Below are 55,021 nucleotides of genomic sequence, written 5' to 3' on the forward strand. Positions count from 1 at the left end.
AAGCTTTTGGCCATGGCTGATAGCATCTACTATCATGTAGAGCATATGCTCCCCAAGCTTGATGACTTACAACAATGTCCACCCAAGATGGAAGAAATCGCCAAAAGACAACGAGAATTTGATTTTATTGACGTTCGACTACGGTTACGGCCTCTATATCTATATATTTTGCAAACTTCAACTCTTTGGATCGTCTAGTTGATGTTGGCTCTGCCGCCCTCTCTCTCCAACATCGCTTACATCGAGAAACCACTTGGGAGGTAGAGATAAGATTTCCACGGCAAATGATGGAAGAATTCATGACAAGAATTTGGTTGATGGAATACACTCATTGAGACTTAGGTAATATATCATTCTCTTACATTTTTGCGATACTCAATCTCGGCGCTAATATTCTCAATGATTAGAACCTCAGCGCATGGGGAAGGGCCCGTTCACTTGGATTATAACTATATGGGAAAGGAAGCACTTCGCCTCCCCGCCCGCACTATGTGTGGTTATATAAATATATATATATCTATCTCTCTCTCTCTCTCTCTCTCTCTCTCTCTCTTATATATATATGTTTTCCATTTCAAGTTTTGTGTTTTCTTTTGCTTTTGCATATTCTAAATTCTTCTTTTTCTATTTGTGTGCCGAGGTGTTCTCGCAAGAAGGAAACGCTTAAACACATACGCCATTTGGTTGGGCCTGCTATTGTCAGCTTAGTTGTATTTTTCAAACACTGGCCTGTCAAGCTTTCTTCATTGTTAATTTATAATCAATGTATTATAGATCACCCTAGTTGTTTCCAAGTAAAAAAAAAAAAGAAGTAAAACTTTACATTGAATATAGAAGGAAGTGCTCTGAATACTTGTACTCTCTTGTTTTATGACCGAGAGAAGTGTAGTAGGTCATATTGGGATGGCGTCCAAAGTAGCTCCCCTCAAGCCCCGTGCTTCTTCGAGTTGTGGGAAGCATAAACGAAGGAAAGATGATGCTGCAGCTTCACAGCACCACGTCTCTCTTTCTGAATTGATGGATTCGAATCGCGAGCTCCCGGGCAAACAACGCCAATCGAAGCTCCGGAAGCTTCAGGAGCCCGATGAAGTTCGTGGATTCATAATCTTTGTTTCTCGCCTTTGCTCTCAAATGAAATTTTGTTCATCAACGAGTCCTCGTTGACGTAGCTAGAGAGCAAAGCTAGCGTTTTCTTCCGACGACAATGCAATGGACGACTTTCGAACTTAGTATGCATTTTCTCGACTTGTGCAGTATGTTAACCGTGTCCTAAGTAACAAGATCCTGCTAGAGGCCCGGAAGCAACAAATTGAAATTCAGAAAGAACGGTACTGTACATAATCTGTCTGCTGTCAGCATATCTTTCACGTCCTTCCATAGAAGGACACCGTCATGAATGAATCATATTTGCGGGATTATAGGGATGTCGAAACAGGGGTTGCAGCGGTACGGGAGGCTTTTTCTTCAATTCACAATGCCATCAGTAGCGACGAGGAGGACGGGGAGGATGATCTTTCTGATTCTTATAGCCATTACGATGAGTATGAAGTGAGCCCTTTTTTCTTTGACCGAGAAAGCTTAAAGTACCGTCCATTCATATTTAATTGCAGATGAGGTGGGTCATGTATTTAGGAAGTCCCGGAGGAGGAGGAGAAAATACTCGCAATGTTCATGGCAGAAAAGACGGTGCCTCAGCGAACCTTGGCAGATCTAATCCTTGAAAAAATTCGTGAAAACGATTCAGTCCTCCGAGATACAGGTCCTTCTTGCTCCATCAGGAGTATCATTTTCGTTAGTTACACATTTGAGATGCATGTAGATAACATTCAAAACTTTTAAGCACAGCCTTATGGGATTATTTTCCTTCACATTTTGATCAGCTGACAAACAAACCACTGTCTAATGCTCTACTCGTTTCGCTGGTTGCAGCCATGGATACAAATTGCGAGCATCAGTTGATGTGGTTTGCTGTTGCAAGCAAATTCGTTCTGACTTCGTCTTATCTTTCATGTCCAGGAGAAAGACCGATGCCTGCCGTGGATGACAAAATCATTGAAGTTTACAGAGGGTAAGTGGGGTATGTAAACTTATTTATTAGTCCATTTTATTGTAATACCGCTGATAACACAGGCAAAAAGGCTGCTTTTTGATGAGGAGTGAAGGTATTGTTTGTGTAGCAGAGTGGGAAAGCTTCTGAGTAGATACACGTCTGGGAAGGTACCAAAAGCTTTTAAAATATTGCCATCTCTCTCCAATTGGGAAGAAGTTTTATACCTTACAGAACCAGAGAAGTGGACAGCCAATGCGATGTATCAGGCCACTCGCATTTTTGCTTCGAACTTGAATGCAAAAATGGCACAGAGGTTTTATAACTTGGTTTTGCTGCCACGTGTTCGGGATGACATCGGTGCTCATAAAAGATTACACTTTGCACTGTATCAAGCTTTAAAGAAGGCCGTCTACAAGCCATCTGCCTTCTATAAAGGAATTCTTCTCCCTCTTTGTCAGGTATAAGTGCACGTCAAGACTACTTGTCAATGTTGCAGCTGGGATGTGATGACAGAATATACTTTCAAACTTGTATTAGATTAAGGTAAACTTATGCTTTTTTTGCAGTGCATTTTAAAAGCTCCCTTGATTGGCTTCGTAGCTTGATGTTACTTGCACCCGGTTGTCCTGATTTACTCAGGCACACTGAACATCAAGTGTTAACATTCTTGAAAATTTAAAGCATACTAGAATTTGCATCAGGTTAGAAGCTTGTCTAAACTATTTTCAACTGAATCTGCCAGCACATGTTATACATGCTAATCTCCTTCTTACTTGCACCCGGTTACCGTTATTTACTCAGGCACACAGAACATCAAGTGTTAACATTCTTGAAAATTTAAAGCATACTAGAATTTGCATCAGGTTTAAAGCTTGTCTAAACAATTTTTAACTGAATGCCCTTACAAATAGTGGTTTATGAAAACCATCAATATGAGTATTTTGTCAAAGGAGGGGTCTTTGTGATGTATAACTCTGTGCTCTATGCCTTTGTGTCTGGCATCAATTATTTCTACCCAACTATTTTTATGGAAAGGAGGAAAATTGAATCTCATGGATTCTTTTTAATCAATTATCGAATCTTGTTCAAGTGGAACATTTATGACAACATTACATAGTGCATTAAACGAGGCCGTTATAATGATAAATCCCTACCCATTGGAAAATTGTCTTATTGAAAATGGTGATGTAAATGGAGTTTTATAATTGTGAATTCTTACTATTGGTGGGCGTAGCCTCTGTAACAAAACCTGCTGCATTACTGGCTCATTTCCATGGAATACTTATACTTCTCCTTAGTATAATGTGAACATACTACTGGCTTCTGTGTGATCTCTTTCTTGACAGAAGTTGTCCATGTGGCTGGCCACATGCATATTATATCTGATGTATGGATGACATATATCAGGGAGCTTTGCATGCATGGTTACAGCTTTCTCCCTTTGTGCCACAGGAAGCACCTATCTTATATTTAGATGGCACCCTTTGTGCTGTGGTTACCATGAATGCATATTTATGACAAGCTACATTGGGGGGTTCAGAGACCGGTGATCCTCTGTCGTAATTTATAAAGTCCCCTTCAGTGGTGGCAGGATGAGATTGAGCCAGTGCATGTGGTGGCTCTTGTTTGCTAGGATCATGAGCTCCCAAGTTTAGTATTTTGGATCAGCCTCCACATAGATAGTTGTACAAGATTTAGACGGCACTCATCCACAGAACTTGTTAAGCTCCAATATCTTCATTGGATTTGGTGGGAAGCCTTTGTGTTTTGGAAAGAGAAACAAGTCTAATGGATGTGACTAGAGGTCATACGCTAACTTTGCTTTTGAGTGTCTCATAGCTGCTTCGAATGACCCTGTTACTCTCTCTGCCATAGCTACTAGCTTGTAGCAATAGACATTTATACAAAATTCGGGAAGAATTCGTTATCATACTTATGAGCCAGGGAGCTGTGTGAAGAGTGTGCTTTAGGTTATTACGTAGGATGCTGAAGACACAAATTGGTTGCAATCAAAGTGGAACTTATTAAACTTGTGACCATTATAAGTTGTTTGAACCAGCTTTTGAAGCAGTTATAGCTGTCCTTTAGTGCTAGCCTTCGTCATGGGTGAGTCTGCCCTTCACGTCTAGAGTGCCTACAGAAACTCAGTACAAAGACTTTGTATAAATGGATGCTCAAGTTTGTGTGGGTGTGTGGATTTGTATGTGTGAGAGCATATGTTTATACTATGGTCTACACCCACAATTGGGCTCTGATGACGTCAATGGGAATGTCATAGTAGCTAGTCTGGAATTTGTGGTTTTCAACCTTATGGGTGACTATCATGAGATTGAAACTGCACTATGTTGTGTTTGAGTTTAGAAATGTTCCTAGACTTATCTAGGTATATATTTATAGTTGTCCTTAATTGTGATTTGTTTTTTTTAAATGTCTGAAATATATGTCTATTTTGTTTTTGGTTTGGCTCACTTTTTAGCTCGATTCTTATGCAAATGCTCACAAATGTTTCAAAATAACAAACCCATGCCCCTCGCAAATAGTTGCATGCAATCAGCCAATATTTTGAAGGGGATCCTTTTGAGCTTGGAACTAGGCCAATTCTTGTCTAGAAGGTTGAGTGTAGCTTCTGTCATACTTTTTATAGACCTCTACTACGATCTAATATGTGTATAGATGTTGATGCTCCTTGCTATGAAGTTTCAAGCTATACTTGTCGCCTGGCGGTTGTTGCAAATCGTTCTTTTTTGTGGTATTGTGTATTCCTATATATCTTGAATTAGACTTGGAGTTGTTTATTGTTTTGTTTTCATCAGCAAGACACTTAGTAATTTCTAGTGCCGTTATTGCAGTCGCGAACTTGTAATTTGCGTGAAGCTGTGATCATTGGGAGTGTTATTCAAAAAGTATCGATCCCATCGCTTCATTCTAGGTATGTTTTGAGTTAGATCTTCCATTTTGTGGTCTTTTGCCTTTTAATTCAGTCTTGGATCTTGCATACCTTTCTTAACGCTTCAGATTTAAAGACTTGCGTGTTGGGACGAACTTTAATTTGGCATATTCATCTTGAAATAAATAAATAATGGATTGTTACCTTTGGATAGGGTGTTCTAAGTAGCAGGAAGGTAGCTAATGAAATGACTATTTGATAGTGCTCATCTTTGGCACAATGTTTGATATATAAAAATCTCACTTACAAGGCCTTAATACCAAGGATGTGTATATTGTAGCGTGATTTTTCTTCCCCGAGGCATGCTAGTATGCCACAGTTTCTAGAGGTGGAGCTTAGATTTCACCCTTTTTGGATTTGTATGAGGACATTCAAGAATATGTGCATTAAGTAGAGATTCTGATGCTCGGATTCTCTGATGCCAAGACACTTTCTATGAAGATGTCATTCGAATGCCACAGGCAGATATCATTCTGCACATATCATAAGCATGCCCGAGTGACATAGTAAGGCTACTTCTTGTTGGATAGTAGCATGACTCACGAGTTGGTCGTATACAATGGTTTGTAGAGATGGCCAAGAGCAGAGCGATACACATACACCCCTCATGGGGTGCTCATATTGTCTTGGAGACAAGGTACGACTAGATAGATAAAGTGCTTAGGCAACCCTGGTACTCTAAGACCAAACAAGGACACCTAGACAAGGAACAGCCAAATAGAGAGTATTGATGCTCTCTCTCTCTCTCTCTCTCTCTCTCTCTGTGGCGATTCTATGGGCTATCCATAGGTGACACTCATTCCTTGGTATGTGCCTTTACAGTCAGTTAGGTCAGTTGGTAGAGAGTACATGTACCACTTAGGACACTTAGTCCAATTAGGGCACTTTGCCCTAGGGTTTTGCTATATTGGCTCTCTTGTACTTTCAATTAGTTTTTGCAGCAATTCATTACAGCAGCTCGTTTTTGTCTTCTGTCCATCATTTCTTGAGCTTCCATTGCCTACAGTTGGTATCAGAGCAGTTCGGGGATCCCCTCAGCCATTGACAGTTTTCCCAAGCTGTTTGGCAGCCTTTTGAGCCCTCGTTCTTGCTGGTCTGCTTATTTTCTACACACCCGTGAGCATCTATGGCCTCTCCAAGCTCTTCCATCGCGATAACTTCACATTTGGCGCGTGAAGATAGCATTTTGGAGCATTTGCTCCTGCGAAGAAATACCCGTTTCAAAGCATTTTCTGTTGCAGCCGCCTCATACGCGTGGTTCTGTACGAACTATACGGACCATGAAACCGGCCTCTAATCACTCAGAGTGCAGTGGAACTAAACCTTTAATCACTTCAGCACTTATTTACAGCTCACAAAGCATATAACACAACCATTAACCATTGCATGATCACCATTTGGCATTTACCCATTTGTTCACAAAGAAAACCACTGAAAAAGGGATGGAGGCTAGAATGCCCCTGCTCAACAAACATAGACAAGTGCACCCGATTGGCCCCAAACACCGTGGCGCCCCTTTCGGTATTTCTTTATATTTCACAGTGAAATGATTACAAGTTGCATTTGGGAGACCTTCCCTGCAACTGAGCACGCAGCCCCAATTTACTAAGCCTTCGCAAGGCCTTCAAGCATAGAACACCATCACATAAGTGCACTTAACCCATAGGCTCAATCCAAAGGCATTCTCTTTCCGAGTGCAATTCCATCGGCTGTCCAGATGCAATCACACTGCACCCCAGCTACACTCTCTTTGAGTGGTTTCCAGATGGCATTCACCAAGCTTTTCAAAGCTTCAAAATAAAATCAGCAAAGTACCCAACCAAAGAATGACTCATGTAGCACTGCTTGGGCACCTGTGAGCCAAGAAAGAGGTGGCACACGAGGCCAACCAATAGCTTATGGCGAAAAGAAATTGCAGCAGCAAAATCACAACTCACCAAGCCCTGAAAACTCGAACCAAGTCCTCAATTGCCAAGAGGACATAGTAGCCAATGCCGAACTGCATTCTCAGCCAAAGAGGAGTGCAAAGGCATGAAGTAAGAGCATTTACAAGAGCCGACCAGCAAGAATTCCACTGAAAAATGCGAAAAGAAGCACTTCTGTCGCGAAGAAATGGGAGTTCTTGGGCTCAAAAGAAGCGTGCTTTAGAGAGGAATGCATTGAGAAGGTTTTGGAGAAGTTTCATTGCCAGAAAGTCCTCCAAAACTGAGAAAAACCAGTCAACCAGCGCATGGGACCACTCGAAATTCAACAGAAAGCTGTAGCTTTGCAAGAGGAGAGGCCCAGGAGGCGGTAGAAGCAAAAAGGTCCAGAAAAAACCACTTTTGCAAATTCGACCAGCAAAAGAAGTGCTCAGCTCTGCCCGTTCTACCAAACGCACGGAGGGAAAAGCATATCACTACGAAGGGGAGGCAGAGGGGAAGCCATCGGGCCAAATGGAAGTTGAGGAATCCAAACGGGTGAGGAGTTCTGAAGAAAAACGGAATTCAGCTGAAGGAGGCTGAAAAACCAGTCCAAAATCTCAACAAAGGGAGAAGATGAGAGAGAAAACCACACATGTGAAGTTTAGAAGGCCCAAGAAGGTCCAGGAATGGCAAAGGAGCATGTAGAAGGCACTAGAGCCACGTGGAACTCTAGGGGGGCCATTGAAGGTACATGGCCCTCTAGGGGGCCGATTAAAAATGCCATATCATCATTTCCCAACAACCACTCTTTTTATTCCTTGGAATGCCTTTGGGCCTAGGGATTAATTATGCTTATGTGCTAGGCACCATGCCGCGTTTAATTACACCGTTTAATTACACATTATTAAGCCCATGCTTGGACTTTTAAAACCAAAGTTGTCACGGTCTTATAGTACATTAAAGTACTTAGAATTTCACGCCCCCGTGACATACCCCTCTCTTGAAACAACAAACCACAGTTTGCTGTCCCAAAACACAGGAGTGAGCATGAAATATAGCATGAAAGAGTATACAAGAAAGCCGTAGCTATAGTATAGAGAGACAGTGAAAATATGGCTAGGAGAGGCATGCATCCATCCATATACATCGCTCAAAATCTATGTGATCCTCGGCGATCAATAGTCAAGATGCCTCAATATGATTAAGTCTCACATTAGAAATACTGTCAGCTCAGTATCTCGGATGAAACATACAGTATCATCAAGCGACCTCATGAAATCACGGTGAGCCCGTTTGTATTGAGGGAGTGGAGGTGCCACCCTCCTCTCGAACATCTAGTTATTCTCCAGATGCTCGCTCTGCTGAACTACCTGTAGGAGCCTGAACCGCAGTCGGCTCTAATTGGAAAGTATCAAGGTAAAGCTGCAATATCCTAGGTGAATTTGCCAGTTCACCTTCCTCCATCCATTTCGCATCAAGTGATGGGTAATTTTGAAATTTTACGAAGTAGCGACGGATAACCTTACCCTTGAGCTTTCTATCTCTGTGTGCCAGAATCTGCTCTTGGACCAGAAGTTCATCCTGTTCTTCCACTTCAGGCTGCACCTCATCAGGTAAATCCTCGGGAATATCTTCATGATATTGCTTTAATAAGCTCACATGAAAGGCATTATGTATCTTCCAATGCGGAGGCAACTTCAGCTTGTAAGCTACCTCGTTTATCTTTTCAAAAACCTGGAAAGGACCATAGTAATGCATGTTCAGCGTTGTGTACAACCTTTCCTTGCCTTTCTTATTTTTCAGCCTTGCCTTCTGAAAACGCAGCAAAACCCAATCACCTTTTGTGAATACCAATTCCCTGTGGTGCTTATCTGCTGCTCTTTTCTGCTTGTCCTGACTTCTTTGCAAGGCATATTTGATCTTCTTGTAAGCCTCTTCAAGGCTTTCCACAAAACAATCAGCTTCGAAGATTTTCTCTTTTGTATGCAAAATGGGAGGTATCTTGCTGGCACCTTCCACTATTTCAAAAGGTGCTTTACCTGTGGATGTGTGCACCGTATTATTGTAAGCATATTCCAGCAAAGGCAAATAATGCTCCCATTTGCTTTTGTGGTCTGAGACATAGCATTTTAACATATCCAAGATGGTAGAGTTTTCCTGCTCTGATTGTCCATCAGATTGAGGGTGAAAAGATGACGAAAAATTCAGCGTAGTGCCCATATTTTCAAACAGCCCTCTTCAAAAGAGGCTGGTCATTCTCAGATCTCTATCACTGATTATGGATTCAGGCATCCCATGATACTTGAAGACATGCTGCAGAAACAATTTGGCCATTTGATCTGCAGTAATTTTCTTTCTTACTGGCACAAAGTGGGCTTGTTTTCTAAACTTACAAATTATTGTCCACAATCCATCATGTCCAGTAGGAGTACGTGGAAGATCAAACACAAAATCCATAGCTATGCTTTGCCATGGTCTATCCGGAATTGGCAAAGGGTGTAACAACCCAGGTGCCTTCTGCTTGTCAAACTTTACTTTCTGACAAACCATGCATGTTCTCACATATTCTTCCACATCTTTCCTCAAAGATGGCCAATAAAAGTATTGCTCCACTGCTGTAATTGTTGCTGTAATTCCCCTATGTCCTGCATATGGATGAGCATGACTTTCCATCATGACTTTCTGTCGCATCTGATCAGTGACACAGAGTCGTCCATGCATCAAAATGAAACCCTCTTTCAACATATAGCGATCATGCCTTTGACCATCATAAAGCTGATCATAAATAGTTGAAAAATCAGCATCATTAACATATTGATCTTTCATCACATCTAACACATTGTTGTAAGCAATGCTCACTGCTGAAACACTGGGTTTCTTGGAGACTGCTTCAGGCTGTGGTTTCCTGGAAAGTGCATTTGCCACGACATTTTTGTTACCCGGCACATGTACAATTTGAAAATGAAACATTGAGAGGAAGTTAGCCCATCTCATGTGCTTTTCAGATAATTTTCTCCGCGTGAGAAAATATCTAAGTGGCTGATGATCTGTATGAACATAAAAATAAGCTCCAAGAAGGTAATGTTTCCATGTGGTCAAAGCATGTATCACTGCTAACATTTCCTTCTCGTATGTCTGCAAGTACAATTCAGCATCTTTGAGAACTCTACTCTCATATGCAACCACTCTGCCATCCTGCATCAAAGTGCCTCCTATGCTGTTCCCACATGCATCACAAGTTACAGCAAAGGTTTTTGCAAGATCTGGCAAGATAATAACAGGTTCAAAACACAACTTTTGCTTCAGCTCTTCAAAAGCTGCATTTTCCTTTGGTCCCCACCGAAACGGTACAGCTTTCTTTTGTAAAGCATGCAAGGGAGAAGCAATTTCTGCAAAGTACTTTATAAACCTCCGATAGTATGAACACAACCCAAGAAAGCTTCTGACTTCATGCAGATTTTTCAAAATTGGCTAACTCCTTATGGCCTCAACTTTTGCAGGATCCATCTTGACTCCATCCTTTGACACTATATGATCGAGAAAATGAATCTCATGCATAAAGAACTCACTTTTCTTGGTGTTTATTAATAGCTTGTGTCTTTTCAACTCTTGAAACACAATAGTGCTCATTTTTAGAGAACACAATGATGTCATCGAAGAAAGTGCCCACAAACTTTCTGTGTGCTCTAAAAATTCTGTCCATCATTCTATTGAAAGTGGCAGGTGCAATAGTCAAACCAAAAGGCATCACAAGGAACTCATATAAGCCAAATGAAGTGCGGAAGGCAGTCTTGTAGACATCTTCAGGCCGTATCCTTATCTGATGGTATCCACTTTTAAGGTCAATACGACTGAACATTGAGGAACCTTCCAACCGATCCAATATATCATCAATGCGTGGAATTGGAAAACGGTTCTTAATTGTGACTTTATTCAAAGCCCTATAATCAATACACATTCTCCAACTACCATCCTTCTTTTGCGCAAGCAACACAGGGGAACAGTAAGGAGAATTACTTGGCTGTATTAATTCCTTTTCCAAGAGTTCCTTCACTTGTGACATTATCTCTTCCTGTTGTGCCTTACTGACACGATAGGGAGGTATATTAGGCGGTGAGCTTCTTGGAATTATATCAATTTGATGATCCTCGGGCCTCTTGGGAGGTAATTTTTGAGCAAGTGCATCTGAGAAACAATCCTGAAAATCTGAAATAAAAGCAGCCCTTTCTCTATCTAAAGCAGAAAGAGTAGAGCCTTCCTGAACTGGTTGGCTGTCCTCTTTGACAAAAATCAAGTTCGCTGAAATATGATGCTTTATTACATTGGAAATACAAGAAGCTGAAACTACAGGGATGGACTCCCCTTTCAACTTTACATCAAGTACATGATTTTTGCCTCTATGAGTTAAAGAAATCTTCTTGTTTCTCATCTGCACATCAGCCCCCACCCTGTACATCCAAGGCATCCCAAGCAAAGCATCACACTCTGGCAAAGGCATAACGTAGAAGTCCTCTGCATCCTGATATCCCTGAGTTCAGGGTTGGCCATATTATTTTCAGATTTGATGTCCTTATCTTGGTGTTTGGCAGCCCGTTTGTTGTCTTCTTTCTTGCTGTCCATAAAGCCCAAATTCTTCTCTTGCATCCATGCATATGCTGTCCTTGCATTCTCAATTAATTGAGTCATAGAACCCACCTTGGTTTTGATGCGATAATCACGTAGCTCACTAGGCAATCCACAACAGTACTTCTCTATTTGCTTTTTCAAAGAAACATGCTTGTAAGAGCTCAATGGCAGCAAAACATCCCAAAACCTCTTGGTGTAATCATCAAGATTCTTGCAAAGTTTGTATGACAAGTCATGCCAGTGTGAAAGTACTTCAACTTCAAAAGTTGGAGTAAGCCAAGTAGAAGAGAACACTTGCTTAAATTCCAGCCAAGTAGCAGGTGCATCTCCACTTAAGTGCATTGCCTTTCAAAAATGTGGCAACCTTCCTCATCTTGGATGCTTCTGTAAACAAACCCCCAAGAAATGCAGCATCAAACTGTTGAAGGAATGCGAGGGCTTTGTACCTGTCCTGTACTCCATTATATGTCTCAAACTTGACATGAGAATCACCATCCTTAAATTCTTTATATACATTTGATATTGGCTGTCCCAAAGATGGCTGTATATTTGCAGCATTCCCTTCACTAGGGAGAGCCATGCTTGGCTGAACATTAGGCACGGGAGCATATGCTGTGGCTTGCATGCCTGGCTGCATTCCCACATTGTCATACATGGCTTGCTTTCTATGTCCAATTGGCGGTGAAATCAACATAGCATCAAATATAGAATCTGTACCAAAATATTCAGGTTGCTGCCTCAAATATGGCTGAGGTGGTTGAGCCACATTTATGGACTGCACATTATTATTTTGAGGAGTAGAAGTACCCAAACCAAGGCCTTGTGCTGGCTGCACTGTTGCATTGGCTGTACTTTTTGTACCTCTTTCTCAAGTGCTCTTTTGGGTGATTCCTCTCTCTTGGAAGTCACTTTTTGAGTCATTTTTGATGGCTGTCCCTCATGGGAAACTGATGCATGAGTGTGCGGTCCGCCATGAGAAGCTGATGCATGTGTGTACTCACTCTTTCCGTGCTTGTGCTTTCTTGATTTCTTCTTCTTCTTGGCATTTGTTTGCACAATCTGAGCCAAATTTTGAGCCAGGTGAGTCAAAGCAGTCATTGCACTTGCAAGCTGTGCATTCAACATAGTAGCATCATCTGACTCACTGCCAGAACTAGTATCACCGTTGAGCTCAGTTGTAGCTTCATGTGTGGCCTGCTCAAAAGGCATTTGTTGTGCTCCCTTCAGCTGTACACTAGCTAGATCATTAAGGCTTTCCTGCCTTCTTCTTTGAGGAGTTGTGGAGCTCTCTTGCTCATGGGTACTAATATTCAGTTGTCAAAAAGTGCAGCAAAGATATCCTTCCACCAAACTACCGAGGCCCACCTCTTGAGAGAGAGTGTGTGGTATCCCGGCAATGGAACCAATGAAACCGGCCTCTAATCACTCAGAGAGTAGTGGAACCAAACCTTTAATCACTTCAGCACTTATTTACAGCTCACAAAGCATATATCACAACCATTAACCATTGCATGATCACCATTTGGCATTTACCCATTTGTTCACAAACAAAACCACTGAAAAAGGGATGGAGGCTAGAATGCCCCTGCTCAACAAACATAGACGAGTGCACCCGATTGGCCCCAAACACCGTGGCGCCCCTTTCGGTATTTCTTTATATTTCACAGTGAAATGATTACAAGTTGCATCTGGGAGACCTTCCCTGCAACTGAGCACGCAGCCCCAATTCACTAAGCCTTCGCAAGGCTTTCAAGCATAGAACACCATCACATAAGTGCACTTAACCCATAGGCTCAATCCAAAGGCATTCTCTTTTCCGAGTGCAATTCCATCGGCTGTCCAGATGCAATCACACTGCACCCCAGCTGCACTCTCTTTGAGTGGTTTCTAGATGGCATTCACCAAGCTTTTCAAAGCTCCAAAACAAAGTACCCAACCAAAGAATGACTCATGTAGCACTGCCTGGGCACCTGTGAGCCAAGAAAGAGGTGGCACACGAGGCCAACCAATAGCTTATGGCGAAAAGAAATTGCAGCAGCAAAATCACAACTCACCAAGCCCTGAAAACTCGAACCAAGTTCTCAATTGCCAAGAGGACATAGTAGCCAATGCCCAATTGCATTCTCAGCCAAAGAGGAGTGCAAAGGCATGAAGAAAGAGCATTTACAAGAGCTGACCAGCAAGAATTCCATTGAAAAATGCGAAAAGAAGCACTTCTGTCGCGAAGAAATGGGAGTTCTTGGGCTCAAAAGAAGCGTGCTTTAGAGAGGAATGCATTGAGAAGGTTTTGGAGAAGTTTCATCGCCGGAAAGTCCTCCAAAACTGAGAAAAACCAGTCAACCAGCGCGTGGGACACTCGAAATTCAACAGAAAGCTGTAGCTTTGCAAGAGGAGAGGCCCAGGAGTCGGTAGAAGCAAAAAGGTCCAGAAAAAGCCACTTTTGCAAATTTGACCAGCAAAAGAAGTGCTCAGCTCTGCCCGTTCTACCAAACGCACGGAGGGAAAAGCATATCACTACGAAGGGGAGGTAGAGGGGAAGCCATCGGGCCAAACGGAAGTCGAGGGATCCAAACGGGTGTCGAGGAATCCAAACGGGTGAGGAGTTATGAAGAAAAACGGAATTCAGCTGAAGGAGGCTGAAAAACCAGTCCAAAATCTCAACAAAGGGAGAAGATGAGAGAGAAAACCACACATGTGAAGTTTAGAAGGCCCAGGAAGGTCTAGGAATGGCAAAGGAGCATGTAGAAGGCACTAGAGCCACCTGGAACTCTAGGGGGGCCACTTAAGGATAGAGGAGCAGAAGAGAGAGAGAGAAAGGGGAAGAAGGAGAGGAAAGGGTAGGAGAGAGAGAATGAGGTAGGAAAGAGAGGGATAGATGGAGAGGGAGTAGGGAAGAGAGAGAGAGAGAGTGAGTGAGCGTAGGTAGGAAGGAGGAAGGGAGAGTAGATAGGATTGGATGTCACATCAAAAAGTACCTAGTAGGGGGTGGATGGAGACTTATATAGTCCCTCCACATATTCCACCAAAAGGGTCTCTAACTTGGTCTTTTTTTCCCCTTCATTACACAAAGACTCCAAGAACAAAAACAAGACCGAGGATGCAGAGAAAAAGAGGTAGGTGAAGTGCTTCTAATGTGAGAAGCTTGGTCATTCTGCTAAAGAGTGCCGCAAGAAGAAGGCGGACCTCAAGAAGGAGTCCAAGTCCAAGGAGGAGCTAAAGACCAAATCGGCAAACGTCATGACTGGCGCTCTCGTCATCATCACTGAGTACTGCTCCGCTTATGTAGTCAGTGAAGGCGAGGAAGGTTGGTATGTGGACAATGGAGCTTCAAAGCACATGTCCAATAAGGAGTGGTTCAAAATTGTGGAAGGTACGGTCATGCCGTGTGAATGGTGTCGGTAGTATTCCGTTCATTACGATCGCAAGAAACGAGGAGTTGATTTTCGGTGTACTATATGTACTGAATTTATGCAAGAACCTATTGTCTGTCAATCAGATGGACAAGCATAATATGTCGGTATTATTCAATGGCAAGGTCACTGTCACATCCAAGGCAAACGGAGAGGTTGTGGCTCAAGGTGTCGAGGAGCATGGGCTATATTGGCTCAACGCTCTGTTGGTGCACGTGGACCATGGAAGATCCAGATTATGGCATGAGCGGTTCGGTCACGTCAACTATGGCACTTTCTCTGAGATGTTGAAGACAAAGATGGTGGATGGACTTCTTCCGATTGCACGCAATGATCATGTCTGCAGGTGGGGCTTGCGTGGAAGGCAAGCAACACATGGACAAGTTCCCATAGGAGGCCTCATCACAGGCCAAGAAGCCACTCGGGTTGGTTCATGCCGGCATCTGCGGCCCAATGTTGACAAATTCATTTGCAGGCTCACGGTATTCTCTCTTACTTGTTGATGATTTCAGTTGCATGACATGGGTATTCTGCCTAGCCAAGAAATCTCAAGCTTTCGAGAAATTCAAAAACTGGAAGGCCTAGGTAGAGAAGGAGAGCGGGGAGGTAATCAAAGCCTTCCGCACCGATAGAGGGGGAGAGTTCACTTCTACCAAGTTCAATGGATTATGCAAGAAGCAAGGGATTAAGAGACAGCTTAGTACAGCTCGCACATCTCAACAGAATGGAGTTGTTGAGAGGAAGCATAGGACCGTCACAGAGACAGGGTTGACCATGTTGTGAGGGAGGAATCTCTCGAAACCCTACTGGGGTGAAGCCGTGAACACTGCCGTTCACATCCTCAACAGAATCAAGACCAAGGTTGTTGATGACAAGACTCCATACGAAGCTTGTTATGGTAAGAAGCCCATCATATCTCATTTGAGGGTTTTCGGTTCTAAAGCATTTGTGCATGTACACAAAGATGAGCGAACAAAGCTAGATCCTCATAGCCGGAGCTGTATCTTTGTGGGATACCGCAAAGACTCTAAGGCCTACCGCCCATGTGAAAACTCCCCACAGTTAGAGTTACAGATTCCGAGATTTTAATATATAAGCACAAGCCTCTCTACCACTATGAACATGTAAGCAAATCTCGTGGTTGAAGGTTTCAATGGCTCAAGGTCACTGTAGGCCCGATAGATGCTGAGAATTTTGAGTCTCTTCGTGACAAACTTCACGATACTACGGGCAGTGGAGAAAATAGTACCAATCCAAGCTTTCTTTCCTAGGTCCTCAATCAAAAGATCAAGGCAATGTGAGGCACATGGTGGCCACACAATCTTTGGGAACTCATCTTGCAACATCTCACCCATAGACACACAATTACTGCCATTATCTGTCTACTTGCACCACGTTGTTCGCACCTATCTCCAAGATAGCTGCACGCATGTGGTTCCAAATTCGACCCGGACACGAAGAAGATCCTTATCAGTAGGAATGTGATCTTTGAAGAGACCGAGCCACACCCTGCCGAAGAGGTTCAAGAACTTCCATCGTTACCCACCACCCAAAGTCACCATCCGCAAGGTGGAGCCGATTGAAGACCTTGAGGAGGAGGAGGAGGAGGAGGAGGAGGAGGAGCATGCCATTCCAGAGCCAGCTCCCAGTCAACTCCATCCAAAGTATCTCCATTTGAGAAGAAGCTACCTCAATGGTATTTGAAGACGTTAGCTAACTCACGGGTCATGGACATTCCCGAGAGCAGTTTCGGAGCGCGGCGGTCTCAAAAAAAACATGAAGACTCCCTCCGTAAACTTCGCTTTGGTAGCTCAACTTGCAGAGCCCCATTCCTTCCAGGAAGCGAAGGATATACGAGAATGGCAGATGGATGCCATTTTGAAAAATGACACCGGTGATTTAGTGCCCAAACCAACCAGGCGGAAGGTTATCGAGACTAAATGGGTGTACAAGCTTAAGTTCAAGTCAGATGGGAGCTTGGACAAGTACAAAGCAAGATTGGTGGTGAAAGGCTAAAAACAGACAGAAGGACTTGACTTCGTTGAGACCTTTGTCCTCATGGCTAGGATGGTGACTATTCGTTTTTGTGTCCTTTTTCCATTCAAGTACTTTAATGAACACATTGGTAGTGTTTAGCTTAGAACTCGTGGGATATAATCTGTCCTGCTTGCACAGATTCAAAAGTACTTAAAAGAGATGGAGAAAAGAAAGTCACTTTTTTGTCATACGTTTATAGTCTATGAACTTTACATTACTTAATGTGATATATCCTATTTCAATTTATGGATTCCGTCTTGATGTTTGTCGTTTTTCCATTCAAATGTGTGTTTGGGATATAATTTGTGTTTATTTTTCGACTTGCACATATTTAGACGTGGTTCTAAATTTAACTTAAAAGAGATGGTGCTTAAGAAAAGGCCTCTTAAAGTGCCCTAAAATCCACTAATTTAAGGAATGTCGAGCATATCCATGTTGGTAGTTTAATAATCTCATTGTTTTGTAGCTATGAAATGGGAGACGATTGCCGCTCTATTGACTTTAATCTTACTAGTGGTGTCTTATTACAAGCAGTTATAAGATGTATTAATACTTCCCTCGAGCAAGAAATGCATGTAGCGTATGCCTTTAAAAAAAACTGAACCTAAAGTTTGGGGAAGCATGAGTTTGTAAGGTGTGCTCTCTTGTAACAGTGTTGCGCTTCTCAAAATAGCAGAGATGGAGTACTGTGGTACAAACAGGTATCTCAACATAAATAGAAAACTTTTGGTTTCACTTTGTTGCACTAAAGCATGTTTAAAACCATATTAAGTATTTGTGATTGCTATGTGAATACTTGCAGCTATTTTATGAAACTTCTTTTGGACAAGAAATATGCTTTACCATATCGAGTTCTAGATGGCCTAATCGCTCATTTTGTAAGATTTTTGGAGGACGAAAGAACAATGCCTGTGATTTGGCACCAATGTCTATTAGCTTTTGTTCAAAGGTTCGATGGTTTTTCCCTTTTTCATTTGTCTTTGTTTGATTTTTTGCCTTGCTTACTTTTGTTTTGTTATAATTGTTTTCAAGTGTTTCTATAGATGTAATCTACTAAGTTGAAAAGTACATGGAAGAGATAAGGAAAACTACATGAGTACTCTTTCTCTGAGCTCTCCTACAGAACACACTTACCTTACACACTACTACTCTCTCTCTCTCTCTCTCTCTCTCTCTCTCTCTCTCACATGCACACGCACACACACACGCATACGCACATTGTGGAGGACTACATACTAAACCGATCAACAATGGTTAGGCATTGAGTGTTTCGCATACTTGCAGATGCAGAAGGGGTCCCACAAAATCCAAAGTGATGTCCTAAAAAGGACCGTCGGGTATCGATTAGGACTGAAGCAATCTTGCCATCCCTTCTGATGGGACACTTTATCTTTTGGCAGATTTGGCATCTCTGCACATAGCTATAAATATCCTTCCACATTTTGAGCCAGTAAAATATTACTCTAGTTTCTCCAATATACTATTTATGCCTTGAAGGCCACCTGTGTGGTTCTTTAAGCACACAAAGTCTTTGCTTATAGAATAACCATCCATCTTTAATTGAATAATGGCCGGGTGCAAGAGTCAAGGCAAGCTGATATTGAGTGCCAAACTTTGCGGAGTCCGCATACTATGTTTTCATAGTCCTTCCCTTCAATCTCTAGTACAATGGCATGTTCTATTGTGTGAATAGAGGCTTTCCTGTTGAGAGCATCGGCAACGGGGTTATTCTTGTCAGGGACTATTCAATCATGCCCTAGCAAAGCTATGAGAGCGAGAGCTCAATGCTTATTCCGTGCAAGTAGATAGCCAGTGCAGAGGACATAGCCCGCTTACTTATCAGGTATTGGTACCTCATTGGAGGATTGCCATGGAGGGTTATCATGGACAAAGATTCCAAAATCAAGCAATCAGAGGTATACAATCGATTGGATGATGTACTAAGATCGTATTGTCATGATGCGCAGTCCAAGTGGGAGCATTACCTATGTGAGCATTGAGTTATAGTAGGGCCTAGGCCCATCGTTGGGCATTGATGATGTCGATGGGGATGTCATAGATGATGTTGGTGGAGATGCCATAGTAGCTAGCCCTTACTACTCATTTTGCATGATTGTTATAACATAAGGATAAAACAACTGCACAGATTGTTTTGTATTTAGAGTATGATTCCTGCATATTCATGGATATATCTTAAATTCCGTTGATACCTCAATTTTGCTTCCTAGTAACCTAAGAGACCTTTTCATGAAAGGCACGAAATTTCGATTGTACTCTTTTAAAGAGTCTTGCCTTTTAAAAGCTATCGATAAGGGAATCTCAAAGTTTGTTTTGCAATTAGAAGAATGTTTAGGAGTTAAAAATATCTTATCAGAATGGAAAGGGAAGATTTTGAAGAAAGTTGCTTTGAAACTAGAAGAAGTCCCTTCGGTTAATTGCTCAAAGAAAAGTAACCATCTTTCTGAAGAAGATGAAACTCTTCTTTGAAAATTCCATAGGAATTTTGTCATTTCTTATGTGGACAAATGTTCCAATAACTTTGTTTTTATTTGCAAAAAGTTTTACTTAGAATGTCTTTTGAGAGAAGTGAACTCGTTTGCCAAAACTTACGCCCCTACCTTAGTTTCTCAAAAGGATTTGATCTCAAAACATTAGAGTTTCTGCAAGTCTTCTTGGTTTGTTTGCAATCCAAGCATACCTTCTCTTTGTGCTGCTTGGAAGTTTCACAAAACTTCAAACAAGCCAAGATTTATTGCAGCTGCTTGTGAGACTAGTTTGACGGATGTCTCTAAATGGCTAAGCTACTGCTTCAAAGCCATGTTGCCTAGTGTCCATGAACTTTGGAGGGACTTATTAAAAGAGGCAGATGTCCCCTCGCACTTAAGCTGGGTTTTAAATGACTCTGTAGGAGTGATTCTTGTTGTAAAATTTTTTAATTCCTCTCGAAGCATTCAGGAAAAAGAGTTTCCTATTCTCCTTCAAACCTATGATTTTACCACACTTTACACAAAGATCGAGCTGGAAGACCTAAAGTTTAGAATTAAAAAGGTAGTGGCTGAAGTTTTCAAGCTGAGATTTGACAAAGATAGATGCAAAGTGCTAAAAGTTGAGAAAACAGCCTTATGCTTTGACTTTTTGTGGCTAAAAAATAAAGATCATGACATAGGTTCTAAAAAGAAAGGATACACAAAAGAAAAGATACACAAAGGTAGTAAGTATGGAAGACGTTTGCTCTTGGATAGATTTTCTTTTAGATAATCTTTACATCACAATAGGTGATTCTTTGTTTCAACAAGTTATAGGAATCCCCATGGGTACTAATTGTGCCGTCTTTTTAGCAAACTTTTATCTTTTCATTTATGAATTTGAGTTTATGCAACGTCTTATTTCTATCAATACCTGTCCTATCATTTTACATAAGCTTAGTCAAGTTAGGCGTCTTATAGATGATTTATTTGTACCAGATGTTCCTAACTTTCAAGACTTTTATGTACAAAGACGCTAGAGCTTTTGGAAAAGGAATCTATCCTCGTGACTCTTGTGAACTGAACTGCACTTCAAGAGGGGATTCTTGTGTTTTCTTAGATCTTAGACTTTCTCAATCTAGCATAGGATTAGAGGTTGATATATACGATAAACGTGAACAACCTGAATATAGTGGTTTACACATTATAAAAATGCCTCACATTGACTCAAACATTTCTAATTGGGTAAAATATGGAGTCATTTCTTCCTGATTCCATAGATTTTCTCACCTTTGTACAACTAAGGAGTCTTTTATCACTCAATGTAGTAATTTGATCACTGTACTATCACACAAGAGGTATAATCCAAGGAAAATAATGAAAAAAGTTCGCACATTCTTAGATATGACGTCTTTTATCTATGGTGTATCGGCCTTAGGTATGTTTAGAATGATTGAACATAAGTTGAAAACAAAAAGCGGGGAGCTGAATAGCCCGTTTTTCTTTTAGTTTCAAAAGAGAGTTTGTTTAAGTATGCTTGTGCTTTCTAAGTTAGAAATGTATTTTTGCCTCTTTGTAGAAACGATACATAAGTGTAAAGGGCCATTTAGCTTTTTATGTTTTAAATGAGAGAGAGAGAGAGAGAGAGAGAGAGAGAGAGAGAGAGAGAGTTTTGGAAGATTTTGTTTCTTGACTTGCTTGTTTATTTTTGCTTAGTCACCTGCTTCGTTTCTTCTTTATTTCTTGTTTTCATTCTCTTTTGTTTATTTGACGTATTTTAGTAAGCTCTGGGTTTACCCAAGAGACTCCGCGGGTCTTTAGAAACCCAGTATAGCTGCTTATGCTTGGGCACTGATGACGACATAAGTGTTGCTTTGCTCGCTAAGTGTGTCTTCCTTTTGTTTTTCATAAAAGTTTTTGTTTACCTCTTTTTTCTTCTCTTTCATTTTCTCTTTTATATTCTTTGTAGATTTTTGATCTTTAGAACAACAAAAAATCTAAATTTGTATGATTGGACTTATTCTAGTCTTACAAAGGTATATTAAATTCCGCATATGTATACACATCTTGTGGTAGTCACTCTTCAGAGAATGCTTCTATACATATTTGAGATACTTAAGAAACACTCATGCAATATAAAGAACAAGTCATCAAAACACCTTGAATATCAAATGTGAGAATGGGAGGAGCAAAGGGTACAAGTTTGCTTTCCTAAAAAACATTAGGTCAATTTCAATTGCCTCGCCAACTCTCTTTCCACTTGTGCTCGGTAGTGTGGTCATATCCGCCTCTCCCAAACAGCAAATTACATCAATGTGATCTCCTTCTCTTGAGACTAGCACTCTCCTTAAGTTAAACTTTGTTTTCTAAATTTCAACTTATGAAGCAAGCTTGTGATGAATCCATAAAATATTAAGGAGGAACAAGAAACAAGGTTTCGTTAAATTGTGAAACAGACCGGTTTAAATATAATTTGCATGCATGTGCAACGAGAAAAGTTTGTTCATATGAGTGAGGTGTCAAGTTTCCATATCTCCCACAAAACACCGAAGTGCATACATGCACACTATCATAGTGTTTTGCAGGACATATTGAACAATACCTATTCTTCAAGTATAGGACGTTCCCTGTATGAAGCCGCTTTCGGCAGGAAATTCTCTTGACTCCTCACTAGGATGATATCCCCGTCTCTCAAAGCTAACAAAACTACAGAATCCATGGCCGAGATCACAGAGTCGGTTAAAGATTGCCTCGCCAAAGCACAAGCAACGTATACGCACGAAGCCAATAAGTCCCGACGAGATGTCAGTTATAAAGTGGGTGATTGGGTGTATCTGAGGATTATCAAACAAAGACTAAAACAGGTGCGGCAAGCGATGCCCTAAGTTATCCTTCATAAGTTTCGGACCATTCCCCATCATTAAGAAGATCAATGACGTCTCTATGAAGGTGCGGTTCCTAGAGAGTTGGACAATGCATAATGTCTTTCTTGTGGTGTGGTTGAAGCCATATATTGGCCCAGCACTCATCGATATTTCCGATAGCAGCAGCCCAAGGTCATCGACGAGGCAAGAAGTCATTGAGCCAGAGCGGATTCTCCTTCACAAATGGAAGCATGGGTCAGGACGCCGGATCGGCGAATTCTACTCGAAGGTTCAAGATCGAGGAACCCTGTCATCGAATGCTTCAATTATGGACTAGACGAAATTTTCTTCTAGGAGTTCCCACAGATATTGGTGGACTACTTGGAGGCCATGCAATTAAGGAGTAGGAAATGCCACATGCACCCCCGCACTTGGGTGCAAGGTGACAATTGGCTTCATCGACAAAGTGCAGATGATTCTTGTGATAGGATATTTTGTCGTATGCTGTGACCCCATTGTGAGCCCTTGTCTAGGGACAGGCAAGCACAAGCTACGTAGGTCAGTCTCTCAGCCTTAGGTCAAGTCAGAAATCAAGTCCTTGTTCACGAGTACCCTCTAGAGAACAGTAGATTAGTGTTTCTGTCTTAGGGTTTTAGCTAGTTCTAGCCTAGGCTAGGAGGTCAGAAGGGCCCCCAAAGGGCTGGATCAAGTGAGCTCCGGGCAGGGGAAGGGCTGCCTTTATAGGCTGCCCCGTGCCCCTCCCTAGGCAGCAAAAGATGGGGAGCCAACCAGCCGATTGACTGGTCGGCCCATTTGGGGCTGTTTGGCTTACCCTAGAACCTCCTATGTAAAGGGGGGGGGGGGGGTGCTGCCCTCATTCCTCATGCAGCTCCCCTCCAGTCCAGCCTCTCGCCTCAGCCCATTGCAGCCTCAGCCCTTCCAGAAGTCCCCTGCAAGACAGCAGCAGTTCCTAAGGGTGATCTAGGAAGGTGTCCACGCAGCACCATAGCCCGGCTTGGAGTTCAGGTTTGGGGTTCCTGTTTCAGCAGCTTTCTTTTACAGTTTTCAGCTCTTTTCACAGTTCTTTCACAGCTCTTTAGCTCCATCTCTTTCAGCTTTCATATAGATCTTTCAAGCTCCATATCTCAGATTTCCGTCTTCCCTTCATCTCTCTTAATCATGCAGTTTCCATAGCCTTGCACAATGGTCCACATCTTTCGTGTCGGTAGCGTTGGTCTTGGTCGAGATTGGGTTGCTTCTCAGACATTTGTGGATTAGCTCTCCGTATCGAAGAGTCATCGTCAGAGTTGCATCCTGAGCTCTATGAAGGAGTGTCATTTGTATCTTTTGCGTTTCTCCAAGTATAAAGCAAAATCTTCCCTATTTGGGTCCAATCTGGTGTCGTCTACATTCTCTCTCTAGTCCTAATCTCTCTCTCTCTCTCTCTCTCTCTCTCTCTCTCTCCCCCGCCTAGCCTCTCCCCTGCCTAGCCTCTCCTCCGCCTAGCCTAGCTCCCTCGCCCATGCCTAGCCTCTCCCCCACCTAGCCTCTCCGCCCACGTTGCTGCTGTCGGTGGCGCCTCTGCTGCAGCTGTTGCTGTCAACGCTGCTGCTGCCCCGTCACCAACGCTATTGCTCTGTTGCTGCTGCTACCCTGGGCGACGTTGGTGCTCTGCTCCTCTTCCCTGCTCTGCTATGCCATTGCCCCACTCCATTGCCCGGCTCTGTTGCTCCATTGCCTCGCTTTTCTGCGCCATTGCCCCGTCCCTTGCTGCTCCCCCCTTTGCCTTGCCTCCACGCCTTGCTCTAATTCACCGTCTCAACTTGCCTCTCTAGACCTCAGTTCTCAACCCGCTTCACCAGCCCTTGGACAGCTCCCTAGGCCCTCAGCTCCATTCGCTGCGCCTCCACACCTCGACCTCAAGCCAAAAAAAAAAAAAAAAGAACAAGTGGAAGATGGCCTCAGCCACACTACAATGAAAGTGGGGACAGGGATGGGGACGTGAAGGAAGTGCAGAAAAGCACTATTTGGTTGAAGCACCATGCCTACAACAGCGGGAGTAGAAGACACATGGGGCAAACTAGCTTTGGAGACAGCCATGGCAGCCCTCTCTACAGGGACAGCTCACAAAGGCACTACTGAAGTACTCACAGCCTCAATAACATCTGCCTCGTGTTGATAGAAAAAATAGACGGCTTGGAGGCCACCAATGTGGCCCTATTGGCTGAGAAAACACTTGTGGACAAAACACTGGCTGAAATTCGGAAACAAGGTGGGAAGGTACAAGAGAAATGGAGAAAGGAGAAAGCCAAGAAAGAAGAATGGGAGAAGAAGAGAGCAGAATGGGAAAATGAGAAGACCAAGCTACAAGACCAATCATACACATTGGGGACTGAGTTACAACAAATGAAGGGCAAACAAGCAATATCAGATGGTGGCTGCAAAATTATAGATGAGCTCAAAGCAGAAAATGCAGCTCTTAAGAAAGAGATGGAGGCCATGCAGACTACCATGAATGGTAAGCATGCTGAATTTGCACAACAGCTGAACAAGGGGAAATAAATGATGCTTGAATGGACAGAAGTTGTTAAAAAGGGATCAGCAGCTAGAGGAAGAGAAGAGACGGGCCAGTAAGGCAATGAATGTTCTAGTTAGAGGTCTCGTAGTGGGAGACACCCCAATGGCAGATGCTCAAGCCCTATTTGCAAAGATGGGAGTCAACCTCACATGTGAAGCAGCTTGGAGGGTTGGGAAGACGAAGATACAAACAAGACTGTTAGTGCTGAAACCTCAGACTGCAATTGATAGGTCCAACCTTATGAGCATGCGAGCATCCTTGAAGGGGACCAAGATCTACTTGGATGATGACCTCAACCTTCTACTGCAGGAACATAGAAGAGAAGGCATGACACGGGTCATGGCAGCAAGGGAAGCAGGGAAATGGGCTGCCTACAGGGATGGCAAAGTGATTATTCAAGAAAGGGGACAAGGGAGAAGGGGAGAAGGAAGAGGGTGAACTATGACGGTGTTGGAGCCGGGAGAAGAGTGCACAAAACAAGCTGAGTATGGCTGTATGGAGCTGTGATGGTACACTTTGGTCCGACCCAGGTGGCTTCTCGGAGACGTACACAGTCAGAGACATCATCTTCTACACTGAGACACATGAGAGCCCAGAGAGAGGGCTGCCCACAGTGATAGGGTACATCTGGGAGTCTCCTCATAGGAGAGAGATGAGGAGAGAGAGTGGAGTACGAGGTTCTGGAGGTGTAGTTGTCCTTTTCAACACACACTGGAGACCACTCATATCTGTGGTACGGAGAGAGGAACATGCACGTCACATGTGGATACGAGTGCAACTACTAGATGCTCGACCGGTCCTCATTGCAGTATGCTATTTCCCTCCACACACGTCATCATATGCCCATGATGTCACTACAGAGGGGCACAGTCCTTATGAGACGATAGATGATGATATCATAGAGTTCTCTAGACAGGGAGACACCCTCTTTCTGGGGGATTTCAATGCAAGGACGAGGGATAGGCAAGTGGGCTTACTTGACTTCACATGTGAGAGAGACCCCTACATGATGCCAGAGTTAGATGCAGTAGAACTTGGGATTCGGAGACTTTCCGCAGATACTTCACATGTGACAGCATACGAACGACACCTGCTTGAGTTGGGAGCTGCCCATGACCTCATCATCTACAATGGCCTTCAGAGATGGCCATCATTTGAGGGATTCACATGCTTCCCACATGGAGGCGGGACTAGCACAGTGGACTACCTACTGGGCCCTTGGCTTTTGTCTCACGGATACATGACCTCACCATATACCACCCCCCCCCCCCCCCCACTTGGAGCCAAGCACTCGTATCTGGCCTTCAATGTTCTTGCTACTGCACCAGGCACAGGGAGAGTTCCTACTGCTACCTGTATCCAGATCCACTTTGACCGTGCCCTTGATCGAGTGTATATATGTCACTTAGGAGAGAGCTTCCTGCCTTATTGGAGGCTGATTTAGACCTCTTCCATGCCTTAGCCACCCATGTCACAGTGATACAGGATGAAGCCACCAGATCCTTTCCTACGACCCGATCTTCAAGGTACGAGATGGGAAGATGCCTCAAAATCCCTAGTTTGATGATGAGTGCAGAGAGATGCGAGCCCATCTCACATGGGAGCGAGCCTTAGGCACACAGGATCTTTCAGCAGTTGACACGCCGCAAGCGATGAGCCTTCCTCACACATAGGATGGATGAGATCATCAGATCATTTCGCGGGGGAGACCCAACCATTGGATGGGGATTCCTCTCGAAGGGGAAGCCACCCATCCCCATCACTGATCCGGGTGTGTGGCACACTTATGCATGCTCCTTATATGATGTCTCGAGGTAGACACCGCCATACATGTCCTCTATGCCTAGGCCCACCACCTATCATCTATTCACTACGTAGAATGTGCGGGCTGCACTTTGCCTGCTCCACAACCGGAAAGCACAGGATCATGAGGGCCTTCGGATAGAGCACTTTGCACATAGGCAGGAGGTCCTAGCACCAATCCTTGCACATATGTTTAACCTTGCAATTTGTCACGATTTCCCACCGACATGGAGCACCACTACTATCGTACTGATACACAAAGCAGGAGACCTCATGGACACCGGGAACTATCGCACCCTCATGATTGGCCACACACTGTCCAAGATCTATGGATCGGTACTAGAGAGAGAGATCAGCAGTCATACAGAGGCACGAGGACAGCAAGCACTAGGACAGGCAGGATTCAAGAGGCAACACTCTACTCTAGACCACATTTTCACTATGAGGGCCATCATTGAGGAGGCGAGGTCCAGACATCACAGAGTCTACACATGCTTCGTACATTTTTGAAAGGCCTTCGACGCTGTTCCACGATCCCGCATGATTAGGAGACTACAGGAGATTCAGATCCCAGAGATGGTGATTTGGGGTGTGATGAGCTTATATGAGTTAGTCAGAGGCAAGGTCCGTGTCCCAGGTGGTCTGTCGGATTGGGTCGAGAGCATTATTGGGGTGAAGCAGGGCCGCCCTCTCTCACCGACTCTCTTTGGACTCTACATTGATGAGATCACATCTTTCATAGATCGCCTAGGTGGCGAGGGTTCATTACTAGGGGATCTCCTCATACAGATATTGTTATATGCTGATGATATAGTCCTTATATCCTCTTCAGCGGAGGGGCTGCAGAAAGATTTGGAGGCATTAGAGGTGTTTTGCAGAGAGAGAGATCTGACGGTCAACCTTGGGAAAACTAAGGTTATGATCTTCAACACCTCACGAGTAGTGACTAGTCGACTTAGTTTCACCTATCGTGGTTAGCCAATGGAGATAGTGCAGTCATACACATATTTGGGAGCAGTCTTCACAGGACCCATCTTCACGATGAAACATGCAGCCCAAGCATGGCTCACACGAGGGCGTGGTGCTTTGGCTAGACTAGAGCGCAGTGTTTCCAGGCACACTTCCAGGATCCACCGACGAAGGGCTAGCTTTTCGACACACTAATGCGGCCGACTGTCATGTATGCAACACCTTTCTGGGGGTGCGATCTTCCGAGGACATCAGACTGGAGGAGCTTCGAGCGGCTACAGGTGATGATGGGATGTAAGCCCTCAGTTCCACATGAGATAGTACATGTAAAGTTTGCCATGATACCTCTCCAAGTTGATGCCATCTTTTAGAGAGTGACTTTCATCCACAGAGTCTGGGACTTACCCATTGGAGACTTTCCGAGATTGGCCCTAGAGTCATCCAGACGACTTGCAGAGAGCGGGGTAGACACATGGTATGCATGCATATCTACATGGCTTGCTAGGCACGGTATCCAGATGGACAGGCTTCCCCTCTTTCAGTACAGCATGGATGCACCTCTTGAGTTGATCCCGCGAGATGAGATCAACCGTATCATACGGTTAGACCTCCTCCAGCTTCACATATCCCGGACTTGGTGGGAGGACCAGGAGCTCCCCACCAAGACCCAGTTTTATCGCGATCACTTCTTGAGAGTATCAGAGAATGGATTCATCATCATGTCTTAGTATCTCGAAGTCTCCCATGCACTGAGGATTGCCATCGGTCAGATGCGGGTTTCGTCCCACCAGTTGAGGATCGAGGCAGGGAGAGCAACGGGTATACCCAGAGAACAGCGGGTTTGAACAGTATGTATGCTGGGGGTGGTTGAGACAGAGGAGCATTTTCTTTGTGTTTGCCCAGTCTACTACGAGATTCGGGGATGCTATCATTGTCTGTACTTAGAGGGGAGTGGCTTTGGTCCTTTGTCACGACTGATCCATTTCCATGACCAAGTTTGTATCGGGCTTTATCTTATGGAGATGCGACGACACAGGGAGACGCTTCTACGACAGATCAGAGAGCAGCAAGGGATGGTCAGACCACTATAGGACATAGAGGGTGACCGGGCACAGCGACACGTCACAGACTTCTATACATTTGAGTCAGCCCTAGGACATAGTGGAGTGGAGGAGCAGCTAGCCGATAGGAGAGCAGTTTGGATGAGCAGCCGGCACAGTACCACCGCGAGAGGGAGGCCACATGTGCAATAGAGAGCCCCCATATTACACTCTATTGAGGTCCGACCTATCACAGCTTTCCTCAGGAGAGACCCTATCACAGCTTTCCTCAGGAGAGACCGACGGAGACAAGGGCTCAGCCTAGACATAGCCCAGAGAGTCCAGAGAGCGAGGAGACCACGTTTCCTACCGCCGCGCGAGACAGCTCAACTGACGCAGATACGAGACATCTTCGTAGCCCACCAGAGAGCCATCACTGTACTAGGCTCTAGTTTCGTGCCGACGCTTGGATAGATCGATTGATATGGCCCATTCTGCAGTTGTAGTTGAATTTTTTTTCTATGATTATGATTCTATTAGCATAGATTAGTACTCAGTAAGGGCCCTAGCACACCCTTTGCTTCAGCCCATAGAGGCTTGTATGAGTTCGCTTTTTTGTGTACTTTGTGCCATAGGCCCGTGAGGCCTCCCGTGGACGTTAATATATCTATCTTTCTTTCTTTCTCTCTCTTATGGTGCATACGCATACGCCTCACACAAAGGTTTAAAGAAGGTCTTGCTGCGGTATCAGAGCTTCGGTCTGTATTCTTGCTTGACTATCGCGAGTGCATGGTCTTGTTGCATATGCATACGCCTCCTCACACAAAGGTTTAAAGGTCTTTCTGCCTTGCTGTGCATTACACGATGATTAACCCGTTGCATGTTACATTGGTATCAGAGCTTCGGTTTATATTCTTGCTTGACTATCGCAAGTGCATGGTCTTGTTGAGATCCAGAAAGGACATATAGACCATCATCATGGAGCAGCAGAGAGAAGAAGAGAAAAATTTCGACTACCAGGAAGGAGCGCTTGAAGAAACTTCATGGCAATTGGGAGAAAAAGACAAGCAGCTGGAGGAGACGCATAAACAACTCAAAGAAAAAGAACTATAGAGGAGGAAAAACTTGAAGAAGGAAAGGGATTCTCACAATTCGAAAAACTGCTCTTGCTATTGCGCGAGGAGTGCAAATAAGAGGTGGCACTTTGGCATGATGAGATGGCTGAAGTCAAGACGCAGCATCGACTTGATTGGGAAGCCATTTTGCTCCGGCTCAGTTGGCTACTATGCAGGCTAGCATGTACTGCTTCCTCCTCGGGTTCGACCACACCAAAGGTTACTCCACTCACCCAGTGCACTCGGAATTTCACGAAATACCACAGTAAGTGTGAGCACTTAGCCATTTTGCAGTTTATTCATCAATTTGTACCTTAAATTTTTTTTTACCTTAAATTTTTTAAAGGACGAACAAGATAGTCCATCTAGCCGTCTCCCATCTGACCGGTGAGGCGGTGACCTGGTGGCATCATTGATTGACCTCAAAGCTTTGCCTTAGTACTTACTGAATCTGGAAGACGAGTTTTCTTGTCTTGCCCAGAAGGCGTAACCGAGACCAATAAACTCAAGCAGTTCATAAGGGGTTCGGACTCCAACATTTGCTTCCCCATCCGAAATTTTGACCCGCTCACTTACCAGAGTGCACTTACTTTGGCTCATAATTAGGAAATGATGCTGAACGGGGGAAAGCCTAAGTAGGTTCAACTAGGAGCCAAAGCCCCGCAACAGTCCACAACCCTAGCGGGTAAAGACCCTCAGCCAAAGGACAATAGCTTTCAAAAGAAGGACAACCAACAGTCAGCTGGACTAAAAAAGGGGTCTAAGCCCAAGATGACTCCAGATGAAAAAGCTAAGGCGGGCATTATGAGAGGATACTTATAGCTTGATGAACATAACGATATCATGCGGAGCACCGTTGTTTCCATTGCCACCACATTGTAGGGCATGGAAAAAAAGATTGTCCCAAATGGTTGGCCGAGAAGGCTGCGAAAGTGCCAACTTCTACTATCACTACTGCTTTTGCACTCCCAGCTCCACCTACCACAACTACGAACGCAATTCTACTTGCTTTGAATGTCGTGCCCTTGGTGGCCTTTGAAGGTAAGGAGGGCATGCTCGACGAGCAAAAGATGGTCCTCATCAGAGCCTATGGCATGGCTAAAGGACAACGATTAGTTGTCATGGGAAGTTCAGAAGACACTATCTCCACTCAGGTCGCCAAGAAGATGGGGTGCAATATGAGCTCGCGGTGGATGGGTTCACACACGGGTACACACTTAGGCCAAAAAAATTTCTTACACAGTTCATAAGACCTCTTTTCAGCGCGATTTCATTCTCACATCTCTATTAGGATGCGACATGATACTGGGTATCTATTGGTTCTGAGAATATTCACCTTTGCCCGATTGGTGGCAGGATTCCTTCACAATTGTCAAAGGACTACATGAGCCAGCCGTCATCCACGGGGACAGAAGCATGCCTGCCATCCCTTTGATCCCCCACATCCAAGCATCTCGTGCTATTCGCAAAGGCGCAGTATCCGCATTGGTGTATGTCCGTTTCCAGCTAAATTCAATACAGCCAGCTCCTTTGGGGCAGGCCATGGCCAAGGGTTCCACGACCACAGCTTCCACGTCACAGACCCGAGGACCATCGGATTGAATCAGTTTCAAACTCGACGCATCCTAGTGAGTTTCCCTATCGGTTATCTAAGTCTATGGACGCAGAATGAGAACAACAGCTCACTCAACTATTACACATTGGTTTATCCGGCCATCCTGATCACCTTTTGCGGCTCTAACTCTATTTGTTCATAAAAAGGATAAGACGACAGGACTACGTGTCGACTACAGGGCACTCTACAAAATCACAATCTTAGAGTGCTTGAATGGTGCAAGTATTTTTCGAGAAGAGACCTTGAGAGTGGTTATCATCAGGTCCACATATTTGACGTTGACATCCCAAAGACATCGTTCAGGATAGAGCGAGCTTATTATGAGTTCGTAGTCACGCCGTTCGGTCTCAAAAATGCACAACCAACATTCAACAAAATGATGTCGCAGGTGTTCTGCGAGCATATATGAGTGTGCTGTTCATCTTTCTAGATGATATCTTAATCTTCTTAGCCACAACGGAGCAACATATAGAAAGCTCTTCAGCTTTTTCGCGATAATCAATTATATCTCAATGCCGATGGAAATCCAATATTCGGGTTACATCATCAGTGCTAATGTCATCCGCTTGGACCTTGAAGAAATTCAAGCTATCACCAGTTGGGCAATCCCCACGACAGCCTAGGATATCCGATCTTTTGTACGGATTCTCCACCACCTCAGCGCCCTAACTGACTTATTAACAGAGGTAAGACTCGTCGGCAAAATAAATCCGTATAACCGGCACAGCTCTGCGGGCCTAACAAGACCTACAATGGTTGGCCGCAACAACCAGTAATAAAATTCGCATCATTAGATGATCCATTCTTGGTCTTTATCGATGCCAACAATGTAGCCATTGGGGCAGTTTTACAGCAAGAAAGAAAGACTCGTGGCCTACTATAACATAATGCTCAATCCTACAGAAAAGAATTACGCGGTCTACGATAGAGAACATGCCATTGTACTAGAGACTAAAGGGAAGGACCTTGACTATATGAAAATACAATACGTGGACTCCGCATAGTTTGGCACTCAATATCAGTTTGCCTTGACCTTGCGGCCGGCCATTATTCAATTCAAGATGGATGGTTATTCTATAAGCAAAGATTTTGTGTGCTTAAAGACAACCGGCAAACTCTAGTCCATGATGCCATGACGCCCTCACAGGTGGCCATCGAGGCATAAATAGTACATTGGAGAAACTAGAACGATATTTTTACTGGCCCAAAATGCGGAAGGATGTCTATAGCTATGTGCAGAGATGCCAAATCTGCCAAAAGGTAAAAGTGTCCCATCATAAGGCGACAGGATTGCTTCAGTCCTTACCGATCCCCAACAGTCCTTTCTAGGACATCACTATGGATTTTATGGGACCCCTTCCCATATCTGTAGGTACGTGAAACATTCAACGCCTAATCATTGTTGATCGGTTTAGTAAATTTTGTATGCTTATTCCGTGCAAGCAGACAACCAGTGTAGAAGACCTAGCCCGCTTACTTATGTGGTATTGGTACCGGATTGGAGGATTTCCACGGACGATTACCGTGGACAAAGATTTCACCTCACATCTATGGAGGGCTCTCTTTGGCACCAAGTTCCAGATCTCTAGTTTTTTTCATCCCTAAACCGACGAGTAGGTAGAGGTATACAATCATTTGGCTGATGTACTAAAATCGTATTGTTATTATGCCCAGTCCAAGTGGGAGCAATACCTTCCATTAGTGCAGGCCATATTGAGCAATACCTATTCTTTAGGTATTGGGCTAGTAACCGCAGCTTCATAAAGATGTTGTTGATTTTCTTAATGATGGAAAATGGTCCGAAAATTTTGAAGGATAACTTAGGGCATTGCTTGCCCACCTGTTTTAGTCTTTGCTTGATAATCCTCAAATACACCCAATCACCCTCTTTATAATTGACATCTCATCGGGACTTATTGGCTTGGCGCATGTACGTTGCTTGTGCTTTGGCGAGGCATTCTTTAACTGAATCTTTGATCTTGGCAATGAATTCTATAGTTTTATTGGCTTCGAGAGATGGGGATATCATCCTAGTGAGGAGTGAAGAGAACCCCCTGCCGAAAGTGGCTTCATACGGGGTATGCGGCAATGTCTTTCCCGTGGCGTGGTTGAAACAACCACATATTGGCCACGGAGTTAAGGAGGGGGGAATGTCACATGCATCCCTGCACTTGGGTACAAGGTGACAAGTGGCTTTATCGACAAAGTTCTTGTGATAGGATATTTTGTCGTATGCCGTGACCCCATTGTGAGCCCTTGTCTGGGGACTGTCAGGCACAAGCTACGTAGGTCAGTCTCTCAGCCTTAGTTCAAGTCAGAAATCAAGTCCTTGTTCACTATCACGGACTGAGAACAGTAGGATAGTGTTTATATCTTAGGGTTTTAGCTAGGTCTAGGTATGAGCCTAGGTTAGGAGCCCAAAAGGGCCCCCAAAGAGCTGGACCAAGTGAGCTCCCATCAAGGGAAAGTGGACTAGGGAAGGGCTGCCTATATAGGCTGCCTTGTGCCCCTTCCTAGGCAGCAAAAGGTGGGGAAAAGAGCCCAACCAGCCCATTTGGGGCTGGTTGGTTTACCCCACAGTTAATGGGGGAGCTGCTGCTACCCTCATTCCTCATTCAGCTCCCCTCTCAGCCCAATGCAGCCCTCAGCCCTTCCAGGAGTACCTTGCAAGACAACCAACCATTCAGCAGTTGCTAAGGGTGATCCATCAAGGTGTCCTCGCGGCACCGTAGCCTGGCTCAGAGTTGAGGTTTGGGGTTCCTGTTTCAGGAGCTTTCTTCTATAGTTTTCAGCTCTTTTCATAGTTCTTTTATAGATCTCTTTAGCTCATCTCAAGCTCCATATCTCAGATTTCCATCTTTCCTTCATCTCTGTCACTCATGCAGCTCCGCTGCATGCCCGGGAATAGCACAAGCCTCTTCAATAGCCTTGCACAGTGGTCCACATCATCTGTGTTGGTCTTGGTCAAGATTGGGTTGCTTCTCAGACATTTGTGGGTCAATTCTCTGTATCGAAGGGTCATCCTTAGAGTTACATCTTGACCTGAGAGCTAGTTTGGGATCACGTTCTGACAGTAGTCTTGCAGGATTTACACAGCAGACTTGAGGAGCCTTTCACAGATGAGGAGCTATGGGAAGCCCTCAAGGATCTCCCGACCCAGAAGTGCCCGGGTGAGGATGGCTTGACTCCGGCCTTCTTTCGAAACTTTTGGGAGATTATCTCCACCCCTTTCCGTTTAGCTTGCCAGGAGATTTTTGACACAGGCTCTCCCCTAGTCCATGAGTAGGGGGTGGATTTGTTTGATATCGAAAGGAGGAGACAGGTTAGACATCTGACAGTGGAGGCCAATCACTATGCTTGATACTGCATACAAGATCCTCGCCAAGGTCTTGAGTTTGCGGTTACGGTCCCATCTTATCGATTTCATCCACGACACTCAGATTGGGTTTGTCCAGGAGCGCAGCATTCTAGACAACATCTTCACGTTCTGGGAGGCAGTGGATTGCTCCAGGGAGGAGTCATAGCCACTGGCCGTCCTTCTTCCTTCTCTTGGACTTTGAGAAGGCCTACGACAAGGTGGAGTGGTCCTTCTTGGAGGACACTATGAGGAGATTGGGTTTCTCAGACAGATGGGTCAGAGGAGTCTCAGCGCTATATGTAGGGAGCTCTAGTCAGATGCTTATCGGAGGACACATGGGCGAGGCCTTTCCTCTCTCTCACAGGGCTGCCCACTCGCTCCCTTCCTCTTCTTGTTTGTGGTGGAGGCTTTGGGCTACTACTTGAGATCACAGATGGTGGGTCTCACAAGGTTGAGGCTCCCAATTAGACAGGAGGAGGAGCTACTTGACTCGGAGTTTGCAGATGGCACGGCCTTGTATGTTGAGGGCACCACCACGAGTTTGGAGAGAGTCAAGGGCGCTCTAGGCCTCGGGGGCACAGATCAACTGGACGAAATCTATGGGTTTCTTCACAGGCTTTGAGGAGACACATGAGATCCGTGAGTGGGGGAGTGACTTTGGCTTCAGATGGATACCGCGGGGCGAGAGAACGAGATACCTTAGATGCCAGGGGGGTATTGACATTACAACAGAGCAACAGATTGCCCTGGTCCTTGAGAGTGTTCGGTGCAAGCTTCTCTATTGGAGCTCGGCCAAACTCTCCTTAGCAGGTTGCACCTTAGTGGCAAACCAGGTCCTTCTTGCCACGGCTTGGTATATCGTCTCCTGCTGGTACGTTCACAGAGGATGCATTGGGCAGCTCCGACGGTTGGTACGGAACTTCCTTTGGGTAGGTTCAGATGGCACGAGGAACACTAGGGCCTGAGTAGCTTGGCAGACGGTGATCATGTCGCAAGCACTGGGAGGCTTGGGTATCATTGATCCGGAGATGCAAAGCGGAGCCCTCCTGGGCAAGTTGGTGGTTAGTGGCCTCACCCCAGGTGCAGAGCCTTGGAAGCTCGTCTTATAGTGAGGGCTTCTAAGGAACACCCTACGTGCCCGAGCGCATCTGCGAGCCAGGGCAGCGGATGGGCGAGATTGACTTAGCCATTCCTGAGTCCTGGTGGGAAGGACTTCACGTTTGGAGAGGCAGTAGATGGTTGGGGCAGTTTTCCCATATTGGTGTTCCCTTGAGGATGTTGATGTAGCGTAGCGGCACGCACCCTGGCTTCTTCCGTGTAGGACCTGGAGGCCTACTTTAGCGACTCACTAAGAGAGACCCCGAGATGGATGGGAGCCTTGATGTGATTCACTTGTAGATGATCATAGTGGTAGAATGTACGGTTCTGCACATATCTGAAGCGGCGCTTGTACAATGGTCCTGTGAGAAGTCTGTACTGCACGCCAACCCTACTCTCGTTCGTACTTTGTACTGTAGAGATCCCGTTTGTACAAGAAATTGGGGCTTTTGCATTTGGGTTGCAATTTTGCAGTTAAAAGAGCATTTTGGAGGTTTGCAAGCAGTTCTGGACTCAGTGAGAGTCAATTTGTAACTTTTGCCACTTTTTGCAGATTTTTGGGCAATCAACACAGCATTATGGTGCAAATTGAGTCTTTGATAGGTTGTGACAATATTTGTTTTTGTGGGCAGATTTTCTTTGGCAGATTTTACTCGTGCATTTTGCATCCCAGGAAGGGGTTTTACTTGTTCACTTTGCTGTATTTTTTGAGTTTATCTGGCAAAAATGGCTCAGAACAACCCCAATGAGGTGTTTGGAGTCCTCACATAGGAGGATAAGTTGGATGGCACTAACTACTCCTTGTGGAGTTTCATGGTTCGTAACATCTTGGTTGGCAGACATCTTTGGGATTATGTCAATGGAGATGAAGCTAGGCCAGATTCTGTGGCTACACCTGTCACTCCTATAGCTGGAGGCATGGGTAGAGGTAAAAATGCAGCACAAGTAATTAGAGCTGCTGCTCCATGGGCTCCCACAGGGGATTCTAGGGATGCACAAGCTCTATCAGTGATTTCTCTTTCTGTCAAGAGGTTCATTATTCCTCACATTTGGTCATGCAAGACATCAAAGCCAGCTTGGGAGATATTGGAGAGTATGTTTGCAGCAAGAAATGATGCCAGAGTTTCCTTTCTGAAGCGAGAGCTTTCTCATACGCATATGGATGAGGGAGATTCCATGAATACTCACCTCACAAAGCTTCAGGATTTGAGGGAGCAATTGCTGAACATTGATGAAGTCATTCCAGATTCAGAGATGATTACCACGACTCTGAATTCTCTTCCTGAGTCTTATCTTGGTTTCCACACCTCGCTGAATTTGTCATTGAGGGGGGGCAGCAATCCTCTCTCTTTTCACGAGTTGGTAGGACTTCTGTTGCAGGAGCAGACACGAAGAAATATGGCGACACGGGCTAGCGAGTATGCCATGCTTTCTAAGTTCAAGCCCAAAGGAAAAGGGTAGCAAAAGCAACATGCCAATCAGCCCACACATCAGCATAAAGCTGATTCAAGACAACCCTCTTATAAGGCTATGGGTGATGCAGATAAGCCCAGAACGAAGGGCATTTGTCACTACTGTAAGACGCCAGGTCATTATATTGGTGAATGTGCAAGAAGCGCATAGCTAAAGAAAAGAAAAGGGATTCAGGTATGGTTGTGTCAGATGCATCAGCTCCTCATTCACATGATGGGGGAGATGTTACAGCCAACTTTGTGGAAGAGCTCTATGCCTTTCTGTCTTGCACTACAGATTTTTCAGTGGGTAGTTCAGATTCTACAGCCACGAGGATGACCCTTATGCTTTCTTGACTTGCAGTTATGATCCTTCAAAGAATGCATGCTCTCTCAGTGTCAATGAGACACTACATACTTGGTATTTTGATAGTGGTGCTTCAAAGCACATCACTTCTAAGAAGAGTCTTTTTGCATCTCTGCATCCTCCACCTACTAAAAAGAGGGTGACTTGTGCAAATAATTCTTCTTATTCAGTGTGTGGAGTGGGGGACATTATTCTCACATCCACCCACTGATGGCACAGATTTCAGAATTTCAGATGTTTTCTATGTGCCAGGGATAAAGAAGAAATTGCTTTCAGTGTCCTCTCTTAATAGAGGAGGATTTCAGGTTGTATTCGATGATGCTAAGTATGTAGTCAGAGACAAAGAGAATGACTACGCTTTGATGTTGTTTGGCACTTTCTATCGGGGTCTTTTTCAGCTTGATATATATGAGAAAAGATCTTGCATTATCAGTGAGCACTCCCACTGCTGCGGAGTTATAGCATGCTAGGTATGGGCACATGAGCTATGGCAGCTTAATGATACTTCAGAAGCATGCTATGGTTGATGCATTGCCTCCTTTAGAGTCACCTCCTCCTCATGCATGTGAAAGTTGCATCCTTGGCAAGATGCATAGATTTCCTTTCAAGAAGGATGGTGCAGTGAGAGCTACCCGCAGATTACAGCTCATTCACATTGGTGTCTGCGGTCCCATGAGGACACCTGCTTTTGGGGGTTATCTTTATTATGTTACATTCATAGATGACTTCACTAACTACACATGGGTCTGTGGTCTTAAGGCAAAACCAGAAGTGTTTATGAATTTCAAATACTTTGTGGCTATGGTTGAGAATGAGACATGACTCAAAGTGCAAACACTTCGCACAGATAGAGGGGGGGAGTATATGTCTCATGAGTTTGAGGCATTTTTAAAGGAGAAAGGCATCACGCATCAGCTTACAGTGAGGCTTACACCTCAACAAAATGGTAAAGTTAAGCGTAAGAATCGCACTCTTATGGAGATGGATAGATACATGCTTACCAGTAAAAAGTTGCCTCACAGGTTTTGGCTTGAAGGCCTCATGTGTGCAAACTATGTATTGAATCGGGCTCCCATGAAGGTTTTGAAGACAGTTTCTCCCTATGAGGCATGGCATGGGAGAAAGCCTTTCGTGGATCATTTCAGAGTTTTTGGTTATTTTGCAAATGCCCACGTGCCTATGGAGTTTCGACACAAGTTGTCAGATAAGGCACTTACATCTATTTTTGTTGGGTATAGTGCACAAAGCAGAGGCTATCGTCTCGAAAACCCTACTTCTCGCAAGATTTTTGTTAGTAGAGATGTTATATTTTTTGAAAATTCAGCACATACACATGCTGAATTTACCATTCCAGCTTCTTCAGATGATGTTTTTAAGGGGATGCTTCCTATCACATTTGGTTCCCCAGCTGAGGTTTATGCTGAAAATCAGAATTTACAGCAACCTCCTCGTGATCAACATGCCCCGATTCAGCCACATATTGATTTTGTACCTCCACAGGGTGTGGATGAAGTTGTCAGGCAAGAAATTCAAGAGATACACGCAGCCAAAACAGTCCCGAATTGGTTGCTACAGATTCTCAGGGAGAGTAGGCTTGAGGTCCCATTGCCTGGCAGGACTCGTAGTGCAGTAAGGCATGCAAGGGGGGCTCTTTCAGTTGAGACAGCTTATGTAGGCACTCTTCTTGATGAAGAAGAACCTGACTCTTTTGAAGAAGCAAAGGATAATGTGCATTGGATGCATGCCATGCACAATGAATTGCAGTCCATTGAGAAAAATCAGACCAGGGATGTTGTGGATTTGCCACCAGGTAAGCATGCCATTGGTACCAAGTGGGTTTTCAAGGTAAAAAGGAAGCCAGATGGGTCTATTGACAAGTATAAGGCAAGGCTGGTTGCCAAAGGCTATGCACAAAAGAAGGGCATTGATTATGGGGAGACTTTTGCTCCTACATCTCGGATGACCACCATATGGTCAATCATTACAATGGTTGCAAATTTTGTTTGGAATGTCCATCAGTTGGACATGAAAACAGCTTTCTTTAATGGGGACTTGCAAGAAGAGGTTTATGTCAAAGAACCTCCTGGATTTGAACTTTCTGGCAATGCACTCAGGTTTGCAAGTTTAACAAACCTTTATATGGGCTGAAATAAGCCCCATGTGGATGGTATGCCAAGATTGATGCATTCTTGGCAAGTAAGGGGTTACATAATAGTCCCACGGAAAGCACCCTCTACATCAAGAAGGATGGGGGTAATATTTTGGTCATCATTCTTTATGTAGATGACATGCTGCTCACAGGGTCAAATGAGGAAATAATTGCAGATTTTAAAGCTGAGTTGAAAGCTGAATATTTGACATGACAGATTTGGGCATGTTAAATTTTTATTTGGGGATCCAGTTCATACAAGACAAGTTTCGCATCGTTATGTCTCAATCCAAGTATGTGCAGAAGCTCTTGGATAGGTTCAACATGTATGGTTGTAAGCCTATAGCCACTCCCATGGAGCTGGGGCTGAAGCTTACTATGTATGATGCAGGTGAATCAGTGGATGCTGCACTTTACAGCCAGGCTGTTGGATGCCTCATATACTTGTGCAATACACGGCGCGATATTCAGTATGCAGTATCTCAAGTGAGCAGATATATGCACAGCCCAAAGACAACACATTGTCGCAGGCTGTAAAACGTATCTTCCATTATTTGCAAGGCACAAAGTCTGATGGCTTGATGTTTTCCAACGGGGGTGACTTGCAGAGGCATGCTTACAGTGATGCAGATTGGGCTGGAGTCTATGATACCAAGTAGTCCACTAGTGGTAATTGTTTCTTTTTGGGCAAAGCTTGCATTTCTTGGCTGAGCAAGAAGCAATCTATAGTGGCTACTTCCTCATGTGAAGTTGAGTACAAGGTAGCTTTCACAGCGACAGTTGAATGTGTTTGGGTGCGACGTTTGTTCGTTGATCTTCGTCTCTTATTGGAGGGTCCTTCTCCAATTCTCATTGATAGTCAAAGTGCTATAGCAGTGGCAAAGAATCTTGTGTTTCATGCTCGCACGAAGCACATTGAGGTTCATTATCATTATGTCAGAGAGAAGTTGCATGCAGGGGAGATCAGTATGATCTATGTGTCAACACATGATAACGTTGCAGACATCTTCACCAAAGCACTTCCACGTGAGAAGTTCGAGGCATTTCGCAATGTCCTAAACCTATCTTTTTTTGGTGATTGATCACTACCTTGTACACCACATTGACACTGCAGGGGGGGTGTTAGAATTGTTATTATATTCTAGGCAGTGGCCAATGTAATGTTCCCCTCCCCTAACCACAGTCTAATCTCTAACTACGGTTAGTGATTAGATAGGGTTTTGTCACTTAGACAAAATCCCTCATCTCTTCTTTGTACTTCACTTCATTTCAGTTCATTATTGAGTGACCTACCTTTAGCTCACTCCCTTGCTCACTCTTGCTCTGCGTTGTTTCTCACATGGAGATGCGTCGACACAGGGAGACACTACAGCGATAGATCAAAAAGCAATAGGAGGCAGCTAGACCACACGACAAAGAGATTGACTAGACACAGCGTCACGTCACAGACTTAAGCACATTTGAGTCAGTTCTAGGACACAACGGAATAGAGGAGCATCAACTAGCTGATATGAGGGCAACTTGGATCAAATGAGAGAGTCCACACGGTGCCACCAAGAGAGGGAGGCAAAGATCACGTGCGAGAGAGAGAGTACCCAGAGCATAGTTGATTGAGGTCCGATCTATCACATCTTTCCTCAAGGGGATTGACAAAGAGAGGGGTCACTGTTGACACGACCCAACACTCCTAAAATCTTTGATATGCAAGCAAACACAAGAACACTCCAAACGTGAGGAATCTAAGCAGGTTGCTCACCACCCAACCATGACACTTATGGGATACGATCTCGAATCAGAAGATGTCTCCTCCGAGCCACGAGCTGAGCTACTGGCATGAACTCCCAACCAGATCTTGACTAGCTTGGTGTCCCATACCACCAGGTGGTGCCTAGAGGCCTTGGATCTGTTGCTGAATCTTGGACTACGCTAAGATGCAGGCGTGCGTCCGCAACTCAATCCAGGATCAGGCCTAGCGCTAGGGAACTAGACTTGCTCCCAGTGGCTCTTTGAAGATTGAATCTCTAGGCCACTTTATAGGCTCGGGCCCAATGCGTCAAAAATAGCAAAGACCTGTATTTGGTTCGTACCCTTGCGACTCAACCAGAGAATTAAGCGTGCCTAGCCCTAAGCCACCCCAGGCTACTTAAGCTAGTCTTGTGTATCCAGTACACGCCATATACTAATCCGTGCACATGACAACTGTGGACATAGCCCAGAGAGTTCATAGATCGAGCAGACCACACCCCTCGCCATAGCGCAAGACAGCTCGGCAAACGCATATATGTGATATTTTCACAGCTCACTGGAGGGCCATCATTGTACTAGGCCTCGATTTCTGAGTCCCAGCTTTGTGACTGACTTGACTCAGTTTGTACGTGATTGATTATGATCATTATGATTTTACTAGTATAGATTAATACGCAGCAAGGGCCCTAGCGTGCCCTTTGCTCCAGCCCACTGAGGCTTGTACTAGTCTATATTTTTGTGTGCATTTTGTCCCATATAGACATTAATACATCTTTCTTTATTTCTTTCTTTCTCTGAAGGAGTGTCATTTGTATCTTTTGTATTCTCCAAGTATAAAGCAAATTCTTCCCTATTTGGGGAAGGGGGCCCTCAGTGGGTACAGGAACCCAATCTGATGTCGTCTACATTCTCTCTCTAAGCCTAATCTCTCTCTCTCTCTCTCTCTCTCTCTCTCTCTCTCTGTGTTGTATTACTCAATGTATTTCAAAATAATTGTTCTCCCCCCCTTCCATAAAAGGAAGGAGACACTTGTATCCTGACTTTTATGGGTCCCATGGGTCGGTATTTCGGCCCCCAAAGGACGGTAATACATTTTTCTTCTTCTTCTTCTTCTCTCATGGTGCATACGCATACGCCTCGCACAAAGGTCTTCCTGCCTATTACACGATCAGTAACCGTGGCATGTTACAAGAGATGATCTTCCTTAGTCTTGCTATATGTGAGAATATCATCAAAGAATAACTTGGAGAGATAGGGCTGCAGAATTTTATTCATTAGGGCTTGGAAAGTGGCTGGGTATTTGGTGATGCTAAATGCCATCACTCTAAATCGGTACAACCCCCTTTCAGTTCTGAAAACTGTCTTTGGCTCAGCCACTCCCTCATTCTAATTTGGTGATAGCCTGATCGAAGGTCTATCTTAGTGAAGTGCTTGGCTCCCTTCAATTCATCCAAGAGATCATCAACCCTAGGTATAGGAAATCTGTTCTTTATGGTTATGATTGTTGAGGTCTTCATAGTCAATACACATCCAGAAAGACCCATCCTTCTTCTTCACCAACAGGACAGGTGAGGCAAAGGGAGGTTGGCTGTCTCTATCCAGCAACTCCTTTACGTGCCTAGCCACCTTCTCCCTCTCTACTCTTGACAACCAGTAGAGTGCTTTGTTACTGGTTCACTGCTTTGTTCACTGGTTTTGAAGTCAATACACATCTGGAAGGACCCATCGTTCTTCTTCACCAATAGGACAGGTGAGGCAAAGGGAGATTGGCTGTGTGATTTAGTCTGTCTAGCAACTCCTTCACTTGCTTAGCCACCTCCTCCTCTACCCTTAATAACTTGTAGGGTGCAATGTTCACTGGTTTGGACCCTGGTTCAAGAGTGATGGAGATAATGGGGAAGATCAACAAACACATCTACATATTGCAGCTTGCTGCTGTAATCCTCATATCTCTTGGTCCTCAACCAAGACTTCATTCGTGTCCTCAGAATTGGATAGATGGATGGCACAGATTTCACAAACACTTTTGAGGTCCTTTGCCAACTTTCTTGAAGAATGACAGCCAACTGAGGTGGCTTATAGCCCTCAATGGTACCTCCTTACCATTATGTTAGAAATGACCCAACAAAGGGTACGCACAGCGGAAGACTGATAGAATTGCCCAAGAGCTCACACAGTGTGGTGTGGGGTGTGGAATCACAGACTTCTTAACTTAATGTGCATAGATGTGTAAGCCAGTAAATAGACAATGCTCAGAGACAAATATAGAAGCAACACTTTATATTTCCGTCTGTCCACAAAGTAGGACAGGATACAATACGAAAAGGTTCTCCTACTAGATGTTAAGCACTTCTAGATCTCTAAGCCCGCGTGCTCCACCTTGAGTGTATGTAGACTCTCTGTCCAGAGTGGTTCTCTCTGCCTTACTGCCTGTAGATCAGCCTAGGTAGGCAGCACTTACTAGCTCAGTCTGCAGCTCTTTGTACGTCTCCTTCACCTCTTGGGAGTATATGGTCCATGTGGTCTTCTTGGACTCCCTCGATGGAACCAATGTCCAGTCTTGTAGTTTGAGTTGCAGCATCATCTTCAGGAATGGGATCAAGGTCTCCCATAGGGTGCTTTCTAGCTTGACTTCCTGGCCTCCTTACAGAGATGACTGTATGTGAAAACAGTGTTTGTAAACTGTTTAGAACACTGTCTGAACAGTAGATTAACCATTTAAAATGTTGTTTAGGTCCTATTTAGAACACTGTGTAGGAGAACTTTTTGTGATTTAGAAACAGTCTGAATCACTATTCGGAAAACACTGTCTGAACGGCATGATGCCAATTACCAGGGATAACACTTTCACTGTCTACGTGGCAAATGCACGGTTTGCACAGTTTGTGCACAATTGCACAATTGGCTGAGTTAGGGCTGAATTCTCAATGAATGCTCCGAATTAGGCATGAGCAGGATAGAATAGGGCACGAATTGCAAAAAAAGATGGAAAGCCCCAACTTTCGAGGTCTGAATGGAGTGGACAGCAAAAAATGTGCCTCCTGAATTGATTTCTAAGTAGAAAAAGGAGCAAAAATGAACCCTGATGGCAATCAAACCTGGAACAGTGTTTGTGGCAGCTGGGGCAACTTATGAATCATGCAATCTTTAGCAGTCTGGAAAATCGATGTTCTCAGAGGCTTACACATGACATCAGGATATTGGGACATTTGGCCGCGATGATTTTTTGCAGAGAGGTAGCCCAAGGCTCAAGAGTCCAGGCTCCAAGTTTCAGAATGGAATGACAAGAATTCACCCACCAAATCCCATGGAAAGTGCTCTGATAGCAATGTAGCTAAGACAGCTAACAGCCAGCTAACTAAGCCCTAATTCCACTAGAACAGCAAGCATTGGCAAAAATCCATGTGCATAATCATCAAAAGGTACCCGGAAACCGTGAAGGGATCCATGCCTTGTGAGGGGCTGCACAACCAACAGTCGAGGACCTAGATCCTCATCTAGGAGAAGAGATCTTAGTTCAGCTTTGAGCAAAACAGGGCTCAGCAATTGGATGTTCATTAGATTGCATTCGAAGTATATGTACAAGGTACAAAGGGCCCCCTTTTATGGATATAGGCCCTAGGATGCCACATGGCAATACCAGGCCATTCTACTGAAAGTACTACTAGGCTTTTACTCACTGTCATGTGCACGGATTGGTATCTGATGTGTACTGGGTACTCTAGACTAGCTCAGGTAGCCAGGGGAGGCTTAGAGCTAGGTAGGCTTGATTCTCGGGTTGAGTGGCAAGGGTACGAACTATTTATAGGTCTTCACTATTTTTGGCGCTCGGGGCCCGAGTCTATAAAAGGGCCCCAGGGGGTTCAGTTCTCAGTGGGCAGTTGGGAGCAAGTTTCGTTCCCAGGTGCTAGGTCTAATCCTGGATTGAGTCGCGGACGCGCGCCTGCATCTTAGCGTAGCCCAAGGCCCAGTGGCAGATCCCAGGCTTCACAGCGCCACCTGGTGGTATGGGACACCAGGCTGGTTTGGATCTGATTGGGAGTTCGTGCCAGTAGCTCAGCTCGTGGCTCGGAGGGGACATCTCCTGATTCGGGATCATATCCCGTAGATGTCATGGTTGGGTGGTGAGCAGCCTGCTCAGTTTCTCACGTGGTGTGTGTTTGTTTTGCAGATAAGAGGTTTCAGGATTGCGGGGATGTGTCAGTTGGTATTAGAGCCAGCTCCTGAGGTAGGAATTTCTGATGCGAGTACTTTGGACGATTTCTTCCTCCAGGTATGCCCTAAATTTCGAAATTTGCTGCTGCAAATTCTGGTTGATTCATGGGTTAGCAGGGGTGGTCGGGATGTAGGGAAAAGGTAGGAGAAAGAGAGAGTGTGTTTCGAATTTGCTGAAGGATTTAGGTGAGAGAGGGATGAGCGTAGCTGGGAGAGAGCGGAGGTGCAGGTAGGAGAGGCTTGGGGCTGCGTGGGGGTAGAGAACGCAGAGGCGTGAGGCTGTGTGGTGCGCTAGGGCTGGAAAGAGTTTTGGCCAGGGCAGGGTGATGCACAAGGGGCTGGAACAGGGTGCGGCCACCCTGAGGGAGGTGATGCTTTTTTCGAAAAAGCACCACCCTCCAAAGTTGGGAGGGTGAGCTTTTTTGGGAAGCAGGGCTTCCTAAATTAGCTGCCCTGTTCCCTATATAGCTTGGCAAGGTCCCAAGCTCAGCCACAGCCTTGTGCGAGAAGCCCTCTTTGCCTAACGACTAGACTGCGCCATCGGGATTCGGGACAGCCTGCGACAGGCTGTCGTACAGCCAGCGTCATCTGCCGTACACCCGCGCCAGCATCCGTACACCTGCATCAGCAACCGTACGGACTGCGTCAGCAGCCGTACAGCCACGTCAGCAATCCGTACTATCTGCGTCACCTGTACGGCCAGAAGGAGGATTCCGTACAGTACGGATTACTGGAGATCTCCGTACACTGCAGCCTGCAGCGAATTCAGCAAGATGAAGTCTCCGGGTTTATTGTGCCTGCGGTTCGCCAGTTTTCAGCATCTTCTTCCGTCAGCATCTCTTGGGACGGTTTTTCTCTGCTTCACTCTCCTTTCAGCTTCGATTCCCTCAATTATTTCTCTCAGTTTATATTCGTTCAAATCAGATTTCAGATATGTCTGATTCTACAAATCCCGAGTTCACCATAAGAGATCAGGATTTGGATTACACTCCTGTGGGAGAGGAAGACCAGGGTCTTTATGACGATCTGATTACGAAGAAGGCCTTCAGTGAATTCACCACTGCTCTGGATGGAAAATTTGAGCAGGTTAATGCAAATCAAACGGGGTTGACACAGCAACTCCAAGGGATTCAGGCGACTCTCACTCTTCTGGCTAGCACGTGCAGGCACTCACGCATGTGGATGCCATGGCTTCAGTGCTAGGTCCGAATATAACTCCAGACCCTTTTCCGGGAGATCAAAAGTCTCGAATGAAGGAGGTAGTTGACACTTGGTTACACAAGTGGCAGATATTCTTTCAGTTCCACCCATACCCAGATGAGAAGAAAATCCAGCGTGCAGCAGGGTTCATGTCAGGTAAAGCGTTGCTATGATGGAAGGAACTCTAGCCTAAGCCAGATACATGGACAGATTTCGAAGGGGTCTTCAGGAAGGAGTTCTTGAAGAAGGAGGACGATTATGATATTGTTGGCAAGCTTAAAGCCCTCGATATGTCAAAGCTAAACTTGTCCTTTGAAGTTTATCTTCAAAGATTTCGGGATCTGCAGACCAAGGCCACAAAGATGGATCCAGTGACCTTGTTAGGTTTCTTCGTGGATGGTTTGCCAGACTCATACAAGTTGCAAATAAAGAACAACAAATGCACAACGTTGCAAGAGGCCATGAATTATGCGCGCATTTATGATGATACCATGGCCGGTGCCAAAGCAACTACAGTTTCCGACACGAGTGGAAATAACAAACGCAAGTTCTTTCAACCTACGACTGGTACTGGGGAGACGAAGTCTACGGACAACGCCTCCAAGAAACACTTGACTCAGGCAAAGAATGGTAAAGCCCGTTTCCTTCGTACTTTGAGGCTCAAGAAAGAAGGACATTGCTTCTATTGCGAGGAGCGGGGCCACACCAAGAATGAGTGTCCAAAGTGCAAGAACCAAAAGTTGGTGCTTGGACCGAAGCTCCAGGCGGGTACGGGTACCAAAGCCAAGGGAGCGAACCAAGTTTCGATGACAGGTATTTCTGTAAATGTCATTACCTGCCCCCTTTCTTGTAATTGCACTTTCAATACTTCGTTGTTTGGTTCCCATGATCTTTTCGCGTTTATGGTGAAGTTATGGACCAACAGGTTCACATTCTCTTTGATCCGGGCAGCTCTCACAACTTTGTTAATTACAAATTTGTGCAGAAGATGGGGCTGTCCACAGTACCTAGCGATCACACCTATGAGGTGCAGCTTCCAGCTAGGAAGCAGTTTTGGGATCGCAAGGTTGAAGCGCTTCCTATCCGGATTCAAGCCTACACATGGGTTCTTACGTGTTATGTTATGCCCCTGGAGCATGTAGACTTGTTGATCGGAATAGAGTAGTTTAAAACCCACAATATTCAGATTGGATGGACGGAGCATACGCTTTCTTTTGTAGATAAGGACATCCAATTTTGTATTCAGTGTGATAAAATTCCCTCCTCTCAGGGACCTATTGTATCTATGATGCAGCTTCGGAATATATTAAATACTTCTCATTATGATGTCTATCAGTGTGTTTTGATTCCGCTTTCTTCATTTGTTGTCTCTGTAATAAACAAAAATGATTTAAGTGTGTTTGAATACCATGAATTGAGAATGTTGTTAGATAGTTTTAAGGATGTATTCCCTGCTCAACTGCCGGAAGGTTTACCTCCAGAACGGGCAGTAGATCATCGCATAGACTTAGTCCCAGGGGCTCAACCTATCAGTGTACCACCTTATAGGATGAGCCAGGTAGAGGAGGATGAGTTAGCTACCCAGCTATAGGATTACCTGAATATGGGCTATATCCGCCCAAGTAAATCACCTTGGGGTGCACCTGTTCTCCTAAGAAAGAAGAAAGATTCTTCCTGGAGAATGTGTATAGATTATAAACGATTAAATAAAGTGACAATTAAGAATCGATACCCTCTACCTCGTTCCGATGATTTGATAGACCATTTGGCCGGAGCGAAGTATTTCACTAAAATTGATTTGCGTACGGATTATCACCAAATCCGTATCTATGCTAAACACATAGATAGAACCGCATTCCGAACTAGGTATGGTCATTACGAGTTTCTTGTATTACCTTTTGATTTGACCAATGCTCCTGCTACTTTTCAGCAGATGATGAACGATTTGTTCAGGGATTTTCTGGGCAAATTTGTTATAGTGTTCTTAGATGACATCTTGGTATATAGTCGAACGCTTGAGGATCACATAGGACACCTCTGGATTGTCTTAGTTATTCTAAGACAGCGTAAGCTCTATGCCAAGATGAGTAAATGTGACTTCTTTATGAAGGAAATCATTTACTTAGGACACAAGATTTCTTCTGAAGGTATTAGCATTGATCTGGATCGTATCCAGAAGGTTTTAGAATGGCCTATCCCTCAGAGTGTGAAACAACCTCGTTCTTTCCTAGGATTTACGGTATTTCTACGGAAGTCTGTGCGTGATTATTCACATATCACGGCACCATTGACTAACATATTGAAAGGTCGTGGACGCCGGTCTACCCAGCCGATTTCTTGGAATGATGCAATGAACAAGGCTTTTGAAACCTTGAAGTTTTCTATCAAGGAAGCACCCGTTCTTGCATTACTCGATCCTACCCGGCCTTATGTTTTAGAGGCCGATGCGAGTGATTATGCGATTGGGGCAGCTCTATTCCAAGAGGGCAGACCTGTAGCTTTCGAGAGTAAGAAGCTAGACGACACTCAATATCGTTGGCCCACACTCCAGAAGGAACTTTATGCTGTAGTGTATGCTCTTAAGGTTTGGATAACAATTGCTAGGTTTAGGATATACAAGTCCTAAGAAAGTTGAGTAACTTTTGCAATATAAGAATTATGAAGATTGCAAAATTCATTGAGAAACTCTCCTTCAGTCATATGTACCGAATCTTCAAAAATTGCCTCATTACGAACCTGATATATTACTTATATCTCAAGCACTCTTGGAAGTTCGGAGGACCAAATGTGAGGTAATCATTGACCTCTTTACTGAAAGTGAAATCAAAGACAGCTTATGCATTGCATGCATCCCATCTTCTCTGCTCTAGAGAGATACCAACAGCTGCTTGTGCTTGTGGTGAACCCGATTGCCCATGTCCTGCACCACGACCCCCCCTTGCTACGGGGAGTGCCTTGGACAATAGGAGCAGGATGGACATCATTGCAGGTGACAGCCCTTCCGCAACCAAAAAATTTGTAACCATAAAGCTCCACAAAGAATAGTTGGTGCCATCCAACTTATCCTTCTAAGCAAGCACACCAGAAACATCTTCATCCCCAAGAAATTTTCTGCCCCAAACACACCAATGCTTGGCTCAACAAAGTTCAAATGCCAACTGAAAAACTGTGGGTGCATAAAAATAAGATTCCCCAAGGCACGAGGGCCTACAATGCGAGCAAAGAAGATGGAAACAAAACTCCAAATGCAAGCTAATGATTGAAATCTTATCAGGTCCTAATCTCTGATCTGGAGCACCAAAAGCACCGTCCAAAACAATCCAAAGATGGACTGTTTTTTGCCAAAATGGAGCTTAGATTACCCCCCTCTGTGAGAATTGTGCAGCCCGGGTAAAAACAGAGTTCATAGCTATCTTTTTACACCTTTGAAACTCTCAACGGGCTGTTTTATAACAAGGGCTAGTGAATCCATGCTAGACATTGTTGTGAGCAAGAAAGAAATCCTTACCCGGCTTCGGTCTACAACTCGGCCTGGCTGAACGTCTTGATTGGCATTGCGTTTTGGGCTTAGATGTTCCTAGACACTCCAACAACGAGAATCTCTTTGTTGACCCTCAATCGCACATTTGGCCATTTTTTGAGGTTAGAAACACAGTAAACTACATCCCGAAATCTATAAAAAATGGCAAATGATAGCTTTAGCTCCACTTATTCCGAACCCTTTCATATTGATTTTACTAGGGATGGTTTAAGAATTTGCACAATCTGGGTGTGGCAATAGCAGTCTTTTCGTGGACAAAAAGCATCCTTTCCTAAGTGTTACAACTTAATGCGCTAAGGTGTCCTTGGAGATTATTGACCCTTGTGCAAGGTGGGATAAATGCATCAAGGAAGTGGTTCAGGTGGCCAAATCTTGGGAGTCCAGAATTAGGGAATAAAGGAAATTTGCTAACAAGTGGTTTGAGGAGTATAGGGATAAATTGATCCAAGCTATTAAGATCTCCCCGAGTGATCAATACATGACCACTCCAAAGCTCTTGCATTTGGTGATAAGATGGTGGTGAAGAGGATACTGTGTAGCAGCTCCGTATTTTGTCTAGGTGGAATGGGAGGAAATAATACTGCAGGTGAAGGAGTTTCTTAAGAAGCATTTCATTGCTTGCAACACTTATAAGGAGTTGCTTGGGAAGAATTTCATGTCTTGACTCTTTTGCCTCATTATTGCGTCTGCTTAAAAATAAAAGTGGCTCGTACAGCATGCACATTGACTATAGAGATCTCCATAAGCCCACTATCAAAAACAGATTCCAATCCCTAAGATTGATGCCTTGTCGGATGAAATCAGGGGGCTAAGTTCTACACAAAGAAAGATCTGAGATCAGGATGCAACGAATTAGAGTGAAAGAGGGTGATGAACACAAGACAGCCTTTGCATGGGAAGGGGCCTGTATGAGGGATCAACACAAGCACCAGCACCTTTCAGGCACTGATGAACAAGATACTGCAGCCACATCTATTTAGATATGTGCTGGATTTTTCTTTGGTGACATCTGCATTTACAGCTAGAACAAACAAGAATGTGTCAATTATTGGGAATACTAACATTGCATCATGCATAGCAGGGACTAGCTGCTGTTGGGTTTTTAAAGTAATTTCAAAAAGAAATTAGAGGGATGCTGAGAAGTGTGAAATGGACTAAATGTTTAATTTGTGATTGGCAGATATAAGAATGAGTTGAGAAAGGAAGACAAGGAGAGCTTAGAACGATTGAGGCGACATCATAAACACTACTTGGTTTTTCCCTTTCTGCACTAGCACCTTCTAGACAATCTCTTTGTCCATCTGCAGTCAATGATTGAACCAATGCACACTGCTGCGCAAATCTACCGACAGTTTTATCATGGAATACTTTTGAATAGGACTTGAGTAGGGAGAGCATTCAAACAATATCACTGTTTTTTAATGGACTGCAGGTTACCCCGGAAATCAGAAGAGAGCTCCAACACAGTCATAGTCGCGGGCACCTTGAAGCTGATGTGATTATGCCCGATGGTATCTCTCTCTCTTTACACATCAAGCTCCACATGAAGATAAAATATAATGACTTTCAACTACGATGCAGGATGCTTTCAAGTGACTTTGTTGATAGGGCTTTGGACAAGTGTTTGTTCTTTTATTGCAGTTTGCTGTCTGATCTTTACAAAAAATAAAAATGAAAAAGAAAGAAATAAATAAGACAATGCTGTCCGATCTTATGCTACTAGTAAGGGGGATTTATGCATGAAGCAAATCTAGCAAATAACCCACGTGCGTTATTTGTGGTATTCATTTCTTTCAACAACATTTATTTGATCTTGTAATCTGTGTGGCAGCCATATCCACCCGTGTTGTTAATGCTCAAATTGAGGAAGATATTTGGAATTTGCCGGAAGTGCCAATGGGGATGGAGGAATAGCAAAATTTGATTCACTTGCTGACCTCAATGAAAGGCCTAAGGATTGCGCGAAGAATCAAAATCAAGAGGATCAGTTTGTGCCCGTGCCCACATGTTAGGCTTGTGGGGAGTGGAATTTGGAACTCCTTGGCCCTGCTTCTATGACTTCTTCATGGAGTGGTGGCAGCTGGTGACGAGCATTGGTTTTGTGGATATTTTTTGGAAATCTTCATCAGAGATGATCTTTCTAAGGTTTACATCGTGTGTTGAGTTTTGGAGTTTGGAGTTCTTTGCTCTGAGTGACAGCCAGTGGCACATGGCTGTATGTAAACGGGAAAAACAGACAATATACAACAAACTCTTTTGTGGCAATTTTTGATGGATATTTTTGTGTTGGTTGGACAACATGATCATTGACCTCACATCATTTTGCTAAGTCGAGCTACTCCCTAGCAAATTTCAGTATGCATTTGTATTACTAAAATGTATATACAATGGCCTTTTTAAAAAGCTGCATATGAATACTGGAAATTCATGAAAATGACAAATTATGAATCTTCAAGGGAAATTAGAAATCAATGCATTTTGGACCTCGGATGATTCAAGGACTATACGAGTACACATTTTTTAAGGTATCAATGTTTGGTACTGGTTGTTTTTGCGGATATCATTTAAAACATTCATGAAAGATGACCACATGGCATCATTAGATGTGTTTGATTGCATGGACGCATTCATCCAAATGTCTATTTGACATCTGATTCTTTTGATGGCCTTGTTCTCATATCACTATTGGGAGGATTTATTCGAAATTGCTTTCCTACAGGAACCAAATCTTCATAAGAACGAACACAACGAGTTACTTGTTATGATCTTCTCTTGTGACAAGTGGAACATCAATGGTTCTTTGCATCATCTAAGTAGTTCCCACTTATGGGCTTACCATATCGACAATTGTACTTCCAAAGTTAAGCTATTATACCAGCAATGTACGCATGGATTTTCTTTGATGAAATTGCTTGATAATATGACATGAATGGTTATATCTTTATAATGATCAATGAATAGATTACCTCCCCTAGGAGTGTCTTCTAACTACACAATAAATCTACATAGTGTGACAACTCCTTTGTTCAAGCAACCCCACAAAACATAGCTACAATAATAGAAATATGAATATAATACAAAAACTAAGTTGGGAGATCTAGTGTGAGTATATTCTAGTCCATTAGATGCAAAACATTATGAAAAGGTCACCATGCGTAATGGGAGATACTAATCTTGATTCCTTACATTGTATCTCATAAGGTCCAAAAAATAAATGTGGATACAAGATGGCCTTTCCCAATACTAGCCATGGTGGATGCCAAAATTTGCCAGATCTATGTGCCGTAGAATGATTACGATGATCTATTGAATGGTGTGATATTGTTCAAGTCGAAGCCAAAATGAAGGTTGCAAGGCTCATGTTTTCACGTCTTGCAACATTTAGGGATGCCCATCATGCCATTCAAAAATTCTCCATGTCAATCGTTGGAGTTAAGCAAATACTTCCACTTCATATTAAGTACCAAGTATGATAAGCATAGGTGATAGCATGATTTATGGTGGTAACCCTTTCATTATGGAATCCTTGTATCCTTTTGTCCCACATCTTTAGAACACATGATCAATTGCATTTCTTGCATGAAGAAAACAATAGGGGGCCCTAACGTTTCCAAAAATAAAATCCTTAATTAGTTGGGGAGGGTGGTGCCACGATGTTCAAAAAGTGGGGAGCGAAGGAAATTAACGGAGGCTACTACGAATAATTAACGAAGTCTCTCAATCTCGTATTAACGAAGGCTCTCGAATCACGAACCTTCTAGAGACTATGGAAGGTTTTGCCACCACCTTAGTGTCAACTATATGAAGAAGGGGGGGGGGAGGACGCGGAAGGCAAAGAGGAGGAGAGAGGGAGAGGTGGAGGGGGAGAGAGGGAGATGGAAAGAGAGAGGAAGAGGGGTAGGAGAGGGAAAGGGAGATGGGGAGAGAACCAAGCAGAGGGAGACGGAGGGGGAGGGGAGGGAAGGGACGGAGAGGCGTGTAGGGCAAGAGAGGAGAGAGGAGAACTTAGGTTAATTAATTACAACACTTAACTTAGTGAACTAATTAATTGAATTTTGAGAGGAGAGTGACTAGATTGTTCTTGCATACATGCTTCATACACAATTGCAAATGCTCAAAATCATTTCAAAGGATTTGATATATACATTGGAACACATAGCATAGGCTAGGCTCATAAAATCAACTTAAATATAATGTTTTTGTAGCTTTCTCTTATGAGAGTGTTTTGCAATCATAAGTCAAATGATTTATTTGCACATTTACAAATTATGTGAAGGATAGTTGCAATAGTCACCACATTTGTGCACATTTACAAATTATGTGAAGGATAGTTGCAATAGTCACCACATTTGTGCATCTTTGTAGAAGAGAATTTGGATGCCTTCATGTATGTCAAAGCTTGCTCATGTAGAATGATCATTTTCTTAGTTGTCTCATTAGACTCCTTGGGTGAAAAAAAAGACGTATCTTCAT

The 55,021-nt window shown here is 44.0% G+C and overlaps 1 protein-coding gene across 2 annotated transcripts; it reads left to right on the forward strand.

Annotated features, from left to right (window-relative positions):
• The first annotated feature begins 882 nt into the window (after positions 1-882).
• Positions 883-52,991, forward strand: LOC147903129 (bystin-like protein). 2 transcript variants are annotated; one of them, XM_087374219.1, is made up of 12 exons: positions 883-1,089; positions 1,255-1,328; positions 1,422-1,548; positions 1,633-1,759; positions 2,017-2,068; positions 2,181-2,508; positions 4,900-4,979; positions 17,628-17,675; positions 17,777-17,923; positions 51,729-51,801; positions 51,981-52,059; positions 52,380-52,988. In XM_087374219.1, the coding sequence occupies exons 1-12, from the start codon at positions 904-906 to the stop codon at positions 52,460-52,462; spliced, it is 1,404 nt and encodes a 467-aa protein (XP_087230345.1). In that variant the 5' UTR covers positions 883-903; the 3' UTR covers positions 52,463-52,988. The 2 variants fall into 2 exon arrangements, with proteins under 2 accessions (XP_087230345.1, XP_087230346.1); XM_087374220.1 differs by lacking the exons at positions 17,628-17,675; positions 17,777-17,923 and having other exon boundaries at positions 52,380-52,991.
• The last annotated feature ends 2,030 nt before the right edge of the window (positions 52,992-55,021 follow it).

This window comes from Dipteris shenzhenensis, chromosome 4 (genome assembly GCF_047967505.1).
Source record: "Dipteris shenzhenensis isolate YYH24624 ecotype China chromosome 4, Dip_SZ_1.0, whole genome shotgun sequence".
Lineage (NCBI taxonomy): Eukaryota > Viridiplantae > Streptophyta > Polypodiopsida > Gleicheniales > Dipteridaceae > Dipteris > Dipteris shenzhenensis.

Bases quoted from the DNA above. Each gene is read 5' to 3' on its own strand.
- LOC147903129 (XM_087374219.1), top strand. From the start codon at position 904: ATGGCGTCCAAAGTAGCTCCCCTCAAGCCCCGTGCTTCTTCGAGTTGT. The intron at 1,549-1,632 runs GTGAGCCCTTTT...TCATGTATTTAG, and splicing joins GCCATTACGATGAGTATGAA to GAAGTCCCGGAGGAGGAGGA. The intron at 4,980-17,627 runs GTATGTTTTGAG...CTCTTGTAACAG, and splicing joins ATCCCATCGCTTCATTCTAG to TGTTGCGCTTCTCAAAATAG.